The 56223-nt window shown below is 39.4% G+C and overlaps 1 protein-coding gene and 3 pseudogenes across 1 annotated transcript; all 4 read left to right on the top strand.

Moving 5' to 3' along the window:
* The first annotated feature begins 13962 nt into the window (after positions 1-13962).
* On the top strand, positions 13963-16474 carry LOC128069129 (transmembrane protein 225-like; annotated as a pseudogene).
* A 3140-nt stretch (positions 16475-19614) lies between these two features.
* Positions 19615-20559, top strand: LOC128068486 (olfactory receptor 8B3-like; annotated as a pseudogene).
* Positions 20560-23798: 3239 nt separating this feature from the next.
* Positions 23799-24466, top strand: LOC128069128 (olfactory receptor 8B3-like; annotated as a pseudogene).
* A 4345-nt stretch (positions 24467-28811) lies between these two features.
* LOC128068730 (olfactory receptor 143-like) lies at positions 28812-29768 on the top strand. Its single transcript, XM_052661927.1, has one exon. The coding sequence runs from the start codon at positions 28836-28838 to the stop codon at positions 29766-29768; it is 933 nt and encodes a 310-aa protein (XP_052517887.1). The 5' UTR covers positions 28812-28835.
* Positions 29769-56223: the final 26455 nt, after the last annotated feature.

The raw sequence follows: 56223 nt of genomic DNA, 5'->3' as shown, positions 1-56223 counted from the left end.
AGAAGACTCTTGAGAGTCCCTTGGACTGCAAGGAGATCCAACCAGTCCATTCTGAAGGAGATCAGCCCTGGGATTTCTCTGGCGGGAATGATGCTGAAGCTGAAACTCCAGTACTTTGGCCACCTCATACGAAGAGTTGACTCACTGGAAAAGACTCTGATGCTGGGAGGGGTTGGGTGCAGGAGGAGAAGGGGATGACCCAGGATGTGATGGCTGGATGTCATCACGGACTCGATGGATGTGAATCTGAGTGGACTCCGGGAGTTGGTGATGGACAGGGAGGCCTGGCATGCTGCGATTCATGGGGTCGCAAAGAGTCGGACATGACTGAGCGACTGAACTGAATTGAACTGAACTGAATGATTTCCTAAGAGTACAGATAAAAAAAGAAATTGACATAGTCATAAGAAACAAAAGTGGTATAAGGACTTGAACTAATACTGATATCTTCTGGAAATACTATCTCAAAATCAAAACATGCATAAAACATAGCCTAGATGCAAAGAGCATAAGAGCTGGAAAAATTTATAATCATAATACCAACATTTATTTTCTGCCACCCTCTTGTTATTGACACTTTTCATCCATAGACAGAAATTTCAGTTATGTTTATGAAGATCATCATTTCAGAGTAAGGTTCTCTTAGTATTTAGCTAGGAGGACACTGCAAAGTTGTGATTTTTTTTAGAAAGCTACTTTTGTAGAGTTTAGTGATAACAGCAGGTAAAACTGTTCCCCTTTTTAAATACAAATTTACTTTTTTATAAAGGTGGAACTTGCACTTTGAGATATTTTGAGAATTATTCCATGGTACTGTAAACTTAGACTTGTACTGAAAAATATTATGCTAATAACTCTGATGATACCATAAAAGAAATCATTATGAAATTTGTAGATGATATTAGCATAGAGAAGACTAACAGACACTTTTATGATGATAATGATTCTAGAAGATACTTTTAGCCTGTGGATCTGATAGCCTTTCATGTTATAAAGAATTTAACAGCCTGTAAGCACAGTTTTCTGTGGACACTTAGGATACAGAGATGAATAAGATAGAATCCCTACTCTTCATAGTTTTACAGTCTAGAGAGAGTGGAGGGGGCAGACTAGACAATGTGATAAATTATTGAACAGATCCTCCAGAACATGGTGACTATGCTGGTAACCCAGAGTAGGGGTCAATGAAAGCTTCCAAAAGTAACCTGAATCTGGAAGAATATAAAGAGGAATAAGTTAGATCTGCAAAAGACATTCAAAATTGGGAAGAAGTGGCCTAACGAATCTGTGTTCAAAACATCTGGATCAAGAGAAATCACATCAAACTGCCAATGATTTCATTAAAAAGAACATAACATCCAAAATTAAGGGAGTGATAGTCACACAAGAAAAAAATACATCTGGTGAATTGTGCTTAGTTCTGGGGGCTATAATTTATGATGGTGAATTTCAAATTATAATTATCCAATTCAACAATATTTGATTCAAAATACTTTACTGCAAGTACCTACACAACTAATAACATGAATTGGAATTAGATTTACTGTATGTCACCTCAAAGGACAGAGCTGCAGCCTGTAAAATACGTGTTTCAATAGCAAGGCTGTCTAACCATTAAATGCGTCTGAATATAATACGGGCTGAATTGTGAAAAAGATAGTTTTCTGCATTCAGAGGTTTTACACTGAGAAGTGAGTAACCATTTAGTAACCTTTTAGGAAGTCGCTGTAATTGTGTGTGAAGTGGTTCAATCAGTTAAGTTCAGTCGCTCAGTCATTTCGGACTCTTTGCGACCCCATGAATCGCAGCATGCCAGGCCTCCCTGTCCATCACCAACTCCCGGAGTTCACTCAGACTTATGTCCATAGAGTTGGTGATGCCATCCAGTCATCTCATCCTCTGTCGTCCCGTTCTCCTCCTGCTCCAAATCCTCCAGTGATTTTGGAGCCTGCCAAAATAAAGTCTGACACTGTTTCCACTGTTTCCCCATCTATTTGCCATGAAGTGATGGGACCAGATACCGTGATCTTAGTTTTCTGAATGTTGGGCTTTAAGCCAGCTTTTCTACTCTCCTCTTTCACTTTCATCAAGAGGCTTTTTAGTTCCTCTTCACTTTCTTTTTTTTTTTAAATATAAATTTATTTATTTTAATTGGAGGTTAATTACTTTACAATATTGTATTGGTTTTGCCATACATCAACACGAATCCTCCACCCTCTATACTTTCTGCCATAAAGGTGGTGTCATCTGCATATCTGAGGTTATTGATATTTTTCCTGGCAATCTTGATTTTTCTGAGATTAAAAAATTCTGAAACAGACGAAGTTCACATACTCACCCTTTTCTTGGAAACTTTAGACTGGGTTGTATGTCTGCTTTGGAGCAAGTACTCTCTAGGGAAATCTTGATGCTGATGGTAGGGACTGTTCAGGATAGAAATTCCTATGCTGTCTTTCACTCGGTGTTCAAATTCACATCTTGATTAGCGTTTTTTGTAGAGATACTATGAATCAAGAGTCATGACTCCTTATTGTAGCTTCCTCATAATGCTATCAGAGATGCTTGCCAAAGTGACATGCTTTTATTTAAGGTTTCAATATATAAGAGGTATTAATAATTTCAAAGACATGTTGGAAGCTATTGGAAACTCCTGTTAAGATTTCCTTTCACCAGGGATGAGCTATTGGAGTGTAGGAGCAATTAAAATTTTCTTTTTTCATTCTTTGTTGATAATTTCATTAGCTGTCTTGTGTGTAATACTCTCAATGTTGAGACAGCAGACAGTCATTTGTTTAAGGACTGAATTAAAGCCTGCAGACATTGCTCTAGGTGGCCTTTGAAAACAACTTCCTATATGAATATAATTTCTGAAATATTTGAAACCATGATTTCAATATTTTTCTGTTTATTTGAGGTTTGGGGAATATTTAATTATATCTAATAATTAGTAGTAAACACTTCATTATCACAATAGGTAATGTGTTAGTTTTGTTAGCTGTAGCTGCTCTATATAGTTTTCAAACATTTTATTTTTATGTACATATGTCAATTATCTATAGCCAGGATTTACTGAGAACTTACTATGCACTACATTTAATATTAATCTTGTTATATTTGCTAACTCATTCAATTCTCACTATAGCTCAGTGTGGAAGATGATATTAGGTTGAAAAGTGAAGCATTAGTTGTTAAGTTATTTCCAACTATTTGTGACCCCATGGACTGAAGCCTGACAGATTCCTCTGTCCAAGTGATTCTCCAGGCAAGAACACTGGAATGGGTAGCTATTCCCTTCTCCAGGGGATCTTTCTGACCCAGAGATTGAACCCGGGTCTCTGGCATTGCAGGTGTATTCTTTACCATAAGAGCCACTAGGGAAGTCCTGAATATTAGGTTGAATCAGGTAGCAACTTGATATGATTAAACTTAATATATATGGAATACTTAAAAAATAAAGAAGCTGAGGCCCAGAAAGATTAGTTAATTTTCCTAACCTTATCAGGATAGTAAGTTGTAGTTCAGTTTATTCATAAAATAATTATGTTTCTTATATTACATATATTTTAAAGCAGTCAATGATTTATTAATTCAGCAGACCTGCAACACACCATAGTAGGTATTAGGACAAACACTCAGACATACAAACTGCATGTTTTTAAATGTGTCTACAATAGTACCTCATGCATTATATATAGCAAACAATTATATAGCAGTTGTGCTGTGCTTGTGCTGTCCTTAGTCACTCAGTTTTGTCTAACTCTTTGTTGCCCCATGGACTGTAGCCCACCAGGCTCCTCTGTCCATGGGATTCTCCATATAAGAATACTGGAGTGGGTAGCTATCGCTTTTCCAGGGGAACTTCCTGACCCAGAAATCTAACTGGGGTCTCCTGCACTGCAGGCATATTCTTCACCAGCTGAGCTAGCCAGGAAGCCCATATCACTTCATTTGTGTCAAATAGTATTTTAAGTACTCTTCTGCTTTATCTTCATTTATTTTGAATATACTAGAATTATTCTCACTTTGTAGATAAGGAAAATGAATAGAAAGTTTTATGAAGACTTTATAAATAATTTGGGGCTGGGATTATAATGATGAACAAATTAAATATACAAGGATTGCTGTTTAGTGCTCTTCGAGCTCCCCAGTATGGTAGCCACTATTCTTGTAAGCCATTCAGAATGTAACTAAAGTACATCAAATTTCAAATTCACCATTTTTCTGTTATACTGACATATTTTAAGTACTCAATAGTCACATGTAGCCAATGATAACTATATTGGAGAAAGCAAATATTGAACATCAGACCTATTTCCAAAAATTCTATTGGACAGTGCTGGTTCAGTAGAAGAGGGAGAAATTGATGAAAAGATTCATCAAATGTAAAACCATAAAAATGGTAAGGAAGATAGGTCCACGGTGCTATGAGTCTGTCATTTATGGCCTCAAGTATCTAAGCACTTGTCTGCATAGAGGTGACCACTCAGGTGATAGTCTTGGACCCAGAAGGTCAGTTCCAAGGGCAAGTTATATTCATCTTGAGACTGAAGTGGGAAAAATGTGGGGAAGTTCTGATACAGCATATGAAACTAAAATGTCTTTTGCCTAGATGCAAGGGACTGACAGAGGGTTTCTGTTCTGTGCTTCTAAGTGATTTTGTTACGTTTGTACATTGGAAAATTTCCAGCATTCCTGCTCTATAGTCTTTTCCACATGTATTCAACATTTGACTCACTGGATAAAAGTAGTTGACCCTTGCACAATGGCAAAAGTGAAAGGGATACTGACTCTCAAGCCGTTGAGAATCCAGGTGTGACTTCTCAGTCCTCCATTCTCATAAAGCAGCCTCGGGTCATGTAGTAACTTAGTAAATGATTACTGGAAGAAAAAATATGCATATAAGTGGACATAAGCAGTTCGGACCTGTGTTTTTTAAGAGTCAAATGTATAAGAACATATTTATCTAGATTTGTATTATAAAGTTGTTTTTCAAGAGGATGTAAAAAAATTTTAGCCAGTATATTCAGCCCGTGAATAAAACAAGCTGCTTTATCTATCAGTCAGTTCAGTTCAGTAGCTCAGTCGTGTCCGACTCTTTGCCACCCCATGAATTGCAGTATGCCAGGTCTCCCTGTCCATCACCAACTCCTGTAGTTGACCCAAACTCATGTCCATCGAGTCAGTGATGCCATCCAGCCATCTCATCCTCTATCATCCCCTTCTCCTCCTGCCCCCAATCCCTCCCAGCATCAGAGTCTTTTCCAATGAGTCAGCTCTTCGCATGAGGTGGCCAAAGTACTGGAGTTTCAGTTTTAGCATCATTCCTTCCAGAGAAACCCCAGGGCTGATCTCCTTCAGAATGGACTGGTTAGATCTCCCTGTAGTCCAAGGGACTCTCAAGAGTCTTCTCCAACACCACAGTTCAAAAGCATCGATTCTTTGTCACTCAGCTTTCTTCACAGTCCAACTCTCACATCCATACATGACCACTGGAAAAACCATAGATGGACCTGATTAGACGGACCTTCATTGACAAAGTAATGTCTCTGCTTTTGAATATGCTATCTAGGTTGGTCACAACTTTCCTTCCAAGGAGTAAGCATCTTTTAATTTCATGGCTGCAGTCACCATCTTCAGTGATTTTGGAGCCCCCCAAAATAAAGTCTGACACTGTTTCCCCATCTGTTTGCCATGAAGTGATGGAACCAGATGCCAAGATCTTAGTTTTCTGAATGTTGAGCTTTAAGCCAGCTTTTCTACTCTCCTCTTTCACTTTCATCAAGAGGCTTTTTAGTTCCTCTTCACTTTCTGCCATGAGGGTGGTGTCATCTGCATATCTGAGGTGATTGATATTTCTCCTGGCAATCTTGATTCTACCTTGTGCTTAGCCCAGCATTTCTCATGATGTACTCTGCATATAAGTTAAATAGGCAGGGTCACAATATACAGCCTTGACATACTCCTTTTCCTATTTGGAACCAGTCTGTTGTTCCATATCCAGTTCTGGCTATTGCTTCTTGACCTGCATATAGGTTTCTCAACAGGCAGGTCAGGTGGTCTGGTATTCTCGTCTCTTTCAGAATTTTCCAGTTTATTGTGATCCACACAGTCAAAGGACTTGGCATAATCAATGAACCAGAAATAGATGTGTTTTCTGGAACTCTCTTGCTTTTTCGATGATCCAGCAGATGTTGGCAATTTGATCTCTGGTTTCTCTGCATTTTCTAAAACCAGCTTGAACATCTGGAAGTTCACAGTTCATGTATTGCTGAAGCCTGGCTTGGAGAATTTTGAAAATTACTTTACTAGCATGTGAGATGAGTGCAATAGTGCGATAGTTTGAACATTCTTTGGCATTGCCTTTCTTTGGGATTGAAATGAAAACTGACCTTTTCCAGTCCTGTGGCCACTGCTGAGTTTTCCAAATTTGATGGCATATTGAGTGCAGCACTTTCACAACATCAGGTTCCAGGATTTGAAATAGCTCTACTGGAATTCCATCACCTCCACTAGCTTTGTTCATAGTGATGCTTTCTAAGGCCCACTTGACTTCATTCTCCAGGATGTCTGGCTCTAGGTGAGTGATCACACCATCGTGATTATCTGGGTCATGAAGATCTTTTTGCATAGTTCTTCTGTGTATTCTTACCACCTCTTCTTAGTATCTTCTGCTTCTGTTAGGTCCATACCATTTCTGTCCTTTATAGAGCCCATCTTTGCATGAAATGTTCCCTTGGTGTCTCTAATTTTCTTGAAGAGATCTCTAGTCTTTCTCATTCTGTTGTTTTCCTCTATTTCTTTGCATTGATCACTGAGGAAGGCTTTCTTATCTCTCCTTGCTATTCTTTGGAACTCTGCATTTATATATTTCCTTTTCTCCTTTGCTTTTTGCTTCTCTTCTTTTCACAGCTATTTGTAAGGCCTCCCCAGACAGCCATTTTGCTTGTTTGCATTTCTTTTCCATGGGGATGGTCTTAATCCCTGTCTCCTGTACAATGTCATGAACCTTAGTCCATAGTTCATCAGGTATTCTATTTCTCACTTCTACTGTATAATCATAAGGAATTTGATTTAGGTCATACCTGAATGGTCTAGTGGTTTTCCTTACTTTCTTCAATTTAAATCTGAATTGGGCAATAAGGAGTTCATGATCTGAGCCACAGTCAGCTCCTGGTCTTGTTTTTGTTGACTGTATAGAGCTTCTACATCATTGGCTGCAAAGAATATAATCAATCTGATTTCGGTGTTGACCATCTGGTGATGTCCATGTGTAGAGTCTTCTCTTGTGTTGTTGGAAGAGGGAGTTTTCAATGACCAGTGCATTGTCTTGGCAAAACTCTATTAGTCTTTGCCCTGCTTCATTCCATACTCCAAGGCCAAATTTGCCTGTTACCCCAGGTGTTTCTTGACTTCCTTCTGTTGCATTCCAGTCCCCTATAATGAAAAGGACGTCTTTTTGGGTGTTAGTTCTAAAAGGTCTTGTAGGTCTTTATAGAACCGTTCAATTTCAGCTTCTTCAGCATTACTGGCTGGGCCATAGACTTGGATAACTGTGATATTGAATGGTTTGCCTTGGAAATGAACAGAGATCATTCTGTTGTTTTGAGATTGCATCCAAATACTGTATTTCAGACTATTTTGTTTACCATGATGGCTACTCCATTTCTTCTGAGGGATTCCTGCCCGCAGTAGTAGATATAATGGTCATCTGAGTTAAATTCACCCATTCCAGTCCATCTTAGTTCACTGATTCCTAGAATGTTGACATTCACTCTTGCCACCTCTGTTTGACTGCTTCCAATTTGCCTTGATTCATGGACCTGACATTCTAGGTTCCTATGCAATATTGCCACAATACCCACAGCAATACCCTCATTTCATGAACTTAAGTGAGACTTAATTTAGGCTATTTCTTGTAAATGCCTCTGATAATCATGAAAGAAGGCTTCTAAGTGGCATGGTAGTAGAGAATCTACCTGTCAATACAGGAGATGCAAAAGAAGCAGGTGGATCCCTGGGTTGGGAAGATCCCCTGGAGTGGGAAAAGGCAACCCACTCCAGTACTCTTGCCTGGAAAATTCCATGGGCAGGAGAAACTGCAGACTATAGTCCATGGAGTAGCAAAGAGTCAGACATAACTGAGGGACACACACAATCATGAAAGCAGATTAAGTAATCTTCCTAAAGTTGGGATGAGTGTTAATGCAAGTTTGTGTACAGTGAGGGCAAGTCCACTGAAATGTTAGGGGTTTGAAGCAAAGAAAGGTTTATTCTAAGGTCATGCAAGGAGACAGGTGATTCATGAACTTAGAAGCCCCTAGCTCCCCAAAAGAGTTCAGCAATGCACTCTTAAAAAGCAGATAGTGGAGAGGGGTCACAGGGTATGTCATCAGCTCCTGCACAGTTCTCTGGCTGAAGGTGAGGGAACAGTGTGGTGTCACAGAGGTTAATTTAAATCAGACATTACTTTGCCAACAAAGGTCCATCTACTCAAAGCTATGGTTTTTCCTGTAGTCATGTATTCATGTGAGAGTTGGATGATAAAGAAAGCTGAGTGCTGAAGAATCGATGCTTTTGAACTGTGGTGTTGGAGAAGACTCTTGAGAATCCCTTGGACAGAAAGGAGATCCAACCAGTCCATCCTAAAGGAAATCAGTCCTGAATATTCATTGGAAGGACTGATTTTGAAGCTGAAACCCCAATACTCTGGCCACCTGATGCGAAGAACTGATTCATTGGAAAAGACCCTGATGCTGGGAAAGATTGAAGTTAGGAGGAGAAAGGGATGACAGATGAGATGGTTGGGTGGCATCACTGACTCTGGACATGGGTTTAAGTAATCTCTGGGAGTTCGTGATGGACAGGGAGGCCAAGCATGCTCCAGTCCATGGGGTCGCACAGAGTCAGACATGACTGAGTGACTGAACTGAGCTGAACTTAGGCTCCAGGAGGCCTGGGTTTTTGCGCTCTTGATTATCAAACAGTTAACATCTTCCATTTGGGATGGAGTGGGTGTTCACATCTGCAAAATAACTCAGGAATTCTGCACCAAATACTGTTATCTAGGTACTTCAGAGAGGAGCTAAGGCAGATAGGCTGTTCCAGGAATGCCCAACAGGATCCTGCTCAAACCCTTCAGATGGTCACTTGTGACCAGTGTAAGGTACGGAGTTAGAGTAGGTGAGGTTCAGAAAAAGAATGAGACTGGTACTCTACAGGAACAGATCACCTTTAATGAGGTGAGAAGGAGCAGAAGTCAGATTAGCGAGCAGCTGCTGCTCTTATCTAAGAAAAGAGTAAGTATATATAGGCATGTATGTAGAAAGCTACTGTCTTAAGGGGGCCTGGTCTTCTCTAAGACTGTTGGGAGTAGTTATCTCTTAAATGGCTGGGGTAAGGAGTTCTGGACATCAGCCAGAGGCTGGGCCAGTTTGGAGCTGAGCATAATCAACCTAATGTCTTTTTCTTCAGGTGAGAGAGTTCTTTGTTTTGCCTAGAATGGTGGGGAGGACCTGGAGGGGAGTTTTAACTCTAGGCTACCTTGAGCCATGCAACTTTCCTTCATTCCAGACTTTAAGGGATATATATATAAAAGAGAAAGAGATGTGGGTGCCGTTAATGTTCAGGGCTTTTTTGTGCTGATAAATGAGGGTCATGGGTTTGTAGTCTGGGAGGAAGGAAGTCTAAGGCCTGTAGTGTTGATTTTCTATTTTTGCCATCAGAGTTTTAAGCAAAAGAACAGTCTTGACTTGGTCTTGAGAGATGGCCCAAATCTATTCCTGGAGAAACCTTTGAAAGAGATTGAAGAGACAGGGTCCACATAAGAGGAATGAAATGATAAGTACCAATGGTCCCAAGAAAGGGAGTAACCAAGGAAGGGCCTTTTGGAATAGGTTTTGGGGATTGTAAAGGTTTTGTAACTCTTTTTTGCAGTGTTCAATTCTGTCTCTAAGTTCTTTGACTCTGTCCTGGACTATGTCCATTTCATTAACAAAATTGTAGCAGTCTTTTTCTAGAAAAAGGCAGGTCTCTCCCTTTTCTGTGATGAAAAGGTCCAGGGCTCATCTATTTTGTAGGGCCACAGAAGCTAATGACTTAATTTCTCTTTGGACTGAAACGAAGGACCCTGTTACTTGCTCCATGTCTTCATTAATTTCTTGGGACAGCTTGTTGTGAAAATGAGCTGAGGTCAAGATGTCCCCAATCTCGGTGTCTAGGGCATTGTGGAGTTCTGCCAGCAGAGTGGAGTGTAGGAAGCTTGGTGTGGGAGGAACCCAGGAGGGACCATGGGCCTTCCATACATGACCTCAAAGGGGCTCAGTCCCAGGGTCTTTCTGGGCAAAGCCCACACTCAGAGAACAATCAGCAAAAGTTTAGTCCAATCTAGATGTACCTTGAAGGTAAATTTGGTAAGAGTTTCTTTGATTATTCTATTCATCTTTTCTACCTTTTCTGAGGACTGGGGATGGTATGGAATGTGAAATTTTCAGGGTATCTGTAAGAATTGGACAAGTTATTGGGTACCTTGGATGTAAATTTCAGGCCATTATCAGACTGTAAGGATGAAGGCAGACCAAACCTGGGGATAATTTCTGTGAGGAGGATTTGGGCCACAGTGTGGGCTTTTTTGTTTGTAGTGGGAAATGCTTTTACTGATCTCAAAAAAGTGTCCACAAGGACCAGGATGTGTCTGAATCTCTGAACTGGGGGCATATGAGTAAAGTCTATCTGCCAATCTGGTGCTGGGAGGCTGCCTCACATTTGATGGGTTGGAAAGGAGGTAGGTTTATGGTTGGGAATTGGGATTAATACAGTGACATGTTTGACAGGAGTGGGTAAGGTTATCTAATTATTGTTGGTCACCCGTGGATATGGGAAAGTGGTTACGGAGGAACTGTTGGAGTGTCTTGGACAAGGGATGAAAGAGTGAGTGTAGATAAGAGAGGATTTTTCTGGTGGTGGGAGGGTCAGATGGAGTCAGAGCTAAGATGACAGGGGACTGGAGGGAGGGGTGGGACAGGGCTATCTCTTTTGCCTTCTGGTCTGCAGCATTGTTGTAGGCTAATATGAGACTTCTCTTTTGATGTCCCCTACAGTGGAGGATGGCGGCTTTGTTTGGTAAGAGTGTTGCTTCTAGAAGTTTGTGGATCAGATCTGAATTAATAATGGGGGATCCCTTTTGTGTTAGGAAACCTCTCTCTCTTTCCATAGTAGAATGTTTGAGTGAAGTATGTTATAGGCATATTTGGAGTCTGTGTGGATGTTAACCCTTAGATTTTTAGCCAGAGTCAAAGCTCTGGTGAGAGCTTTCAGTTCTGCCTGTTGGGAAATGGTATGAGGTGGCAGAGGTGAAGCTTCAATTGTCTGGGTTGTGTGATTGTGACAAAGGTCCCCCTGAATGATGGCATATCCTGCTGCGAAGGGTGGTGATTTTTGAGAGCTGCTATCAAAGAACCAATGTGAGGTGTCTGGGTCTAGGATGGGCTGATCTGTTAAATGTTAAAAGGGGTTTTAGGTAAGATCTACTGTTAGGCTGCAGCTATGTAGGAGAGGGTCTATTGTAGATGATGTGGGTAATAAGCTGATGAGGTTAAGCAGAGAGCAGGGGGAGAATGAGAGCCGAGGGTTGAGATAAAGGCATGTAGGACTTGCACCCTGGAAGGGGAAAGGGAGAGGAAAGCTCGATGTGATAGTAAGTCTTGGAAGGTGTGTGGAGAACAGACTGTTAAAGGGGCGTGTCTAGAGAGTTTATTTGCTTTGGGTATGAGGGCTGCGATTGCAGCCATGGCCTGTATGCAGGGAGGCCACCCCTTGGCCACCATGTCAAGCTGTTTTGACAGATAGGCTATGGGAGCCCAGGTATCTCTGGCCCACTGACATAAAAGTCCCAGGGCCTGTCCTTGGTTGGAATGGGCAGAGAGAAAGAATGGTCTGGTGTGATCTGGCAGGTGGAGAGTTGGCATTTGGAGGAGGGTCTGGGTGAACTGGCAAATAGGATTGGCCAGAGAGGAGGGGTTAAAGAGGGGCTCATCCAGACATCCTTTAGTCGCTTCATAGAGTGGCTTTGCAATGAGGGAGAAGTTAGAGATCCAGATATGGAAAAAGTTTAGGAGGTCGAGGATAGACAGGAGTTTTCTTTTTGTTTTTGGAAGTGGACAGTTAATTAAGGCCTGGATTATATCTGGGGGAATAGTTCTTTGTTGGTGGGATATGGAGAGCCCCACGTAGGTGACATTTATCTGTACTACTTGGGCCTTGGATCGGGGCACCTGATAACCCCAGGATCTTAGGGCCCCAAGGAGTTTGGCAGTATGTTGGAGGCAGAGTTTTCGGGTTGGGCTACAAAGGAGGAGGTCATCTACCTATTGGAGGAGATGACTTGGGGCTAGGTCGAGTGTCTGTAGGTCCTTTTGTAAAGCCTGTCCAAAAAAGTGGGGGCTGTCTCTGAACCCCTGGGGGAGAGCAGTCCATGTTAGTTGTTGGGAAATGTGAGTCTCAGGGTCTTGCCAGGTGAAGGCAAAAAGGGGTTGGGAGAGGGGGTGGAGGGGAATAGTGAAAAAGGCATCTTTGAGATCTAATACTGTGAAGAGGGTTGCAGTTGGGGGTATGCAGACAGAAGGGTGTAAAGATTATGGACTACTGGGAATGTCAGTGTAATAGCCTCATTGATTTTTCTCAGGTCCTGGACCAGTCTCCAAAAGTTTGGTCCCTTTTTTACTGCCAGAATAGGGGTTTTGTGTGGTGAATGGGTAGGAATTAAGATAACGGTTTGAAGAAGATGGTCTATAATAGGCTTAAGTCTCTTGTGGGCGAGACCTCCGGGGTGAGAGAGTACTGTTGTTGGATGATTATAGTCGAGGGGTCTTTTAGGGTAATGTGGACAGGAGTTCAGTCACAGGGTAGGGAAGATCCCCAGGAGGAGGGCATGGCAAAGTACTCCAGTATTCTTGCCTGGAGAATCCCATGAACAGAGGAACCTGGTGGGCTACAGTCCATAGGGTTGCAAAGAGTTGGACACAACTGAAGGGACTTAGCATGCAATCACACACATGCAGGTTTGCTCTGACCACTCCTCCGTTATTCTTTGTCATAAGTGGTAATGTTAATCAGAATTTCCATCACTGCTTCTTGTCACATTCTGTGTGATATCCTGTCATGGTGATATGCACACCTATGTTTCAATTGCCATTCCTAGGTTGATAACCCTTAACTTACTACTAAGTTTCAAGACTAATTTTGTCATATGCTCTCGAGGCACCTTAAACTTCAACAAAATCAGTACTTACTAAATTCTTTCTCATAAGCAAGATTGTGCTTGCTCCCATGGTTTACATCTTATTTAATGGCATCTTGCCTCCTGTTTTCCCTAACTACGTATATGATTTCTTCTCTGACCTGTGTCACTAATCCCTCACCTATCTTCAAAACATCCCAAATTGTGAGTGGGCTTTCTCTTTTGTGATGCTAGCTAGCTGACATCTCATGTAGTGATACAAATACCTTGTGCATTTCATTGATCCCTATCTAATGTTCATCAATCCTGGAACATATAATCTTAACATCTTCCATCATACATATCTAACTTCTTTCAGGACCTCTAGTTGCTCCTCTATCTGACAGTGTTCTCTGTGTGTGATATCATACCTCCTTCTGTATCTGGTTCCTCTTTCAGGGAATCTAGGCCCTCTAGGTGCTTCCACAGCAGTAGGTCTCAGGGTAAAGAGTCAGACCAAGATGACTCCATGGCAGTTGGCAGCTGTGACAACAGACTAGCCCAGATGGAGGCGTCGGGAACAATGTGATTTATCGTCTCTGTTTCCTAAGTTACTTCAGCTTCTGCCACAGCCAATGTGTCAGCAATCACTAAAAGTTAGATTTTGCCCTATTTCTTGTGACTAATCATATCTGAGAAGAAGCGCATGAGATATTGGTGATGGTCTCTGCTTGAAACTCCCAATCACAATGGTGCTCATACTTGTCAGAAAGGTCTAAGCCAGCAGAATGTTCTCCTCCTGGGTCTTAGTCTTCTTGGCAGTAGAAATCATCATAGAAGAATGGGCCGAACTGAAGTTGGGACCCTAAAAACCTAAAATAAGCCACAATCTATGGATATGTTGTACTTCCCTGGGGCCAGTAGGTCAGAGTTATACTATGGAAAGAGATGAGTAGAGAAAAAGGGTTCATCCTTCCTTGACTTCCATTCATCTCACCATTATCCTCTAGTGTAACCACCTGTGGTTGCAGTGTGCCCACTTCCATAATCAACACAAAAGATCTCAGTATTAGCATGTTTTGGAGAAAGGCTTAGAAGCTCACAGGCTTACCTGATGGATCTCTGAGAAGCCCTGACAGTAGCAACAGGGAATCCAGCACATCTAGAATGTGAGGATATAAAAGAAAGGAGACTGGCAGCAAAGAAAACACGTTACATTGCCACTAGAGGAAGCCAAGAGTGTTTAGCAAGAAATACATTTTAAAAAAAAATGGAGAAAGAAGTTTACAAGATACAAAGATAGAGAACAGTTTCTTTTGGTTCCGTCTCCCATTTAGCTTAAGACCCCTATCTCTTTCTTGCCCTACCTATGCTCTTTATTATTTAATCAAATGTTTCACCTCATTCTTGTTTACCTAGAGATTTGTGTGCCCCAGGTAGAAATGAGCCAGAAGAAATATCCATCCTCCTCCCAATATAGCTTCTTCTTTTCAACAGATGGCCTGGAAGTGGTCAGGAACATTCTGATTGTGGTGTTCAGCCTTTCCTTCATGCATAACTTGCTCCTGGGTTTTGAATTCATCTATATGATTCCTCAAACCAAATATACTCTCATGACTGCCTGCCTCGCTTTCCTCACAGGTAACTTCCTGTCTTCAGTCACAAGTAACTTCGTCTTCCCTAACATAGGATCGGAGGCATACTTGGTTTGTAGGTCCAGGCTGTGGTCTCTGACTAACTCAGCCCTCCCAATTCTTTGGCTTAGATATGCAGCTGCCAAATTGGATCCACCACTCAAGTGGCATTGCCCTTTGGACAAGGTACAGTTGTGCGTGGTAGGGGTTTGGAAGTCAAGCATATGTCGGGTTAACTTAAGTATGAGAGACAGGGTCCATCAGAAGGGACTTTTCTTTTTCCTTTCGTCTGGACATCAGGCATCCTTCTGCTCAGTGCACTCCTGTTGTATCACCACATGCTATCTCAGGGTGAATTTGTGTACTGCTCAAGTTACAAGGTCTCCTGGATAATTTTCACTGCGTACTTAGACATTTTATTGTTATTCACCTCTGGTGAGTGTCTTCAGGGCCCTTGATGGGAGCTAAGAACCAATTCATCTGTGAGAGGATTGGAAAGAGGATGGAGGGAGAGTTACCAACCTTTGGATTTTAAAGGGCTAGTGGGGGAGTTAGACTCACTCTGAGGATGGTTCCTGCAAGGATGTTCAATATGCTTGCTTCTGAGGGAACCCCTCATTTCCACCTTTTCTTTCATACCTGCCCCACTTAAGAGTGGAGATAACTGCCAACTTCAAGACTAAAGAGAGTGGCTGATAGGGAACGTTCACTCATGTGAAGCAGTGACCCTGGGGGTATAGTGTCCTGCCAGGACAGCCCAAGGCCAGAAGCAGTAACCGATGCTCAGTGACCACCTACAAACTCCGGAGAGTCTTCTAAGAAGCCTTTAAAATTTCCCTTGGAATTAAACTTCCTAACTTAGAAGCACATCCCCCATCAGAAAGAATGCTCAATTGTGTTGAGCACTGCCTGTGTGTGTGCTCAGTAACTTAGTCGTGTCCGACTCATCCACGACCCCATGGACTGCCAAGTTCCTCTGGCCATGAGATTTTCAGGCAAGAATACTGGAGTGGGTTGCCCTTTTCTCCAAGGGATTTTCCCAACCTAGGGACTGAACCCAAGTCTCCCGCATCTCCTGCATTGCAGGTAGATTCTTTACCTGCTGAGCCCTCAGGGAAGCCCCAAACCTTGTGCATGTGCACTCAGGCGAGTCCAGCTTTTTGTGACCCATTGGACTGTAGTTGGGCTGTATTTAAGCTATTCTGCAAACACTTCTAAACTCTCCTGCTAAAGCATCCCCCTCCTGAATGGCTTGGGACAGTTCAAAGGGAACCATTAGGCTTTAGAGCTGGGCCTTGTGGCCCATAGGGAGGGAAGTGTTTCTGTGACTTTTCTATTGTTCCTTCATCACCCTCCCCTGGCTTCTCTTTTCCCAGGATTCCTCTCTCTCTTATAGTACAAGCAGTCCATCGATGGTTCTGGCAGCCTGATCACCATCCCCAAATCTGCCAGAGAAAGTCAGGTTATGGAGCAACGTGGGGTTTCTATCAAAGTCGTCTTGTTTCCAACAGGTACTGCAATGCCTAGTAGTATTGTCATGCTACACTACACCCACATGAAAGAAGATTCTCAAAAAAAAAAAAACCAAAAACAAAAAAACCCACATACATCAAAGCATGTCATGTAACCAGGGCTCTATGATTTGACAATTTATCTTTCAGTATATGTTCATCTTAATGGCAACAGCTTGTGCATATGTGGTGTGTGTAGGTCCAGCTGTATAGTCTGGTTTGGCATTATATAAATGACTATAACTGGGTTGGAGTCTATAAGATCCAGAAAACTTAAAGAATTTTTTTTTTATCATGACCAGCTTTTATTTGTTCTCATCACTTAATAACATCTGTTATTAGTATAATAAATATCATCATATAACTGACAGTTGCTGTATTATTAACTCTATATATCACAATGATTTAGAAAAAGGTTTACTACCTTTAGTCTCATTGATTTTATTGTAAAATATTTCAACACTTCAGAAAAAATACAAAACAACATATAAACACCTGTATATACATCACCAACTTTCACATTATAGACATAACTGATATTCCCATAATTCTTTTTCTAATCTTAATTATCTCATTCGTTTCACTGCAAAACACCTTTAATGAAGCTTGTTGATAATTTTACATTCATGGCATTTTTCTTACAACTTTATGCATCTATAAAATCTGTAGAGAATAGCTATCCAATTGTTCAAAGATCAGTAAATGCCATACTGTACAGATCATTTTTAGCAGCTCATTTTTCACTCAACTCTATGGTTTTGTGATTTATTGATAAGTCTTGTTCTACTTCATTCATTCAAACTACTGTTAAGTTTTCCCCTTTAGGGGTACAATGTGAAATACTCATTCTCCAGTCGATGAGAAGCTAGCAGTTTTCTTTTGTTGTTGTTGTTTTGTCACTAAGCTGTATGCAGCTCTTTTGTGACCCCGTGGACTGTAGCCCGCCAGTCTCCTCTGGCCATGGGATTTCCCAGGTTGCCATTCCCTTTTCTAGGGGATCTTCCTCACCCAGGGATCGAGCCCATGTTTCCTGCATTGGCAGGCAGATTCTTTACCACTGAGCCACCAGGGCAGCCCTGTTTTCTTTATTCTGTTACAAATAGTGCTGCTATGAATATTCTTATACACAGTTCCTTCTGCCCATGAGCAAGAGTTTCTCTTGGATGTTTAGGACTAGATCAGCTGTATCAGAGAATGTTTTCAATATGATAACTGCCTGTGTTATTGTTGTTCAGTTGCTAAGCTGTGTCCAACTCTTTGCAACCCCATGGACTGCAGCACACCAGGATCCCCTGTACTTCACTATCTCCCAGAGTTTGCATGTCCATTGAGTCAGCGATGCTATCTAACCATCTCATCCTTTGCCACCCCCTTATTCTTTTGCCTTCAGTCTTTCCCAGCATCATGGTGTTTTTCAGTGAGTTGTTTCTTCGCATCAGGTGGCCAAAGTATTGAGCTTCAGCTGCAGCATCAGTTCTTCCAATGAATATTCAGAGTTGAGTTCCTTTAGGATTGATTGATCTCTTTGCAGTCCAAGGGACTCTCAATAGTCTTTTCCAGCACCACAACTCGAAAGCATCAATTCTTCCATGCTCAGTCTTCTTATTTGTAACAAATAATAAAGTGTTTCTTTTTATAGGTGTACTTTTCTTAAACCATAAGCTCCTAGAAGGCACAGGATTGTCCTCTAATAATTCCTCAGCATCTGAAATAGTACCTATCAGAAACCCACAAAAATGTAGGGCCTAAGAACTGAGGCCCCCAAGTATAACTTACTGATATTTTTCCTGCCTCACATTCAGGTCTACAAAAAAAAACATTGCCTTAATGCTACATAAGCTTTTGCCTGTGGGGTAACAATTCTATTGTAATATTGGTGCCAAGAAACATGGGAAGAGGGATTCTCATTCCTTCAGTGTTTATTAAGCAAATATTTATTCAATACCTACTGAATATGCCTGGTGTTACTAAAGTTGTTACAAAAATAGCGTTGAACAAAATAGACAAAATCTCTGCCCTTATGGATTTAGATTCAAATGCATGTGAGCCTCTGAGTGCATGTGTATGTGTTGTGAGAAAACGAAATAAACAAATAAGTGACTACTATTTCATATACGGGTAGGTGCTGTGTATTCAGGAAAGGTCACCTGCTTTTCTGTTTGAGGATGTGCTCCATTTGGCAACAGACCAAAATTTATGCAAAATGGTTTACTTCCAATACATCACTGTTATAATGAATTCAGCTTAAATGCAGAGTAGGTAATTTCTCTTTGCTACAAATCTTGCTTTCTGGGGAAAACACAATGAAAACCTAAGACTTCTAAGTTTTAATCAGGTCCCTTGGATTTCCCAATTCACAATAACCCCTAGGTCTTACTAGCAAGTGGCTCTCTGGGCACCAGCAGATGCTATTTCCATCCCATAGACTGGAGAGGACACTCTGGCAGAGCCACCATCAGAAATCATGACCTGTAACTGGTGGCACCTCAGAGCCTGGGGTACTGAGGTCTGTGCTGAGTGTCTCAGTCCAAAATGCACTCACAACAACATCAAAAAAAAAAGAAAAAGCAAAGAGGAAGAACCTCTGTTCTGGGCTGTTCATTTTTAAAATTCATCAGAGCCACTTGCTCTTCCTTGAGAATAAGGAAGCAGAGTTAGCAAGTCCCAACACTGAAGTCTCCCTGTAGAAGGGTCCTGGGTTCGATCCCTGGGTCGGAAGATCCTCTGGAGAAGGAAATGGCAACCCACTCCAGTACTCTTGCTGGAAAGTCCCATGGATAGAAGAGCCTGGTGGGCTACAGTCCCTGGGGTCGCAATGAGTTGGACATGCCTGAGCAACTTACTGTACTGTACTATACTGTAGAAGGGTGAATGCTGAATTTTATCTGTCCTGTTACTCGTCTTCCAAACCTCATCTATAGAAGTGAAGGACTCTGATGACATGCCTTCTCTCTGCTGAGATGACTACTGATCATTTGGTGAGCCTGGTAAACTGTCAGAGCAGAAGTGCAGCAGAGATGCTGCTGTCATTAGGTCACAGGGCCACTGAATCTTATCCCTGTAGAACTTGCCCATTAGTGTTTTTGATACACATCTTTAAAAATTCCCTCAGCCTTTACACAGAAGAGAAAACAAAGGCACAGAGGGGTGAGCTGGGGTTCCTTCTCACATTCTGGGTCTGTCTCATTAGAGTGGGGTTGGGTGGAGAGAGCGGGGTACTCATTTTAACGTTACCCTCTGTCCTGTTCCCACAGGTATGTCCTAGGGAAGAATGGCCCCAGGGAATGAATCTTCAGTGACCGAGTTTATCCTTCTGGGTTTAACACAGCAGCCAGAACTCCAGATGCCTCTCTTTTTCCTTTTCTTAGCAATTCATGTGGTCACTGTGGCGGGGAACGTTGGCCTGATTATTCTTATTGGTCTGAACCCTCACCTGCACACTCCCATGTACTACGTTCTCATCAACCTTTCCTTCACTGATCTCTGCCACTCCTCTGTCATTACCCCTAAAATGCTGATGAGTTTTGTAAGCCAGAACATCATCCCTTATGCAGAGTGCATGACTCAGCTCTGCTTCTTCTCCTTCTTTGTTGTTGATGAGTGCTGTATTTTGACGTCAATGGCCTATGACCGATACGTGGCCATCTGTAAGCCCCTGCTCTATAAGGTCTCCATGTCCCATCAGGTCTGCCTCATGCTGACGGTGGGTGTATACGCGATGGGGCTTGTGGGTGCCATGGCCCACACTGGGTGCATGCTGCGACTCTCCTTCTGTGATGGAAACATCATCAATCACTACATGTGTGACATTCCTCCTCTCCTCCAGCTCTCCTGCACAAGCACCTCCATCAATGAGCTGGTGGTTTTCATTGTGGTGGGTGTCAATGTCATAGTGCCCAGTGTCACCATCTCCGTTTCTTACACCTTGATCCTCTTGAACATCCTTCTCATTTGTTCTGCAGAGGGCAGGTCCAAAGCCTTCAGTACCTGCAGCTCCCACATAATTGTGGTTTCTCTTTTTTTGGATCGTCTGCATTCATGTATCTCAAGCCTTTTCCTGCTGGGTCGCTGGATAAAGAGAAAGTGTCCACAGTTTTCTATACCATTGTGGGGCCAATAGTGAATCCTTTCATCTACAGTATGAGGAACAAAGATGTCCAAGTTGCACTGAATAAAGACTTTGAGGAAAAGGGTGTTCTAAGTGGAATTTGTTACTATTTGTTACTAGTAATTATTACAAATATTACTCCTTCCTTTCCCTGTTACAGCTAAGGTGATTCTTTCTCAGATCTTCACTGTGAGAATCTGCTGGGGTGTTTTGGAGGTAAAATCCAAGAAAGTCCCCTAAAACTGTGGCCCCTATGGTGTGCTGCAAGTCTTTGGGGGTTTCAAAGAGTCAGATATGACTTAGTGACTGAATAACAATGAATCTTAATACATATTTAATAGAAACATGCTATCTCTGACTCTAATCTAGCACCACAGGATTCACTGTAGACTTTCCTTTTTGCATATTTGTAAATTTTCTTTGATGATGTCATTTACTTATTTGACTATACATTGTGAGGAGAAAGGGAGGAAAAAACAAACAAACACCTGTATATAAGCACTGTACTCCAGATGGTAAATGCGTTTCTCACACTGGTATTGATTTGCAATTCTGAAACTATCACATGTGTACTGAGTGTACTGAGATTGAATGAATGAATGATAATAAATGATAATAAATTTAGATAATAGAAATTTTGTTCTAACAAAATGCGTTTGTTCAAACGCATTATTTTAACAACTCCCTGTAAATTTATACTTATTTCAAAATAAATGTTAGCTGTAATCTCGTAAGCACAAGTTGAAGTTAATACATATCTAGGAATTCTAGTCAGACACAACTGAGAGACTGAACTGAACTGAGGAATTCTAAAGTCATATTTTCTTGAAATAGAAGTCTATGAATAGTGATTTTCTTTTTAAAGAAATAAATTTATTTATTTTAATTGGAGGTTAATTACTTTACAATATTGTATTGGTTTTGCCATACATCAACATGAATCCACCACAGGTATACATGTGTACCCCATCCTGAGCCTCCCTCCCTCCTCCTTCCCTGTACCATCCCTCTGGGTCATCTTAACAGTGATTTTCTTATGTGCTCTATGCTTAGTCACTCAGTCATGTCCAACTCTTTGTGACCCCATGGAATGTAGCCCTCCAAACTGCTCTGTCCATGGGAATTCTCCAAGCAAAAATACTGAAGTGGGTTGCCTTGCCCTCCTTCAGGGGATCTTCCCAATTCAGGGATCGAACTAAGGCCTCCTGCATTGCAGGTGGATTCTTTACTGTCTGAGCCACCAGGCAAGCCCAAGAATATGGGATTGGGTAGTCCATCCTTTCTCCAGGGAATCTTTCCAACCCAGGAATTGAACCAGAGTCTCCTGCATTGCAGTCAGATTCTTTGCCAGTTGATCTACCAGGGAAGCCCCTGATTTTCTTATAGACTTAATTTATTAAAAGCAAAGACATATTGAGTCAGAACAGCCCAAAATCAATTTTCATGGAATATTGGAATAGCATTATACCTAATAGCATTTTACTGAAATAATAATGTCTAAAAGCAATAAAAATATCGTTTTGCTATATGTCTATAAAATGTCAAAAATATTTAAAGATATTCAAACTATTTTATAAAACAAAGTAAATAACCTTTACTGAATTGTTCATAAATTTTTACGAAAATTAATATGTTACCTGGAATGATAGTTAATGACATTTTCAGTGACATTAACTATTTTCATTTTTATGACAGACAGAGAGGATCTTTTTCTATGCCCCAGGGGTTGTATATTTCCTGAAAGAAAACTAACATTTACTGTCATGATTAGGGTGTAAAAATAGACACCAGTTTCTTGCCTGCAGAGCTTATCATGATGAGAAGGTCTTAGTGGAGACTTACCCCTGGATTTCTAATCAGGTATAAAAAATTTACAAGCCTTAAGCAAATGCCATGTGCTCTATAACATGGCAGTGTAGCTGCCAAGTCTATGGTTTCCCTTTACTGTCTCCTAATAGATTTATAGCTACAACTTTAATCTGAACCTTAGACTAACTCCTGTAATGTTCATACTGCTGTATCAGTGCTCTGACTCTTTTGCCAACACAGAGAGAAGATTCTATGACTGCATCTCAGCGTCAATATCTCCAAAGCCAGCTCTTCCAAAAGAGTGGAGGTGAAGCACATATGAAGCTCCCTAGGCACTGAGTTCCCTCAATGGAAGGAATGTGAGTTAACCAAGCTTCTTTTTACCTCTGTTTCTATAAAATGAGTAAAAGCATTTCTACTGAATAACAAGAAACTCCAAGGTCTGGATCTGTGACTTGACTGCCTGTATTGTTCTGAGCATATCCTCTGTGTTGGCTTTGTCCTCATTCTGGTAGCAGGGGAACTACAGCAGTTCCAAGTGACAAATCCAGAACATAGCAATATCAGAGGAAGAAAATATTTGTTTTTCTTCTAAATTTTTTTTCGTTGAAATGTATGTATTATACAACTTTGATGTCATCATAAGAATACAGCTTGGCATGTTTTCATTAACTTAACAGCTAGTTTAACCAGCACCCAAATTAATTTATTTTTCTTTCATGCCATCCTACAAAGCATGGTAAAGTACATCCATCTTGTTTTATTCATCCTCTGTTCCTCTAGGATGGAATAGAGGAGAATGTATAGAAACAATGAATATATGGTTAAGTATAAAGTTTAGGCCACCAAGGCTCTCCTCCATACCTGTTACCAGTTAATGACTTCATAATATCTTGAAGCAAAGTATCTGTATATCCTATAGACTGTTAACAACTTCCTTCCAGGAAGCAGAATATAGGTGTGACCTCTGCTCTATAGGAATTCTCTTTCTTGAAGGTCATCATAGGGAAACTGAGATATCTAGTAGAGTGATGGAAACTTGAGTAGGAATGAAAAAGCGACTGGTCAGATGAGTAGGTTGGAGTGATAAGGATACATTCCCACCACTGAAACTTGTCAAGAGGTAGGTTTATTCCTCAGCTATCCCATCCCTCTATTTTTTAGTAAAGTTAGAGCTATTATTAGTCCCATACAACTCATGAAAACCAAAGATATGGGAGGGGTCATTGGTAAACCTATGGCTGGTCCATGTTGATGTTTGGTAGATACAAATGCAATACTGTAAAGAAATTATCCTTCAATTAAAAATAATTAAATTTAATAAAAAAGACAGGGATTTAAATGTTGAGATGAGTGTGCCTTGAGACACTATGAAGCAGAGGAGGACTTACATGATTTCTCCTAGTCTGAGACTCTTCCTCATAAATAAAACTTATTCAAAAGTGATTTTATAGGGACAGAGCTGTGCTCCCTGTTAATGAAATTTTCTTCTATTCTCACAGATTTCTAAATTTGAAAATAGAATGCTGGCTAGAAATGATTCCTTATTGACTGAATTTACTCTTGCTGGATTAACAGACTGTCCAGAGCTCCAGCAACCCCTCTTTCACCTGTTTCTAATGATCTATGTTGTCACCATGGTGGGCAACCTGGGCTTGATCCTTCTTATTGGTCTAAATTCTCACCTCCACACCCCCATGTACTATTTCCTCTTCAACCTGTCCTTCACTGATCTCTGTTACTCTTCTGTTTTCACCCCCAAGATGCTGATGAACTTTGTGTTCAGGGAGAATACCATCTCGTATGTGGGGTGCATGACTCAGCTGTTTTTCTTTCTCTTTTTTATCATCTTTGAGTGCTATATGCTGACCTCAATGGCCTATGATCTCTATGTGGCCATCTGTAATCCCTTGCTGTATAAGGTCCATGTACCATCAGGTATGTTTGGTGCTCTCTTTGGCTGCATATGTGATGAGTTTTGCTTGAGCGTCTGCCCACAAAGGGTGCATGCTTAGACTAACCTTCTGAAATGTTGGTTGCATCAACCATTTCTTGTGTGACATCTTCCCACTCCTTCAACTCTCTTGTACCAGCACCTATGTCAATGAGATGGTAGTTTTCAAGTGATGTGGATATTGACATCACAGTCCCCTGTTTCACTATCCTAATTTCTTAAATCTTCATATATTAATATACAATATATTCTTGTTGCTTGTCTGTTTTGCCTAGTAGTTTGTATGTGTTAGTCCCATGCATGTAATTTGCCCCTCCCTCCTTCCCTCTCAGCTAGTGCCTCCCCTGACAGTTCCCAAGTAGATACTAGGTAACCAGGGAGCCACCAATGTAGCCCACAAAAGCCAACCTTCAGTGAGGGGGTCCAGAGAAAGTTGAAGAGGGATGAAGTGGGGATCTGAAGGAGCTGATGGGGAAGATCCAGCAGGGTTTGCTTACTAGTAAACAACTTTTGAAATTGGGGACTTTTCCAAATACATGTGCTATATCTGAAATATCTTATAACACATATGTATTGCAACCCACTCCAGTATTCGTGCTTGGAAAATCCCATGGATGGAGGAACCTGGTAGGCTGCAGTCCATGGGATCGCGAAGAGTCGGACATGACTGAGTGACTTCACTTCCACTTTTCACTTTCATGCACCGGAGAAGGAAATGGCAACCCATTCCAGTGTTCTTGCTTGGAGAATCCCAGGAATGGGGGAGCCAGGTGGGGATTGCCTCTATATTTCTGCCGTCTATATAGATCAATCCCCACCTGCCATCTATGGGGTCACACAGAGTTGGACACCACTGAAGTGACTTAGCAGCAGCAGCATTAATTATTTTAATGGTGAGGGTTTTTCTTGTCTTTTTTGGTGGTGGGATAATGGATTTTCCCTTTGAGTTGCTTTCCTCTGTTAAAATGACTTTATAAAGTTCTTTAAAAAGTAATATGTAAAAAACAGCAAACATTATTCTCAATGGTAGAAAACTTAAAACATTTCTTCTAAGATCAGGAACAAGACAAGACAATTGCAATTAATAACAACTTTCACCACTATTATTCAACAAAGTTTTGGAAGTCCTACCCGTGGCAATCAGAGAAGAAAAAGAAATAAAAGGAATCTACATTGGAAAAGAAGAAGTAAAACTCTCACTTTTTGCAGATGATATACTGTACATAGAAAAACCCTAAAGATACCATCAGAAAATTACTAGCGCTAATGAACGAATCTAGTAAAGTCACAGGATACAAAATCAATACATAGAAATCCTTTGCATCCCTATACACTTATGACAACAAATCAGAAAGAAAAATTAAGGAAAAAATCTCATTCATTATTGCAACAAAAAGAATAAAAAACATAGGAATAAACCTACCGAAGGAGACAAAAGATCTATATGCAGAAAACTATAAGATACCAATGAAAGATGACACAAAGAAGGTGAAGAGATATATCATGTTCTTGAATTGGAAGAATAAAAATTGTGAAAATTAATATACTACCTAAAACTGTCTATAGAGTCAATGCAATCCTTTCAAATTACCAATGACATTTTTTCACAGAACCAGAAAACAAAAAAATTCGCAATTTTATGGAAACACAAAAGACCTCAAATAGCCAAAGAAATCTTGAGAAAGAAAAACAGAACTGGAGGAATCATCCTTACTGCCTTCATAACATACTACAAAGTCACAGTGATCAAGAGAGTACTGTACTGGAACAAAAACAGAAATATAGATCAATGGATCAACATAGAAAGCTCGGAGATAAACCAACACACCATGGGCACCTTATCTTTGACCAAAGAGGTAAGAATGTATTATACAGTGGAGAAAAAAACAGTTTCTTCAATAAGTGGTGCTGGGAAAACTGGACAGATACATGTAAAAATGAAATGAGAACATTTCCTAACACCATACACACACACACACACACACACACACACACACACACACACACACACACAACCCTCAAATTAAAGACCTAAATGAAAGGTCAGAAAATATAAAACTCAATAAACGTAGGCAGAACACTCTGACATAAATCACAGCAAGATCTAATTTGACCCACATCCTAGAGTAATGGAAATAAAAGCAATAAATAGAAAAAATAAAAGCTTTTGCACAGCAAAGGAAACCATAAACAAAATGAAAAGACAAACCGCAGAATGGGAGAAAATATTGCAAATAAGACAAGTGACAAAATATTAATCTTCAAAATGCACAAGCAGCTTATGCAGCTCACTCTCAGAAAAATAGACAAGTCAACCAAAAAATGGGCAGGAGACCTAAATAGACATTCCTCCAAAGAAGACATACAGATGGCCAATAAACACATGAAAAATGCTCAAATAGCTCATTATTAGAGATATGAAAATCAAAACTACAGTGAGGTATCACCTCACACCAGTCAGAACAGCCATCATCAAAATCTACAAATAATAATTGCTGGAGAGCATCTGGAGAAAAGGAAAACCTCTTGCACAGTTGGTGGGAACACAAATTGATATAGCCACTATGGAGAATAGTATGGAGGTTTCTTAAAAAAACTGGAAACAAAATATCCTTGTGAATGAGTGCATGCTAAGTCATTTCAGTTGTATTTGACTCTATGTGACCCTATGAACTGTACCCTACCAGGTTCCTCTGTCCAAGGAACTCTCCAAGCAAGAATATTGGAATGGTTGGGTTGCTATGTCCTCCAGGTTATCTTCCAGACCCAGGGATTGAAACTGCATCTACATATCCTGCATTGGAAAGCAGGCATGTTCTTTATGACTGACTCAGCAATTAAACTACTGGGCATATACCCTGAGAAAACCATAATTGAAAAAGACACGTTTACCCCAATTTTATTGTAGCACTATTTACAGTAGTCAGGATGCAGAAGCAACCTAGCTGTCTGTTGACAGGTAAATGGATTAAGATGTTGTGGTACATATATACATTGAAATATTACTCAGCCATAAAAGAAAAGAACACATTTGAGTCAGTTCTAGTGAGCTGGATGAACCTAGGACCAATTATACAGAAGAGTGAAGTAAGTCAGAAAGAGAGAAATAAATATAGTATATGTGTTGTGCTTAGTTGCTTGGTCGTGTCTGACTCTTTGTGTCCCCATAGACTGTAGCCCACCAAGATCCTCTGTCCATGGGGATTCTCCAGGCAAGAATACTAGAGTGGATACCTATCCCTTCTTCAGGGGAACTTCTCAACCTTTGAATCAAACCGGGGTCTCCTGCATTGCAGGCAAATTTTTAACCAGCTGAACTACCACGATTAAAACATATCTATGGAAACTAGAAAAACAGTACTGATGAACCTATTTACAGGGAAGGAATGGAACACAGACATGGAGAAAAAACTTGTGAACAAAGTGGGGGAAAGAGAGGGTGGGACGAACTGAGAAAATGGGATTGACATACATTTCCTATCATGTGTAAAATGGGTAGATGATGAGATGCTGCTACATAGCACTATATAAACATTGCCCAGCCTGGCACTCTGTGACAACCTGGATGTGTGGGATGATGGGGAGAGGGAGGCTCAAGAGGAAGGATGAATATATAGTTGTTATTGATTTGAAATGTTGTATGGGGGAAACCAACACTACATTGTAAAGTGATTATGCCCCAGATGTCCTTTTGTTTTTGGAACTGGGCATAGACTCCAAGAGATGAAAAAGAAAGTAAATATCAGAACACACATTACTCTGCCTTGGGGATTAAGAAGAATACTTATTTTAAAATTGTAAACTAGTAGTATATTGTGTCTCAAAAGATCTGTGACACAGAATGGAAAAAAAAAACTCATTTCTACTCTCTGGGGGCTCATTAACTTGAAAGGAAATCATGAGGGAGAGAATTATTTTCTGTGCTTTTAATCAATTTTCCCAGAACTACAGGATATGAAATGCATTCTACTTGAGTTAACTGATTGCTTTGGAGCTTGTTAATGTGGATATCATCTTTGCAAGTGAAAAAGACCTTCTGGGGAAATTCTCAAATAGAAATTATGGCCTGTCTGCTTAGCACGTCAAAGACTGAGGACCACAGTGATGGATACTGTCTTCTTCCTTGTCAGAACCTTTGACCTTCTAAGGACTGTAGGGTAGATGGAGTCCTAAGGTTCAGTGGCAGTGAGGCATCACGGAAAAAGAAAGTGAGTGTTGAGTCACCTATGTCTCAATTCCTTTCAAACCTCAGACTGCATAAATTGAGGGTTCTGGGGCACACGACCTATTTACTGCTCTTTTCAGCCCTGATCCTGAACAGAGGCTGGAGAGACTGAGGAATCATGTGCAGAGACACTGGGAGTCTACCGGTATTTTTTAAGCATGGAGACAAACAAGAGAAGTAAGGGCAGAAAGAAGAAAACGAGGGATCTGTGGGAAGAGTCATTACAAGTCTTGTATTTTGGATGCTTTGATGAGTCTCTTTAGACAACCCTGTGATTATAAAAAGATCCAGCTCTCACTCAGGAAACAGGGAAAGTCCATGAAGGTCCATTGTGAATCTGAGTTTCTGCCCCTGTTCCTACAGATTACGACTGTGTAGTAAATGAATATGGAAAATGCCTCCTCTGTGACTGAGTTTATCCTTATGGGATTGACAGAACAACCTGAACTCCAGTTACCCCTGTTTTTCCTGTTTCTGCTGAACTACCTGGTCACTGTGGTGGGCAATTTATGCTTGATGATTCTAATTTGTCTAAATTCACACCTGCACACCCCCATGTACTTTTTTCTGTTCAATCTCTCTTTTATTGATCTCTGTTACTCATCTGTCTTTACCCCCAAAATGCTAATGAACTTTATTTCCAAGAGGAATGTCATCTCCTTTACAGGATGTATATCTCAGCTGTTTTTCTTCTGCTTTTTTGTCAGCTCTGAGTGCTATGTGTTGACAGCCATGGCCTATGATCACTATGTGGCCATCTGTAAGCCCTTGCTGTACACAATGGTCATGTCCCCTCAGGTGTGTTCTCTGCTGATTTCTGGTTCATATGTGTTGGGGTTTGCAGGAGCCATGGTCCACACAGGGTATATGATGCGGCTGGTCTTTTGTGATTCCAACATTATTAGCCATTATATGTGTGACATTCTCCCACTCCTCCAGCTTTCCTGCAGCAGCACTTATGCCAATGAGATTGTGGTTTCTGCTGTTGTGGGGACAGTTGTTATAGTATCTAGCCTCATTATCTTAATTTCTTATGCTTTGATTCTCTTCAATATTCTTCATAGACCATCATCTAAAGGTTTGTCCAAAGCCTTGAGCACCTGTGGGTCCCATATTACAACAGTTGGTCTGTTCTATGGATTTGCGCTGCTCACTCATGTCAGGTCATCGTCTTCTAGTTTTGTGGAGCAGGGAAAATTTTTCTCAGTACTTTACACTAATGTGGTACCCATGCTGAACCCTCTCATTTATAGCCTCAGGAACAAGGATGTCAAAGTTGGTGTGAAGAAAACCTTGAAGAGAATCACAAAATGAATGAAACCAGTTATGCTACATTTTCTTTGTTTTTTTCTCGCTCCACTGTATCCTCTTCCTCTCATTGTTTTGTCATGCTCTTCATTTGTCTTTCTAATGTCCTTTTGATAGGATTTCATCTCTAATGTCAGATGTCTTTTCTTCTCTTGCCACTTAATGTAATCTGTGGGCCTATTTAACTGGAGAATCATCTTCAGCCCTAAGTGATCCCATAGCAGTTGCAGGGTAGAGACCAATAACCTTTCCCATCTGATGATAACACTATTATTTTCCGTGTGTCTATTCAACCAATGTATGCCATAGAGTAGTATGCAGTCTGACAAATTCTTTTCTTTCTTGATTTGTTTACATAGAGCCCTTTCCTGTATCAGTGCTGTCATTACTTACCGTTCCATTAAAGCTGAGACATACCGACAAAAATGTGGACATGGTGAAGATGTAAAAATTCCCCAATTTTTTCTGGATTCTTTTAGTAATAGCTCCTGTTCTGTATCTTAAGTGTCATATAGGTAAAGAAATTAAACACTTTGTTGAACCATAGTTCTTTATTCTTGAGGGTACTTGAAAATGAATAAGCTGAATTATTTTGTCCACCTTTCTCAATCCACACTAATAACATATGCCTCTTTTTATTGTATTGGTCAATTGATACACTGTCATAAAATATAATTGAAATTGTTATCAACTTGCATATCAGTGGGTTCTGATAGTGATTAAAAGTTAAACGGTGATATTTTTGACTATAGTATTCATTATCAAATGCAAGGTCAAGATTCATTGTCTAATTATGTAAGAGCACCTCCCTTTTGCAAAGAAAGATGTGTTTCCCACTTTTCAAAACAAAACAAAAATATTTGACAGAAACATTGTCCTGTTGATATTTATTCTTTTAGTTCATAAACTTAACTCCTTCCCTTTATTAGAGGAAAAATTAAATCTCTAGGAAATAATGTTTCAGAATTTTATAAATGGTCTTAAAAGATAAGTCTCCTTATCTGATTTTTTGCTAAGGAAATAGTTCTGTGACTTGCTCAGAATCAAACAGCTAAAAATGCAGAGACCAGTTTTTGAACCCACCGTTCATCTTGTGAAAAAATGGAAGGAAAGAAACAACTGTGAAGAAAAACAGGGAACTTCTGGAGAATTGTTTCTGAATGAGCTTGCAAGTGGAAATTTTCCAGTGTGGAGGTACTTCAAAAAGCTAGAAATAGAAATACCATATGTCCCAATAATTCCACTCCTGGGTATGAAAAATATGAAAACACTTATTCAAAAAGATATTTGTACCCCAATATTCAGCACAGCATTGTTTACAGTTGCCAAGATATGGGAGCATCCTAAATCTCCGTCAACAGATGAAGGGAAAAGATGTGGTAAGGGTAAATCGATAAAATGGAATATCACCCATCCATCAGAAGAATGAAAACTCCCCATTTACAGCAACATCAATGGACTTGGAAGGTATTATGGTAAGTGGAATAAGTCAGGCAGAAAAAGACAAATATGGTATCACTTATATGCAGAATCTGAAAACTGTAACAGATTAGGGAATAGAACAGAAGAGATAGATTCACTGATATAGAGAACAAATTTATGGTTACCTGTGGGGAGAGGGAAGTGGAGACAGGCAGTATAGGGATAGGTGATGAAGACATACAAAATATTATGTATAAACTAAGTTATAACAATAGAATGTGCAACACAGGACATATAGCAAAGATTTTATAATAACCATAAATGGAATATAACCTCTAAGAATTGTGAATCTTGTAGCTCATGTAATATTGTATATCAAATATACATCAATAAAAATAGAAAAAATGAATTCTTGATTGGTAATTGATATTTCATTACTAAGACTGGATAGAAAAAATTACATTCCACATACAAGTACACATTTCCATTAAGATTATGATGATATTTTATATGGAAATATTATCTAATAGATAAAATCATCATAATTCTGGTTTGTTGTTGTTCAGTCACTCAGCTGTTTCTGGACTCTTTGCGAGCCCACTGACTGTAACACCCAAGATTTCCCTGTCTTTCACCATCTCTTGGAGCTTGCTCAGACTCATGTCCACTGAGTTGGTGATGCCATCCAACCACTGTCATCTGTCGTCCCCTCTCCTCCTGCCTCCAATCTGTCCCAGCATCAGGGTCTTTTCTAATGAGTCAACTCTTTTCTAATGAGTCGTCACTTTGCATCAGGTGATCAAAGTATTGTATTAAGCTCTGCTTTAAATATGAGTATTTTGAGTTTTTAGATACTTTACATTTACATGATAATATTGAAAATACCTGTTTTTCTTATTTATTCATCAAACATAACAGCCATACTGAAAAGTTCACTGAACATTCATTTGCTGCTGCTGCTAAGTTGGTTCAATTGTGTCTGACTGTGTGCAGCCTTATAGATGGCATCACAGCAGGCTCCTCTGTCCCTGGGATTCTCCAGGCAAGAATACTGGAGTGGGTTGCCATTTCCTTCTCCAATGCATAAAAGTGAAAAGTGAAAGTGATGTTGCTCAGTCATGTCAAACTCTTCGAGACCCCATGGACTGTAGCCTACCAGGCTCCTCCATCCATGGGATTTTCCAGGCAAGCCTACTGGAGTGGGTTGCCACTTCCTTCTCCAGAACATTCATTTATGTTTTGGTAAATAATGAAAACTTCAATTTAATGTCTACCAAGGTCATAAAATATTTCCACCATAGTTTAGTCCGTGCTTATAGCTATATTTTCCCCATATGTATTCGTCCTCAAAAATCTAGCTGAATGATATGAGATAGGCAAGTTTTAGAAGAGCTTATTTAGTCATATGAGGGTGAGTGAACTTCATGCTATCACTGACTTTTGCTGACTGTCTTTTTACTTGGAGAAATATTTTTGTAAATAGACATATATATAGTTGAAAACTGAGATAACATATATCATAGTTTTGTGAGTTCTTGGTAGTTTCCTTAATGAAATACTTGACAGACATATTTTAGAGTACACAGAGTCATGTACACATTGTACACAAAATATTTTGGAAACAAATTATTAGGTAAGTTTAGACAGCTATATCGGAGAACGCAATGGCACCCCACTCTAGTACTCTTGCCTGGAAAATCTCATGGATGGAGGAGCCTGGTAGGCTGCAGTCCATGGGGTCGCTAAGAGTCGGACACGACTGAGCGACTTCACTTTCACTTTTCACTTTCATGCATTGGAGAAGGAAATGGCAACCCACTCCAGTGTTCTTGCCTGGAGAATCCCGGGGACGGGGGAGCCTGGTGGGCTTCCGTTAATGGGGTCGCACAGAATCAGACATGACTGAAGTGACTTAGCAGCAGCAGCAGCAGCAGCAGCAGCAGCAGCAGCAGACAGCTATATAGGTCTTTCATTCTAAATTTTCTCATGCCAGTTGGATTTACCTCCCTTGATTCCTGTACCTGAAACCTTATATCTGGCCTCTCAGAATATTGTATTAACTCTTTGTGGTTTGTCTATGACCCCTTTCTTATCATTTTTGAACTACAAACATTTTCATGCTGGAATTTATTTTTTAAATGCATTTTTACTGAAGTATAACTGATTCACAATATTATTTTCAGGTATACAGCATAGTGATTCAGTGTTTTTACAGATTATATTCCATTAAGATTTATTACTAGATAATGGCTATAATTCCCTGTGCTATAAAATATCTCCTAGTTGCTTATCTTCTTCATACATAGTCATTTATGTTTCTTAATCCTGTACCTCTATCATTCCCCTCCTCTTTTGGTTACATCTAGTTGTTTTTTTTTTTTTTTTTTTTCTTTTCTTTGTGAATTTCTCTCTGTTTTGATGTATACATTTCTTTGTTTTATTTTTAAGACTCCCATGTAAGTGGTATCTTATTGTGTATAAAAGAATTATTTCACTAATCATAACATTTTCTAGATCCATGCATGTATTTGAAAATGGAAAACTTTCATTCTTCATATGGCTGTGTAATATCCCATTGTATGTATATCCATTTGGTTGTTTATGGACACATAGGTGGCTTTCATTTCTTGGGTATTGTAAATAGTGTTGCAATGAATATGGATGTGCATGTTTCTTATTTTGTGTTAATGCTTTATTTTTCTCCACATATATACCCCAGTGTGGAATTGCTGGATATGTGGTAATTCAATTTTTACTTTAAAAAAATATAATTTATTTTAGTTGGATGATAATTACTTTACAATATTGTGGTGGTTTTTGCCATACATTAACACGAATCAGCCATGGGTGTATATGTGACCCTGATCCTGAACCTCTTTGCACCTGCCTCCCCATACCATCCCTCTAGGTTGTCCTAGTGCACCGGCTTTGAGTGCCCTGTTTTATGCATGAAATTTGTACTGGTAATCTATTTCACATATGGTAATGTACATATTTCAGTGCTATTCTCTCAAATCATTCCACCCTCACCTTCTCCCACAGAGTCCAAAAGTCTGCTCTTTATATCTGTGTCTATTTTGCTGTCTATATATATGGCCATCATGACCATCTCTTTAAATTCCATATATATGCATTAGCATACTGTATTGGTGTTTTTCTTTCTGATTTACTTCACTCTGTATAATAGGCTCCAGTTTCATTCACCTTATTAGAACAGACACAAAAGTGTTCTTTTTGTTAATGGAGTAATATCCCATTGTGAGTATGTACCGCAGCTTTCTTATCCAAACGTCTGCCAATGGACATCTAAGTTGCTTCCATGTCCTAGCTATTGTAAACAGTGCTGCAATGAACATTGGGGTACACATGTCTCTTTCAATTCTGGTTTTCTCCGTGTATATGCCCAGCAGTGGGATTGCTCGGTCATATGGCAGTTTTATTTCCAGCTTTTTAAGGAATCACCACACAGTTCTGCATACTGGCTGTACTAGTCTGAATTCCCACCAACAATGTAAGAAGGTTCCCTTTCTCCACACCCTCTCCAGCAATTATTTTTTGTGGACTTTTATTATTGTTTGTAGACTTTTTGATAGCAGACATTCTGACAGGTGTGAGATGGTACCTCGTTGTGGTTTTGATTTGCATTTATCTGATAATGAGTGATGTTGAGCATCTTTTCATGTGTTTGTTAGCCATCTGTATGTCTTCTTTGGAGAAATGTCTGTTTAGTTCTTTGGCCCATTTATTGATTGGGTCATTTATTTTTCTGGCATTGAGTTGCATGAGCTGTTTGTATATTTTTTAGATTAATTATTTGTCAGTTGCTTTGTTTCCTATTATTTTCTCCCCTTCTGAAGGCTGTCTTTTCACCCTGCTTATAGTTTCTTTCATTGTGCAAAAGTTTTTAAGTTTAATTAGGTCCCATTTGTTTATTTTTGCTTTTACTTCCATTACTCAGGGAAGTAGGTCATAGAGGATCTTGCTTCGATTTATGTCATAGAGTGTTCTGCCTATATTTTCCTCTAGGAGTTTTATATTTTCTGGTCTTACATTTAGATCTATAATCTATTTTGAGTTTATTTTTGTGTATGCTATTAGAAAGTGTTCTCATTTCATTCTGTTACAGGTGGTTGATCAGTTTTCCCAGCACCACTTGTTAAAGAGATTGTCTTTTCTCCATTGTGTATTTTTTCCTCCTTTATCAAAGATAAAGTGTCTATAGTTGCATGTATTTGTCTCTGCATTTTGGTTTTGTTCCATGGATCTATATTTCTGTCTGTGTCATTACCATACTGTCTTAATGATTATAGCTTTGTAGTATAGTCTACAGTCAGGCAGGTTAATTCCTCCAGGTCCATTCCTTTTTCAAGCTTGATTTGGCTATTCAAAGTTTTTTGTGTTTCCATATAAATTTTGAAATAATTTGTTCTAGTTCTCTGAAAAATACCGTTTGTAGCTTGATAGGGATTACATTGAATCCATAGATTTCTTTGGGTAGTAAACTCATTTTCACTATATTGATTCTTCCAATCCATGAACATGGTATATTTCTCCATCTATTTGTGTCATCTTTGATTTCTTTCATCAGTGTTTTATAGTTTTCTACATATAGGTCTTTTGTTTCTTTAGGTAAATTTATTCCTAAGTATTTTGTTCTTGTTGTCTCAGTGGTGAATGGGATTGTTTCCTTGATTTCTCTTTCTATTTTCTCATTGTTAGTATATAAGAATGCAAGGGATTTCTTTATATTAATTTTACATCCTGCAACTTCACTATATTCATTGATTAGCTCCAGTAATTTTCTCGTGGTGTCTTTGGGTTTTCATTGTAGAGGATCATGTCACCTGCAAACAGTGAGAATTTTGCTTCTTCTTTTCCAATCTGGATTCCTATTATTTCATTCTCTTCTCTGATTGCTGTGGCTAAAACATACAAAACTATGTTGAAAAATAGTGGTGAGAGTGGACGCTGTCTTCTTGTTCCTGACTTTAGGGGGAATGCTTTCAATTTTTCACCATTGAAGATAATGTCTGCTGTGGGTTTCTCTATGTGGCTTTTATTATTTTGAGATATGTTCCTTCTATGCCTGCTTTCTGGAGAGTTTTTGTCATAAATTGATGTTGAATTTTGTCAAAAATCGTCTGTGCATCTATTGGAAGAAATGGACAAATTCTTTTAGAAAAGTATGACCTTTAAAAACTGAACCAGTCTAGAGAATATCCTTTAGAATTTGTTGGAGAGCTGGTTTGGTGGTGCTGAATTCTCTCAGCTTTTGCTTGTCTGCAAAGCTTTTGATCTCTCCTTCATATTTGAATGAGATCCTTGCTGGGTACAGTAATCTGGGCTGGAGGTTATTGTCTTTCATCACTTTAAGTATGTCTTGCCATTCCCTCCTGGCCTGAAGAGTTTCTATTGAAAGATCAGCTGTTATCCTTATGGGAATCCCCTTGTGTGTTATTTGTTGTTTTTCTCTTGCTGCTTTTAATATTTGTTCTTTGTGTTTGATCTTTGTTAATTTGATTAATATGTGTCTTGGGGTGTTTCACCTTGGGTTTATCCTATTTGGAACTCTCTGTGTTTCTTGGACTTGGGTGATTATTTCCTTCCCCATTTTAGAGAAGTTTTCAACTATTATCTCCTCAAGGATTTTCTCATGATCTTTCTTTCTGTCTTCTTCTTCCGGGACTCCTATAATTCGAATGTTGGAGCGTTTCATATTGTCCTGGAGGTCTCTGAGATTGTCCTCGTTTCTTTTAATTCGTTTTTCTTGTTTCCTCTCTGATTCATTTATTTCTACCATTCTATCTTCTATTTCACTAATCCTGTCTTCTGCCTCCGTTATTCTACTATTTGTTGCCTCCAGAGTGTTTCTGATCTCATTTATTGTGTTATTCATTATATTTTGACTCTTTTTTATTTCTTCTAGGTCCTTGTTAAACCTTTCTTGCATCTTCTCAATCCTTGTCTCTAGGCTATTTATCTGTGATTCCATTTTGATTTCAAGATTTTGGATCATTTTCACTATCAATATTTGGAATTCCTTCTCAGGTAGATTCCCTACCTCTTCCTCTTTTGTTTGGTTTGGTGGGCAACTCCCCTGTTCCTTTACCTGCTGAGTATTCCTCTGTCTCTTCATCTTGGTTATATTGCTGCATTTGGGGTGGCCTTTTTATATTCTGGTAATCTGTGGAGTTCTCTTTATTATGGAGCTTCCTCACTGTGGGTGGGGTTGTATCAGTGGCTTGTCAAGGTTTCCTGGTTAGGGAGGCTTGTGTTGGAGTTCTGATGGGTGGAGCTGGGTTTCTTCTCTCTGGAGTGCAGTGGAGTGACCAGTAATGGGTTATAAGACATCAAAGGTTTTGGAATAATTTTGAGCTGCCTGTATATTGAAGCTCAGGGGAGTGTTCCTGTGTTGCTGGAGAATTTGAGTGGTATGTCTTGTTTTGGAACTTGTTGGCCCTTGGGTGGAGCTTGGTTTCAGTGTAGGTATGAAGGCATTTGATGAGCTCCTATTGCTTAATGTTCCCTGAATTCAAGAGTTCTCTAATGTTTTCAGGCTTTGGATTTAAGCCTCCTGCTTCTGGTTTTCAGTTTTGTTTTTACAGTAGCCTCTAGACTTCTCCATCTATACAGCACTGATGATAAAACATCTAGGTTAAAGATGAAAAGTTTCTCCACATTGAGGGACACTCAGAGAGGTTCACTGAGTTACAAGGAGAAGAGAAGAGGGAGGGGGTAGTTAGAGGTAACTGGAATGAGATGCGGTGAGATCAAAAGAGGAGAGAGCAAGCTAGCCAGTAGTCACTTCCTTATGTGCGCTTTATAGTCTGGACCACTCAGAGGTATTTACGGAGTTATCCAAGGAAGACATACGGATGGCTAACAAACACATGTAAAGATGCTCAACATCACTCATTATCAGAGAAATGCAAATCAAAACCACAATGAGGTACCACTTCACACCAGTCAGAATGGCTGCGATCCAAAAATCTGCAAGCAACAAATGCTGGAGAGGGTGTGGAGAAAAGGGAACCCTGCTACACTGTTGGTGGGAATGCAAACTACTACAGCCACTATGGAGAACAGTGTGGAGATTCCTTAAAAAATTGCAAATAGAACTACCTTATGACCCAGCAATCCCACTGCTGGGCATACACACCGAGGAAACCAGAATTGAAAGAGACACATGTACCCCAATGTTCATCGCAGCACTGTTTATAATAGCCAGGACATGGAAACAACCTAGATGTCCATCAGCAGATGAATGGATAAGAAAGCTGTGGTACATATACACAATGGAGTATTACTCAGCCATTAAAAAGAATTCATTTGAATCAGTTCTCATGAGACGGATGAAACTGGAGCCGATTATACAGAGTGAAGTAAGCCAGAAAGAAAAACACTAATACAGTATGCTAACACATATATATGGAATTTAGAAAGATGGCAATGATGACCCTGTATGCAAGACAGGAAAAAAGACACAGCTGTGTATAATGGGCTTTTGGACTCGGAGAGGGAGAGGATGGGATGATATGGGAGAATGGCATTCTATCATGTATACTATCATGTAAGAATTGAATCGCCAGTCTATGTCTGATGCAGGATACAGCATGCTTGGGGCTGGTGCATGGGGATGACCCAGAGAGATGTTATGGGGAGGGAGGTGGGAGGGGGGTTCATGTTTGGGAACACATGTAAGAATTAAAGATTTTAAAATTAAAAAAAAAAAAAAAAAACTGAACCAGGAAGAAATAGAAAATCTTAACATACCCATCATAAGCATGGAAATCAAAACTGTAACCAAAAGTCTCCCAAAAAACAGAAGCCCAGTACCAGATGTCTTCACAGGTGAATTCTACCAAAAATTTAGAGAATAACTAACACCTATCCTATTCAAACTCTTCCAGAAAACTTCAGAGGAAGGTAAACTCCCAAACTCATTCTATGAGGCTACCATCACCCTAATACCAAAACCAGAAAAAGATGCCACAAAAAAGAAAACTACAGGCCAATAGCACTGATGAACATAGATGTAAAAATCCTCAATGAAATTCTGGCAAACAAAATCCAACAACATATTATAAAGATCATACATCATGACCAAGTGGGTTTATCCCTGGGATGCAAGGATTCATCAGTATTTGCAAATAAATCAATGTGATACACCATGTTAACAATTTTTAGTTCTTTGAAGAACTTCTGTATTGTTTTCCATTGTGGTGAATCAATTTACATTCATACCATTATACAAGGTTCAATTTCCCCCACATTCTTTCAACATTTGCTATTTTTTGTCTTTTTGATGATAGCCATTCTGACAGGTGTGAGGTAATATCTCATGGTTTTGATTTGCATTTCCCAGATGATTGGCAATAGTGAGCAGCCTTTTATGCACTTGTTGGCTATCTGTATGCCTTCTTTGGAACAAATGTCTATTTAGTTCTTTCACTCATTTCTTAATTTGGTTACTTTTTTCCTTTATATTGGTTTGTATGAGCTGCATATATATTTTGAATATTAACCACTTGCTGAATATATAATTTGCAAACATTTTCTCCTATTCATTAGACTGACTTTTTATTTTTTTGATAATCACCTTTGCTGTGCTACAGTTTAAAGTTTAACTAGGTCATATTTATGCATTTTTCTTTTTATTTCATTTGCCTTAGGAAACACATTGAAAAAAAATATTGCTACCATTATTGCAGGGAATGTTCTGCCTATGTTTTCATCTAAAAGCTTCAGGACCTCAGACTTTAATTTAGGTTTTCAACCTATTTTGAAGTAATTTTTCATATGGTTTGAGGAAATGTGCTAATCTCATTGCTTTACATGAATTTCTTCAGTTTTCCAGCATCACTTCTTGAAGAGACTGTATTTTGTCCATTGCATATTTTTGACTCCTTGTCATTATTTAATTAAGCATAATTGTGTGAATTTTTTACCAGGCCCTCTGTCCTGTTTTACTGATATATGTGTTTGTTTTTGTGCAAGTTCCACACTGTTTATATTGCTCTAGCTTTGTATATAGCAATATAGTATAATCTGAAGTCTGGGAGGGTGATACACCCAGCTGCTTCTTTTTTCCTAAGATGGCTTTCACAGTTTCAGATCTTCTGTTGTTCCATATTAATTTCATGAAGATTATTTTAGTTCTTTAATAAATGGGTATTCTTTTAGGAACTTCCTTAAGCTTGTAGATTGTTTTTGGTAAATGGCCATTAATATTAATTCTTCTAATCCATAAATATGTGGGATAGTGTTCCATTTCTTTGTATATTCTTCAGTTTTCTTCATCCATGTTTTATATTTTCAGAGTATAGTACTTTCCCCTTTTTGGTGAGTTTATCCCTGGGTAAGTTCTCCTTTGCATGTGGTTTTAAATGGGATTTTTAAGTGTTATTTCTTGAATATTTCATTATTAGTGTATGGAAAAGAAACAGAATTTTACCTATTAACCTTATGCTAATTAACAAATCCAAATTTCTTGCCTTCATTAATTAGTTCTAATAGCTTCTGAGCAGAGACTTTAAGGTTTTCTATAAAAGTATTAGGGCATCTGTAAACAGTGACAGTTTTCCTCTTCTCTTCTAATTTGGATGCCTTTTTTTTTTTCTGTTTCTTATACAATTTGTATGGCTAGATCTTCCAATATTGTGTTACATAGAAATGTAGAGATTGGTCTTTTTGTCTTGTTCCTGATTTTAGAGGAAAGGTTTCCAGCTTTTCACCACGGAGTATGATGAAAGTTGTCTTACATGGCCTTTATTATGTTGAAATATATTTCTTTTTTACCCACCATCATGAGAGTTTTTACCATTATTGGATGTTGAATTTTGTGGAATATGTTTTCTGCATCCATTGAGATGGTCATATGACTTTTATCCTTCCTTTTGTTAATCTGGTGTATCAATGGAAACTTGCTCCAATATTCTTGCTAGGAAAATCCCACGGACAGAGCCTGGCTGGGATGTTACTCAGCCTTTGTTATTCCACAGTAACAAAGAGTCGAACATGACTGAGTGACTAATCACACACCCCCCCACACACACACCCCACATTGATTTAATTGAGAATATTGAGCCAACCATGCATCCATGTAATAAATTCTACTAAATCATAGTATATAATCTATTTCATGCATTGTTGAATTCATTTTGCTGTTTTATTGAGGGCTTTTGCATTTACATTCCTCAGAGTTATTGGCCTGTAATTTTTTGAAGTGGCTTTGGTTCTGCTTTCAGCGTAATGATGGCCTCTTAGAATGAGTCTGAGAGTTTTCCATTCTTTTCAAATTTTTGGAATAGTTTGAAAAAAATCTAGGTGTTAGCTGTTCTTCATAGGTTTGGTAGAGTCTCCCCATGAAGCTGTTCGGTCCTGAACTTTTGTTTGCTGGGAGACATTTTTTATTGCAACTTTAATTTTGCTACTAGTGATCAGTCCGTTCACATTGTCTGCTTATTTTAGAATCTATCTTTCCTGGTTGAGTGTTTCTAGAAATCTATCCATTTCTTATTGGTTGTCCATTGAGTTGGTCTGCAACAGTTCATGGTATTTGCTGATAATTTTTTTGTATCTTTGTGAAGTCAGTTGTTATTTCTCTTTTTTCTTTTCTTACTTTGTTTATTTGAGTCCTCTTTCCTTTTTTTTTTTTTTTTTTGGTAAGCTTGGCTAACAGTTTATCACTTTTTTATATTTAAAAAAAGCTAATTCTTTTGTTCATTAACATTTCTGTTTTTTTCTATCTATATTTTATTTATTTCTTCTCTGATCTTTAGCCATGGATTGTTATTTGAGATTTGTTTTGTTTCTTAAGGAGTGCCTGTAATACATACACAAACACCTGTATAGTTTATTGAGTATAGAAATTAGTTTTGGGTTTATAGATACTTGTCAGCAAAAATAAGACCAGGAGCTGACTGTGGCTCAGATCATGAACTCCTTATTGCCCAATTCAGATGTATATTGAAGAAAGTAGGGAATACCACTAGACAATCGAGGTATGACCTAAATCAAAAACCATATGATTGTACAGTGGAAGTGATAAATAGATTTAAGGGACTAGGTCTGATAGACAGAGTGCCTGATGAACTATGGGTGGAGGTTTGTGACATTGTACAGGAGACAGGGATCAAGACCATCCCTATGGAAAAGAAATGCAAAAAAGCAAAATGGCTGTCTGAGGAGGCCTTACAAATAGCTGTGAAAAGAAGAGAAGTGAAAAGCAAAGGAGAAAAGGAAAGATATAAGCATCTGAATGTAGAGTTCCAAAGAATAGCAAGGAGAGATAAGAAAGCCTTCCTCAGTGATCAATGCAAAGAAATAGAGGAAAAGAACAGAATGGGAAAGACTAGAGATCTCTTCAAGAAAATTAGAGATACCAAGGGAACATTTCATGCAAAGATGAGCTCAATAAAGGACAGAAATGGTATGGACCTAACAGAAGCAGAAGATATTAAGAAGAGGTGGCAAGAATACAAGGAAGAACTGTACAAAAAAGACCTTCATGACCCAGATAATCACAATGACTTGATCACTCACCTAGAGCCAGACATCTTGGAATATGAAGTCAAGTGGGCCTTAGTAGACTTCACTATGAACAAAGCTAGTGGAGGTGATGGAATTCCAGTTGAGCTATTTCAATCCTAGAAGATGATGCTGCACTCAATATACCAACAAATTTGGAAAACTCAGCCGTGGCCACAGGACTTGAAAAGGTCAGTTTTCATTCCAGTCCCAAAGAAAGGCGATGCCAAGGAATGATCAAACTACTGAACAACTGCACTCATCTCAAATGCTAGTAAAGTAATGTTCAAAATTCTCCAAGCCAGGCTTCAGCAATACGTGAACCATAAACTTCCAGGTGTTCAGTCTGGTTTTAGGAAAGGCAGAGGAACCAGAGACCAAAGTGTCAACATCTGCTGGATCATCAGAAAAGCAAGAGAGTCCCAGAAAAACATCTATTTCTGCTTTATTGACTATGCCAAGGCCTTTGACTGTGTGGATCACAATAAACTGTAGAAAATTCTAAAAGAGATGGGAATAGCATACCACCTGACCTGCCATTTGAGAAACCTATATGCAGGTCAGGAAACAACAGTTAGAACTGGACATGGAACAACAGACTGGTTCCAAATAAGAAGAGGAGTACGTCAAGGCTGTTTTTTGTCACCCTGCTTATTTAACTTATATGCAGAGTACATCATGAGAAACGCTGGGCTGGAAAAAGCACAAGCTGGAATCAAGATTGTAGGGAGAAATATCAATAACCCCAGATATGGAAATGACACCACTGTTATGGCAGAATGTGAAGTGGAACTAAAAAGCCTCTTGAGGAAAGTGAAAGAGGAGAGTGAAAAAGTTGGCTTAAAGCTCAACATTCAGAAAACGAAGATCATGGCATCTGGTCCCATCACTTCATGGGAAATAGATGGGGAAACAGTGGAAACAGTGTCAGACTTTATTTTGGCAGGCTCCAAAATCACTGCAGATGGTGATTGCAGCCATGAAATTAAAAGACGCTTACTCCTTGGAAGAAAAGTTATGACCAACCTAGATAGTATATTCAAAAGCAGAGACATTACTTTGCTGACTAAGGTCCGTCTAGTCAAGGCTATGGTTTTTCCAGTAGTCATGTATGGATGTGAGAGTTGGACTGTGAAGAAAGCTGAGTGCCATAGAATTGATGCTTTTGAACTGCGGTGTTGGAGAAGACTGTTGAGAGTTCTTTGGACTGCAAGGAGATCCAACCAGTCCATCTTAAAGGAGACCAGTTCTGGGTGTTCATTGGAAGGTCTGATGCTGGGCCTTAAGCTCCAATACTTTGGCCACCTCATGTGAAGAGTTGACTCATTGGAAAGCACTCTGATGCTGGGAGGGATTGGGGGCAGGAGGAGAAGGGGACGACGGAGGATGAGATGGCTGGATGGCATCACCGACTCAATGCATATGAGTTTGAGTGAACTCCGGGAGTTGGTGATGGACAGGGAGGCCTGGTGTGCTGGAATTCATTGGGTCGCAAAGAGTCGGATAAGTCTGAGTGACTGAACTGAACTGAACTGATAGATACTTGTGTCTGAGTCTTAGTATTGTATGGCTACTTTGACCTTATAATAGTCAATTAATCCTTCAAACTAGAGTTTTTATATATAAGACAATGATGCTGATTTAGAAAATGTTTAAAAGAGTAACAAGGGGAAGCCTGTTTAATGAATGTAGCAGTGTGTTTGGTTAATGATAATGAATATTGGTACAAATTTCAGTTTCTTCTTATCTCCTTAATTTACTGATTATACTGAGTATCATAATGGCAAAGGCTAACTCTCATTCCGTTTATGTTCATTTCTTTCTTGTAATCTAAATGTTCATAGGATGAAATGAATCAGTGAAGTCTCTAAGAGCCTCTTTACAAAGATTTAGGCCTTGTGCATTATCTACTGTGAATGGAAGAGAACTGTGCAAGACTTGAAGCTTTGCTGTCAGACTTCAGTTTCCTTGAGACTTACTGTGCTCCATAGTGTTGAGAGGGTAACAGGCAGGAAGGCTAAGGTTCTCCAAAGGGAGAAAATAGCCTGCAAGTGTCAGACATTTTTTGATTTCTCTCTTAAGGGGCAGGAGGAAACAAACTTGTGTTATATTTTCCCCCCTTCTCTACACAAATTAAAAAATAGGTTTTTCTTAAAATACTGTGTTGCCATAATGACATCTGGTTCCACTTGAACTTAACTTTTCTCACATCTTGAGTTAACCAATGCATTTTTCTTATGGAAATATTTGTCTTAAGCTATGTTAATGTACTATGCATTTACCCCAGACTAAGTCTTCAAGTCTGTTCTGCCTAAAGGCTCAGAACTGACTTGACAAACCAGCATTTTATCCTCATATATTGTTCTCCTAATCCATGTAAAGGAAGCTACTTGTATTGTAATCTGCCTTTCTACAAGATTCAAGTCAATCCTTTGATGGCCTGGGATGACTCACCTGGTGGCAAGATTATCTCAAAATACATCTTGTGGGTGAGGGACCTGGTACCATTCTCTAAGTTTTACGACATTCTTTTCTTTCAGTAACAGACTGCTAGTAACTATATAACATCCAGCTAAAGACTAGCAGGTGGGTATTCTTTCTGCTCCCTTCTGATGTCTATGTCAAAAGCTTTCTCTATTTCTTTTTTATTTTAATAAAACTTTATTACACAAAAGCTCTGAGAGATCATCTCTGGCCCCTGACTGAAGTCTTCTCCTCCGGAGGCCAAGAATCCTGGTGTTTTTCGTGGTTCAGCAACAATCTTTCAGTGTCATCCTAGAAATCCAGCAGAGGACTCTGGCTCCAGATGATGTACTTAAGTAACAATAGAAATTTTATACAGTTGCCCTTCTTAAGAAACTGAATTGTTGCAAGAAGGGGGATCCCTTCCAGGGCCCAAAACTGGGCTCTTGTCTAACACTCAGAAATGAATTGTCTGAGGAGACACATGTGCTGACAAAACAAGAGATTTTATTGGGAAAGGGTGCCTGGGTGGAGAGCAGTAGGGTAACCCAGCAGGACAGCTCTGCCATGTGGCTTGCAGTCTCGGGTTTTATGGTGATGGGATTAGTTTCTGGGTTGTCTTTAGCCAATCATTCTGACTCAGAGTCCTTTCTGCTGGTGCATGCCTTGTTTAGCCAAGATGGATGCCAGAGAGAAGGATTCTGGAAAGTGGTTGGACATGTGGTGTCTCCTTTTGACCTTTCCCAAACTCTTCCTGTTGGTGGTGCCTTATTAGTTCCGTGTTCCTTACCAGGACCTTCTGTAATAAAACAGCTCATGCAAATGTTTACTATGGTGCCTGACCAGGGTGGGCAGTTTCAATCAGTGTGCTTCCCCTAACAGAATCATTAAAACAGTAACATAGATTTGTTTGAAAAGGTATATTACATAACATCAGCTATTTTAAGAGCAATATTAAACCTGATAAGTAACAAAAACCACTATCAAAATGTATAACAACAAACTATTACTTTTCTATAATCAAACGTTCAGTTATCTACAGTGTAAAGCGAGAGACATTCAGGGTTTACAGATACATCATATTGAAAATAAAGTGGCAAAAGCAATTTTATACAATTACCATTTTCAAAACACTGAATCATCAAAACAGTTACACAAATTTTATTAAGAATGTTATACTGACCATAGTATCAGCTGTTTTCAAAACAATACTAAATCTGAGAGATCAAGTACTTAATGTAGGCAACATAGCTCTATTTCTTCCTGAAAGTAACTGACATGACAGAAAAGAGTTTCAAAATGGCATTAACTCCAAAAAAACAAAAAACAAAAACAAACCACGTCAGAGTCACTGAAGCTACAAAATTTTGCAATTTAAAGTAGATTTGTGATTGGTATTTGATTTGTTATATTCATAAAATCTGATATCAAGATCAAACTGCAAGAACCAAGAAAACAACTGATTTACACCATGTTTCCTCTCTTCTATCCAGAATTTGGTGACATCAGGTATTTTTGGAAGCAGTCATGAGGGTGGGGACAGAATATATAAGACACTTAAATGCCTATTTAAGGAGCAATTGGATAGACAAACAAGATGGCGGAGGAGTTCGTGGATGTGGAGAATATGTCTCTCCATGGATACATCTGGAATATACCTTCAGACACAGAAGTGCATGCAGAAAACCAGCTGAGAGCAGACAGGAGTATCTGACCAGCAGAACGTAATATATAGAACACACAAAACACGGTAGGACAAAGGAACTAGAGGGAAAACAGGAGCATTAGTAGGGCTGGGCCTATCCTCCACTGGTGGGGGAACTGAAACAGGGGTCCGAGCCCCACATTGGCACAATTGTCTGAGTCAAAGGAGAAACATTTTAAGGCTGAGAGTGAAACAACTAATCTGTGGCAGTGAAAATGGAAATATAATCAGACAGTCCTTGCCACAGCCATATATACCCCGGACAGGGATGCAAGTCCTCTGGAAGGTGCAGTGGCTGAAAGCTGAAATTTAGGGATTATGGAGCAATCCTATGGCTAGGGCTGCTGTTGACTGTGGAGAGACAGATCAAGGGGATGTGAGGGAGGAGATTGTGGTGGGAAATGCCTGTGGGGGAAAACCAGGCAGCCATGGAACCAAGGCGATGTTTCTGAGTCATGCCTAGGGGGTGGAGCCATCACCATTACCTCTCTCTACACAGATGCAAGCAATGGCAGCTGAACAATAGAGAGACTGACCCATCAAACACCTGATGCACTGAACTAAAGAGTAGGAACCCAACCAGGATGCCCCTGTAAGTGCCTGATATGTGATATACTGAATAGGATCCCAGTCAGGTGGTCCCTCTATGTACCTGATGTGTGAAACAACAGAGAAGGACCCAAGGAAGGAAGCCCTCTAAGTGCCTGAATGGGCACTATGGAGAAAGACTGGATAAAGAGGCCTTCTGATCGCCATCTGCAAGAGGCTCGAAAAAGACTCTGATAGGGCCATAACTCCTGCAACAGAGGCAGTCTGTGTCCCTGCTCACTTGGCGCCACCAGGGTCCCCACAAGCCAAGCAGCTGTGCCTCCTTCGCATTCAAACTTCATTGAGGCAGAGCTGTGATAGTCAAAAATATTCTTGCATCTATGCATGCAGGGTCACTTCTGTTGTGTCCAACTCCTTGCGACCCTGTGGACTGTGGCCTGCCAGTCTTCTTTGTCACAGAGGCTCTCCAGGCAAGAATAATGGTGTGTATTGGCCAGTACTGGTTGCCATACTCTGCAGTTCAGTTCAGCTCAGTTCAGTCGCTCAGTCGTGTCCGACTCTCTGCGATCCCATGAATTACAGCACACCAGGCCTCCTTGTTCATCACCAACACCCGGAGTTCACTCAGACTCACGTCCATCCAGTCCGTGATGCCATCCAGCCATCTCATCCTCTGTCGTCCCCTTCTCCTCCTGCCCCCAATCCCTCCCAGCATCAGAGTCTTTTCCAATGAGTCAACTCTTCGCGTGAGGTGGCCAAAGTACTGGAGCTTCAGCTTTAGCATCATTCTTTCCAAAGAAATCCCAGGGTTGATCTCCTTCAGAATGGACTGGTTGGATCTCCTTGCAGTCCAAGGGACTCTCAAGAGTCTTCTCCAACACCACAGTTCAAAAGCATCAATTCTTTGGCACTCAGTCTTCTTCACAGTCCAACTCTCACATCCATACATGACTACTGGAAAAACCATAGCCTTGACTAGACGGACCTTAGTCGGCAAAGTAATGTCTCTGCTTTTGAATATACTATCTAGGTTGGTCATAACTTTTCTTCCAAGGAGTAAGCGTCTTTTAATTTCATGGCTGCAATCACCATCTGCAGTGATTTTGAAGCCCCCAAAAATAAAGTCTGACACTGTTTCTACTTTTTCCCCATCTATTTCCCATGAAGTGATGGGACCAGATGCCATGATCTTCGTTTTCTGAATGTTGAGCTTTAAGCCAACTTTTTCGCTCTCCTCTTTCACTTTCATCAAGAGGCTTTTTAGCTCCTCTTCACTTTCTGCCATATGGGTGGTGTCATCTGCTCTTCTGGAGCACTATATTTCCTGTTGCCCTAGCTGCCAACACCCCTGAGTACCTGGTGCTGCCAGAACTCCCAAAACCCAAGCAGCTGCACCACCTCCACACCTGACCCTCACTGGGGCAGGCCAAACTCCTCCAGGGAAACTGCAGGAGCAAACCCCAATGGACAACCCACATGCAGAGGTGGAAATAAAACCACAATTGAAACCCAGAGGCGGTGGGCTAAGGAAGACCCAAAACATTCCCACCAGCTGTACAAGCTGCAGATTAAATCCACATGATCAACTAGGCAGACTCTGTCTATGGAATATAAAAAAGGACATTGAGAGCTCCCACAGAAGAAAACACACTAATTTTGATTGCTGAGGACATTAGAGACAAGAACACGTAGGAGCAGGGCCAGAATAGTGTTATGCCCAAAGTCCGAGTCCCCAAAACTGAGAGAATAAGATGTCCACAGCAATGCAAAAGCATAAAGGGGTGTATTACTAGCTCGAGCCAGGGCCCAGGTTTCATCCAGCACAGTGGAATCTGACAAGGGCCCCGAGCTCTGAATCACATATACTTTTATACAGATGGTTCTTTGTTTCTGTAACAGCATAGCTGATTGGTTAAACCATGTGCGCGCGGGACTTTTAAATCTCTCATCCCTATCTGGATTGGCTCGGGTCTAGTGTGGGCAGGGGGCTACGGGGATTTTTCTGATTGGTCTAGCTACACTGTCTGTGGGTCTGCCCCTTAGAGCCTGTCCTGGCTTCAGTTTGGTCCTAACAATAGAATCTGAGCTGCCCCCACAGCACATCCAGAGACCAGCACAGTGTTGGAGGGCATCCTAGGGAGGTGAGGTGGACTGTGACTCCCAGTGAAGGAAAGGACTCAGACAGCAGTGACTCAAGAAAATAATTTATTATTCTTATGTTTTGAGTTGTTCTGTAGAGTCTTTTGGATTTTAAATTTTTTTCTTTTCTTTGCATACCCCCCCCCCCACCACCCCCAGTTGCAGTTGTAGATTTCATTGGCACTATGAAATCTAATTAGGCTTTTGAGGTTTTTTTGGGGGGAGGGTCACTTTTTTTTAATTATTGGTACAAACCTCTGCATGTATGTCAGGCTTTTGCAGTTCTGTGGAGTTTTCCTTTTTATTTATTTTTTTCTGTCTTCTTCCTTTTTCTTCTTTTTTTTCAATTTTTTCTTTTTTTGTTTGTTTTAATTTTTTAAACATATTATGTTTTTTCTATATTTATTCTTTTGTTTGCTTTTCCTACAGTTCTCTTCCCCTTACAGTTAATCTTTAATGCATATAAATCTTCTTTATCTACCTCTACTTAACTTTGCCTATGTATTCTTTCTTTCTTTTCCTCTCAAAATATTTGTTAGTTTTGTTTTCGTTGCTTTATTCCCCACATGGCAACTTGCTTTAGTTTTGTTTTCCAGTTTGTGCTTTAGTTAGTTTTGTTCTCAACTGGTAGATATAATTTTCAATTTCCTTTGTTTGCTGGGTCAATCTACTATATTTTAGTTGGATTGTTTTGATTCTGCTTATGGGTGTATATGTGTATATTCCATTAATTTAATTATTATTTGCCTGGTTTTGTAACTGCCATTTGTCTGGGGTTGATCTTTGGTTTCTCATTTTTTGGTATTTGTTTTAATGTTGCTTAATGCCATAATAGACCACTTGTGAAATCTTCATTCCTGAACAGACATCAAGCCCTGAGCCTTTGGAGTGGGAGCTCTGACTCCAAGGCCCTAGACTACCAGAGAAATAACCATATGGAGTATCAAACAGTGAGAAGTTACACAAAGGAAACCGCTTGAATACAAGACCTGGCATCTCCAATCATCAGTAGCACCCTGTGCAGGACACCTCATCTAAACAACAAACAAAGCAAAACTACAAACCCAATCATCAGCAGACCAGGATTACCACCTCACTCAGTCATGCCCATCAGAGTTAAAACACACACACACACACACACACACACACACACACACACACACACAAAGAAAGCAAACAAACGTCTGGGACAATATCAAATGCACGAACTTTCAAATTATAGGGGTCCCAGAAGGTGAAGAGAAAAAAAAAAGGGTATGAGAAAATTTTTGAAGAAATTATAGTGGAATATTTCTCCAACATGGAAAAGAAAATAGTCAATCAGGTCCAAGAGGCACAAAGAGTCCCAAACAGGATAATCCCAAAGAGAAACATACCAAGACACATACTAATCAAACTAACAAAGACTAATCACAAAGAAAGAAAATTAACAGTAACAAGGGAAAAGCAACAGGTAGTATATAAGGGAAATCCCATATGTTTAACAGCTGATTTTTCAGCAGAAACCTTGCAGGTCAGAAGGGAATGACAGGATATATTTAAAGCACTGAAAAGGAAAAATTTACAATGAAGATTATTGTACCCAGCAAGGATCTCATTCCAAATTGATGGAGAAATCAAACGTTTTTCAGACAAGCAAAGGTTAAGAGAATTGAGTACCACCAAACCAGCTTTACAACAAATGTTAAAGAGACTTATATCATGAGGAAATGCAAGAGAAGAAAAAGATCTACAAAATCAACCCCAAACAATTAAGAGAATGTCAGTAGGTACATATATATCAATAATTACTTTACATATAAACAGAATAAATGCTTCAACTGAAAGACACAGACTGACTGATGGATGGGTGCAAACCAAGACCCATATATATACTGTCTGCAAGAAACCCACTTCAGACCTAAAGACACATATAGACTGAAAGTGAGAGTATGGAAAAATATATCCCATGCAAACAGGAAGCAAAAGAAAGCTAGAGTAGCAAACTTCATACCAGACAAAATAGACCTTAAAATAAAGAAGATTGCAAGAGATAAGGAAGGACACTACATAATGATCAAGGGATCAATCCAAGAGGAAGACATAACAATTGTAAATATCTATGTACCCAACATAGGGACACCTCAATGCATAAGACACAACACTAGCAGACATAAAAGGAGAAATTGACAGTAACACAATAATAGTAGGAGACTTTAAAACCCCACTCACACCAATAGACACATCATCATGCAGAAAATTAATAAGGAAACAAAAGCCTTAAATGACACATTAGATGAGATGGATCTCATTGATATCTTCAGGACATTCCATCCAAATTCAGAAGAATACATCTTCTTCTCACATGCACATGGAACGTTCTCCAGGATAGACAACATCATGGATCACAAATCAAACCTCAGTAAATTTAAGAAAATTGAAATAATATCAACCATCTTCTCTGACCACAATGCTATGAGACTAGATATCAGTTACAAGAAAAAACTGCAAAAAGCACAAACAAATGGAGATTAAGCAATATTTTTACAGGTTACTGAAGGAATCAAAAAGGAAATAAAAAATTCTAGATACAAATGGCAATCAAAATGAGACAATTCAAAACCTATGGGATGCAGCAAAAGCAGTTCTAAGAGGAAAGTTCATAGCAATGCAATCCCACCTGAATAAACAAGAAAAACATCAAATAGACATCCTAACTTTACACCTAGAACAACTATAAAAAGAATGATAAACCCCAAAATTAGCAGAATGAAAGAAATCATAAAGATCAGAGCAGACTTAACTTAAAAAGAAATTAAAGAAAGAATAGTAAAGATTAATTAATCTAAAAGCTGGTTCTTTGAGAAGATTAAAAAAAATGACAAACATTTAGCTAGACTCATCACGTAAGAGAGAAGGATCAAACCAACAAAATTAGAAAAGAAAAAGGAGAGGTTACAACAGACAATGCAGAAATACAAACAATTAAGAGGCTATTATGAACAATTATATGGCAATAAAATGGATAACCTGGAAGAAATGAACAGATTCTTGGAAAAGTTCAATCTTCCAAGATTGACCCAAGAAGAAATAGAAATTATGAACAACCCAGTTACAAGCACTGAAATTGAAGCTGTGATAAAAAAAACCTCCCCAAAAAACAAGCCCAGGACCAGATGGTTTCATAGCAGAATTCTGTCAAACATTTAGAGAAGAGCTAAAGTCTATCCTTCTAAAACTCTTTCAAAAATTGCAGAGGAAACAATTTCAAACTCATTCTACGAGGCCACCATCACCCTGATACCAAAACCAGACAAAGACAACACCAAAAAAGAAAACTAAAGGCCAATATCACTGATGAACATAGATGCAAAAATCCTCAACAAGATTTTAGCAAGCAGAATTCAGCAACACATCAAAAAGCTCATACACTATGATCAAGTTGGGTTTATTCCAGGAAAGCAAGCATTCTTCAATATACACAAATCAAACAATGTCATACACCACATTAACAAACTGAAAGATAAAAACCATATGATAATCTCAACAGATGCAGAAAAAGCCTTTAACAATATTCAGCACCCATTTATGATTAAAACGTCAAAAACGGTCATAGAAGGAACTACCTCAACATAGTAAAGGGTATATATGATAAGCCTACAGCAAACATTATTTTTAGTGGTGAAAAACTGAAAGTATTCCCCCTAAGATCAGAAACAAGACAAGGGTGCCCTCTTTCACCACTATTATTCAACACATTTCTGGAAGTCCTAGCTACAGCAATCAGAGAAGAAAAAGAAATAAAGGGAATCCAGATCAGAAAAGAAGACATAAAGCTCTCAGCGTTTGCAAATGACATGATACTGTCCATAGAAATCCCTAAAGATAGTATCAGAAAATTACTAGAGCTAATCAGTGAATTTAACAACCTTGCAGGGTATAAAATCAATACACAGAAATCACCTGCATTTCTATATATTAACAATGAATGAAAAATCAGAAAGAAAAATTAAGAAATCAGTCCCATTCACCATCGCAACAAAAAGAATAAAATATCCTGGAAGAAACTTACCTAGGAGAACAACAGAACTGTACACAGAAAATTATATGGCACTGAGGAAAGAAATCAAAGATGACATAAACAGTTGGAGAGATATTCCATATTCCTGGGTAGGAAGAATCAATATTGTGAAAATGACTATTTTACCAAAGGCAATCCACAGATTCAATGCAATCACTATAAAATTAACAATGGCATTTTAACGGAACTAGAACAAAATTTTCACAATTCATATGGAAGAACAAACCCCCCCCAAAGCCAAAGCAATCTTGAGAAAGAAGAGTGGATGGATCAACCTTCCTGACTTCAGATTATACTACAAAGCTACAGTCATAAAGGCCAGATAGTACTAGCACAAAAACAGAAATATAGATCAATGGAACAAGATAGAAAGCCCAGAAAAAAACCATTCACCTATGTGTACCTTATTTTTGACAAAGGAGGCAAGAATACAAAACGGAGCAAAGACAGCCTCTTCAATAAATCATGCTGGGAAAACTGGACAGCTACATGTAAAAGAATGAAATTAGAAAAATTTCCAACACCATACACAAAGATAAACTCAAAATGAATTACAGGCAGAAATGTAAGACCAGAAGCTATAAAACTCTTAGAGGAAAACATAGACAGAACACTTCATGACATAAATCAAATGAAGATCCTCTATGACCCACCTCCTTGAGCAACAGAAATAAAAACAAAAGTAAACAAGTGGGACCTGATTAAACTTAAAAGCTTTTGCACAGCAAAGGAAACTATATGCAAGGTGAAAAGACAACCCTCAGAATGGGAGAAAATAATAGCAAATGAAACAACTGACAAAGGATTAACTTCCAAAATATACAAGCAGCTCATACAACTCAATACCAGAAAAACAAACAACCCAATCAAAAAACAGGGGAAGACTTAAACAGACATTTCTCCAGAGAAGACATACAGATGACTGATAAACACATGAAAAGATTCTCAACATCTCTCATTATTAAAGAAATGCAAATCAAAACTACAATGAGATATCACCTGATGCTAGTCAGAATGGCCATTATCAAAAAGTCTACAAGCAATAAATGCTGGAGAGGGTGTGGAGAAAAGGGAATGCTCTTGCACTGTTGGTGGGAATGTAAATTGATACAGCCACTATGAAAGACGGTATGGAGATTCTTTTAAAAACTAGGAATAAAACCACATTATGACCCAGCTCCTAGGCATATACCCTGAAGAAACCAAAATTGAAAAAGACACAAGTATCCCATTGCTCACTGCAGCACTATTTACAATAGCTAGAATGTGGAAGCAACCTAGATGTCCATCAACAGATGAATGGGTAAAGAAGTATGGTACATATGCACAATGGAATATTACTCAGCCATAAAAAGGAACACATTTGAGTCAGTTCTAATGAGGTGGATGAACCTAGAGCCTATTATACAGAGTGAAGTAAATCAGAAAGAGAAAGATGAATATTGTATTCTAACCTATATACAGAATCTAGAAAAATGGTACTGAAAAATTTATTTAGAGGGCAGCAATGGAAAAATAGACATAAAGAATAGACTTATAAACATGGGGAGAGGGGAGGAGACGGTGAGATGTATGGAAAGAGTAACACGGAATCTTACATTACCATATGTAAAATAGATAGCCAATGGTAATTTGGCTCAGGAAACTAAAACAGGGGCTCTGAATCAACCTAGAGGGTTGGGATGAGGCGGGAGATCGGAGGGAGTTTCAGAAGGGAGGGGATATATGTATACCTATGGCTGATTCATGTTGAGGTTTGACAGAAAACAACAAGATTCTATAAAGCAATTATCCTTCAATTGAAAATAAATTAAAAACAAACACCTCAACATATGGAAAGCTAAGATCATGATATTTGGTCCCATCAGTTCATGGCAAATATTGGGGAGATACTGGAAACAGTGAGAGACTTTATTTTGGGGGGCTCCAAAATCACTGCAGATGGTGACTGCAGCCTTGAAATTAAAAGACACTTGCTCCTTGGAAGAAAAGCTATGACCAACCTAGACAGCATATTAAAATGCAGAGACATTACTTTGCCAACAAATGTCCATATAGTCAAAGTTATGATTTTTCCAGTAGTCATGTATGGATGTGAGAGTTGGATGATAAAGAAAGCTGAGTGCTGCAAAAATGATACTTTTGAACTGTGGTGTTGGAGAAGACTCTTGAGAGTCCCTTGGATGGCTTGGAAATACAACCAGTCAATCCTAAAGGAAATCAGTCCTGAATATTCATTGGAAGGACCTGATACTGAAGCTGAAACTCCAATACTTTGGTCACCTGATGTGAAGGACTGACTCATTAGAAAAGACCCTGATGCTGGGAAAGATTGGAGGCAGGAGGAGAAGGAGACATAGAGGATGACTCTATGGACATGAGTTTGAGCAAACTCTGGGAGCTGGGGATGGATAGGGAAGCCTGGCATGCTGCCATCCATGGGGTTCCAAAGAGTCAAACAAGGCTTAGTGACTGAACTGACTGACTCACTTCAGAGAAATATTTGATTTATATAACACACAGAAAGACAACTTTCTGGGATATTATTGATGTAAAAGTACTGGCATAAAATGATGTATGTATACTGGTGTTTA

Source organism: Budorcas taxicolor, chromosome 25 (assembly GCF_023091745.1).
Source record: "Budorcas taxicolor isolate Tak-1 chromosome 25, Takin1.1, whole genome shotgun sequence".
NCBI classification, from domain to species: Eukaryota; Metazoa; Chordata; class Mammalia; order Artiodactyla; family Bovidae; genus Budorcas; species Budorcas taxicolor.
The sequence above is the reverse complement of the archived record's forward strand: the minus strand, read 5'-3'. Positions and strand labels throughout refer to the sequence as shown.

What these genes read in the sequence shown, in the direction of transcription:
- LOC128068730 (XM_052661927.1), top strand. Translation starts at nt 28,836, where the DNA reads ATGAATATGGAAAATGCCTCCTCTGTGACTGAGTTTATCCTTATGGGA.